The 72089-nt window shown below is 37.4% G+C and overlaps 1 protein-coding gene across 1 annotated transcript; it reads left to right on the top strand.

Moving 5' to 3' along the window:
* Window positions 1–19004: 19004 nt before the first annotated feature.
* CENPW (centromere protein W) lies at window positions 19005–26039 on the top strand. Its single transcript, XM_027634278.1, has 3 exons — window positions 19005–19192; window positions 24021–24134; window positions 25793–26039. The coding sequence occupies exons 1-3, from the start codon at window positions 19103–19105 to the stop codon at window positions 25817–25819; spliced, it is 231 nt and encodes a 76-aa protein (XP_027490079.1). The 5' UTR covers window positions 19005–19102; the 3' UTR covers window positions 25820–26039.
* Window positions 26040–72089: the final 46050 nt, after the last annotated feature.

Here is a 72089-nt window from a genome sequence, read left to right on the forward strand (position 1 = left end):
GCCCATGCTGCCAAAGATAATCTATTACGACGCTCTAACCACAATAGGCTTCTTAACTACAATAGGCTAAAGGATCCATTTTGTATGATCAGACTTTTTTGTAAATGGTAGTTCTTTTTACTGGCACATGAAACTCTATTGCTTGTGTCTCCTTAACTATATGATGTGTAAATCCTTTTGCTGATGCCAGCATCCTAAGAACCAGGTATGTGAAACAGCTTTTGCAAATAATACTTCTTGCCCTTTGACCCTTTAAAAACCAAAACAACCAAACAAAAAATCCTCCTGCAGCTAAGATGTGATCTGTTTAACTCAAGAGGAGGATTCCAGGACTTGGGTGAATTTTAACCATCCTTTTTGACATAAGCTGTGCAAAGCAATGAAATTCTGATCGCCATGTGGTGAAACGACTGGATAGTGTTACAGTTCCCTCATTAAGAGGTACTGGAGTTAAGCAGAGGGAGTTGAACTTTCCTCTGTATTAAAACAACAAGTGTGGGAGACGAGCAGAGCAAGCTGGAGAACAGGAGTTCACCTTATAACAACAAAGACTTAACATGCAGTACATCAAGTCTCCTGAACTTTGTCCCACTTGGTAGTTTATCAGACAACCAAGATGAACAAAATAGCAAAGAGTGATTTAAATCTTTCCTGATTTCAATCTTCTGGCCTAATTTTCAACTTCATTATTTTTCTGTTCTATCATATTATTGCCCTGTGTTCCCCCTCCTCAAGAGATGTTCACAGTTTATACTAATCTTGGAGTTCAAAATATATACAGATCCCATTAGTGAAATAAAATACAGTGAAGATGGGTGAGACGTAAGGCAGAAGTTTTTCTAAGCTAGTTATGATTTTCCCTTTTTCAGCATTGTATCCAATTTACGCTAAAAAAAAATATGGCTCAAAGAGTCTCCACTAATTTCTTGTCAATGTTAACAGTACCTAACTACTGTTAAAATCCATGAGAATATATCCATGGTTTTTTTTAAACAGTAAAGGTTTCTTACACCACCAAGATGCAAATAAACCCTAAAATATGAACTGACACTCTGAATCAAACTTACAGAAAGCCTGACTGAAAATCAGAAGACTGACATTTCAGTTCACAAAGTTAAAATTAGGCTATTATGATTGGGGGTATTGGTTCCAGAAAAAGACACCACAACAAGTCACAAAATCAACATTCAGTCTTGCTGAATTACTTAGAAGCAATCAGACAAAATAGTTTGCCCTGCAAAAAACAAATTATTGAAGTCTTGATATTGAGGCAAAACCAAGACACTGAGAAACGCTTCTGTTGATTACAGCTGAATGAAAGCAAGTCAAGGAAGATAATTATGCAATAAGTGAGCAATGGAACTGGTAAAACTTGGTTTCACAATGAATTTTGCCCTGGGTTCTGTCCTACTCTCCTTGGGAATTGCAGCTCCCTTTCATACATCCTAGTTTTAATTTCCCATATGCTCAGGCTCCATTATAGCCATGCATGCGTTGACTGGCTCCTCTATATGCACAGATTGATTAGGTTGAGCTGTAACAGGCTTTTAGGTAGAAACAGCACTAATTCAAGGTTTTCAAAGTGCTTTTGCCAGGATGATAAAGCACAGAGTGGAATACTGTGGATAATGCAGAGACAATGTACACAATGGTAGAGAAGGGAAGGGAACCTGGTTCACCTGCAGTCAGTATGAGTTTCAAACACTGTCAAAGCATGTACAAGGCACCAGTTCTCCCAGCCAGACTATGGCTTGCTAATGGGGCCTTCAGCAGCCAGCAGCTGTAAGGGTCATCATCCCTTTTGCCACAGGATCTTGAACAACACATACCTTCATACCTTTGAGTCTAAAACGTACCATGGAGATAGAATTCAGTAACAGAGGGCTGAAGAGCAGACTAGAGCACAATCTTAACCACATCTTCTCTTCCAAGAAAATAGAAAAATTTTGCTCAGTGATACTCCCTCAATGCTTGGAATCATTGCGTTTCCTAAACAACTTACTCACTTGTGGGTTAGATAGGCTAATGTCTGGGCTAATAGCCAGAGTTTCAGGAGGAAAAAAACAGTCTTGCACTTTATTTTTTCTTCCTAAATTATCTGGTTTTTGATTTATCTTGGTAAGTGTGTTTCATTGTGGCAAATGTATGGCTCTCCAATTACTTAGCCCTGGTGTGCAGTGCTATTTAAGAACTTAAGTTAGTTGGAGCAGAGACCTCTTGCTTCTCTATGGCCTAATTCAATGGGGTTTAAGACTAGCTTCAACTACTGGATACTGCAGTAGCATAAATATTTAAATAAAATGTTACTCTATTATGCTGTATGTTTGAAGTTTGGCCCATGTAACTCCTTTCAGCAGTCTGCACAGTCTGTGCTGAGGAGGAAAATTAATATGTTTCTCCAACATAACAAGAATATATTCTCCATTGCCTTGGGTAACATTACCTGATAAATTCACTGCAAGCACTTCCAAATGTACTGTGTGACTGGAGTTGTCTGTGGTGTTACCAGGAAAAACAGAGAAATTTTTAGCCTGGATGCTTGACCTAGTAAATACTTACGACCTAATATAAGCCCCAATTCAACAAGGTACTTAAGCACATACCTAAATACCCACATGAATAAAGCCAGCCACACTTTTAAGTGTCTTGTTGAATCTGGGCCATACAGAAGCTGAACACATCAAGCAACTACCCACATCAAGTTCCCATAAAAGAAAATTGATTTCCAGAGTGTATTCCCTCTGGCTGTTAACACTGAAGAAGACTGAGTGATAAAATTTCTGCTGCTTCTCTTTCTTGGATAGAGACTGTGCATGTACTTCCTTTCATTGAAATATTTTCTCTCTGGTATCAAAAGTGATTTGTGAATTTTGGGAACTAGACCATATAATGTGAAACAAAGACCTATTTGGTATTATTTAGTCCCTGAACTTTTCATAATATCAGAAACATTTAAATATGAAGATCCTAATGAATACAATAAATAATGAAATAGATGAAAATTAGTTACAGGAAAGCCTGTTGGATTGGGTTGAAGTTTGTGGCATGTCTGTTCTTTAAGCGGTTTTGCAGTCAGTGGACTAGTCCTGCTTTTTATGTGTGGAGTCTGTAGCTTCAACACTGAGGAAACACTGCTCTGAAATATAATGGTGAGTTAGCTAGTGACTGGTCAGTATTTTGATGTGTGTGTTGTTGTCATTTTGAAAAATATCAGTGCAGTACAGTTGCCTAAGTTATCACTTACAAATGCTTCATGGATGCAATACAGAAGACTCTGTCTGTGGTTTAACAATTCAGAGATAAGTTCTCTCAAAGTACATTGAGCAGTATCTTGGGATTTATACTAGCACTGTTGTTCTGCGGTATGAACATAGCAAAATCACTGCCTTTACTGAAATTATTATTTACACTGTATTATAAAATAGTCTGGCTATGTGAAATTGTTACTTCTGAATGCCCTCCAGCATTGATCTATGATCAAGTGTTATTGCACTGCATATGATCAGAAGGATCATAACTTTACTGCTATTAGACACCAATATAAAAAGATATTTTGGATTTTGACTACTAGCCATGAAAGAGTCTGAATGAATCCTCAGAACATTAAGTTTTCTGGAGATCAGTGCTGAAAGAAAACATCAGGCTTTTAAAATTACATTTTTTCCTGTCTCGCTTTGGTCTGATCTGCATTTATCTGCCCATCTTTAAAAGTGTCTGTCTCCAATTAAACCTACTACTAGATCTCTAATGTCCCTTCCAACCCAAACCATTCTATGGTTCTGTGATTCTATGATCAGATGATAGAGCTATTCTAACTTGCTCTAAAGAGCTCAGGGCAATCTTGCTGTACAGCAGTGTAGACAAATTCATGGTTACCAGGAGTGCAACAGCACTATCACAGCTGTTTTATTTGCATCATGATAGTGCCAGTGTACTGGGGAATCATAATACTCTGTTTAGCCAAATACAGTAAGATGTCAGTCCCTTCTCATAAAGGTTTAATCATCCAGTTAAGGTAATGATTTAATCAGTGTGTTGAAAGCAGTGATGATAGTAAAAGAAAAATAGGCTTGTATGGTTTCTTATGGTATGCAATTTTCTACATATAACCTAGAAATAAGAAGCTAATAGATATTAAAGACTCTTTGGATGAGATGATAGCTTGGTACCTTTAGTGTTTTGATAAAAAAGTGACCTTGTGGATTATATGTAGCTGTAAATGACTGACTGAGAGGGTGAAATGATTTAGACTTTAAAAATTGCAGGAAATACTCTTTTTCCACACTCCCTCAGCAGGAATTTTGTTGCTTAGATCTCCATGGTTATCTCCAGAGCAGCCCAAGCTACATATACACCTTCAAACTCACATCTTTGAACTAAACCACTGTCAAGCCACTCTTTTATCAAAAATTGCAGTATGGCAATTCTTTATGTAGAACATAATTGATCTTTTCAGACACCTATGGAACCAGAAGTATTTCCTCACTGGTAGCCAAGATGGAACTCATTCCTTACTTTCTTGGTCTTAAATCAAAGCTTAAGGGCTTCACCTTGTATCTCTTTGTGGTCTAGGGAAATCATTCTTCTGAGGGACCTTGTTTCTGTGTTGAGCACTGGTAGCTATCATTGACTTTGAGAAACAGCACCGTGGAAAACTGGACTGCTGAGCAAGAACTTTGATCTCAGCTTGTCAAATAGTGCTCATCTTTCTTTTTATGGAATCTGAGCACATTACTTAGTTTCCCATTTTACAGTTATGAAATGTTTTCTTAAGACCATTATTAGAATCTTCTTCTGAGTTGTGAATTAAAAGGTAATGCAAAGGTAAGGTAACATCCATTTCACAATTCCCAATGAACAGGAAGATTTCTGGACATGAAAGGAACTGGCCTCACATTTTTTGGCTGAGGACTCCTGAAACCAGATGGTATAGATTTTGTACCTAAGCTTATTCAGCATTTACTGCTGGCTGCTGTATTAGTCCTGGCAGCTGCTTGGAAACCTCCTATCCCCCTGAAAATTAACACCTGGTTTCAGAAATACTGAAGTACAAGCGATGGAAAAACTATCTAGCTTCATAAAAGGAAAATTCATGCATTATTAAATAAAAAATTGTTAGCCCAGAAGTAACTCTGCTTCTAGAATAAGCAAAAGGCAAATCTGCTGAAAAACATAACTTTGTCTCATGGAAAAAAAGTCTAAAAAATAAGCAACTCTAAAGTGTCTTTAAACACATTCAGATAAATAAATATTACTATGCATGCTTTAAATGTTTAGAAATTAAACATTAACTTAAATAGTGTTTTCAGACTTGGGCATCTATCTCCACAGACCTAAAGTAATACTTTGAAATTTTCAGTCCTGATAACCTATTTGTTATTAAGTATGCCTGCACGTGTTCAGATTTTAGGGCAATGGTTTGGTCTTAATATCTTAGAGTCAGTTACCTTGTCCACATGATCCAAGTGAGGATCATGATTTCTGTTATTAGCTTTACTGTAGTTCTGTGATGCCTAGATACTTGTTTGTAAAGGTCTGATAAGTGCTAAAGCCATCAATGCATATGTACAGTGGGAAAAAAGGACTAGATTTTATGAAAGGATTGAAGCACATTCCATTTTGCTTATTTCAGAAGGAATTAAGAACCATTCTGCCTTTCTAATACTTTTTAAAATGAACTTAGATCAGAATTAATCCCCCTCAATTTTAGAAAACAAGTAGATTTTATGCATGTTAATATCTAAGGTCTCTTTTTGAAATTCCATTTCCCTAAAATCTGTATTTACTCCCATGCCTGCTCAGTGCTTCACACCCCTCAAGGCAGCCCTGACAAGTGGTCAAGTGCAATGAATACCAAAGCTCATGGAGGTTGTGCCTTAGAAATACAAAGATTTACAGGCTCCTGCCTGTGAGCTGTTGTCCCTGTTATCCAGAATTTTTTTCAGCTCAACTTGCAGTTATGTGGAATTATGGGCAAGGTAAGATGTTATTGGTGCCTTAAGAGTGCCTCCTTTTGTCCCCCTTTCCTCTTTTTGCTTCCTTCCCATGATTCACAGAATCAAAGAATCAGAGAATCAGAGAACCATAAAATGGTTTGGGTTTGCAAGGGACATTAAAGATCATCTAGTTCCAACACCCCTGCCATGGGCAGAGAAACCTTCACTTGCCCGGGCTGCTCCAAGCCCCATTCAACGTGGCCTGTTGCACCTCAGACTGTCTCTAGATAGAGATTTTGATAGTGCAGTATGAACTCCTGACATCTCTTTAGGTAGGCTAGCAGAGGATTGTTACACTGTTTGGGTCTCCAGAGTGCTTTTTCTGAGTATGACCCACGTGTCAGGCAGTGACTTAAATTTACAGATCTCTACATAATCTGAGTTTGAACTAATCACTTACTTTTAACTGCTAATGTATGTCATACAGTTAAGACTTCAGAAAACGTAAACAGCAACATTAAATTTACATTGGATTTAGTTTCCAAAACTTTATGTGGTCAAAATCATGTTTGCACCCTACCAATAAAGCTTTTGGATAACCCAGTAGGAAAAACACATGCTTTTCCTTAACAATTGCAATTGCTCTTCCAGCCGTGCAACACATCCACACACTGATACAGGGACTAGTGTTTGGCTCTGCATCTGTTCACAGGAGAAGAAATACACATTCCTGTGTTACACCGTTTTACCAAAATGTAGTTGAGCTGCCTATGAAAGCAACAGAGGTGGTGGTGAGTGGTACAGTTTTATATCATGTATTTGCAAGAATGCCTTTCTGGCATTCTTGTCCTTGTGCTCCACTATGAACTATGTTTTCTATTTTGGGTTTGACATGTGAATAAATGCTAGTGGTCAGTCCATGTTTTCCTTGCCAAACATTTACTGATCTCTGGAGTAAGTGGACAGCTACTCATGCAGCTATTGAGGATTCTTTTTTTAGCATTTTTGTTGTGCTTCTGCTGGTAGTCAATGGGAGAAGACATCCTATAAAAGGCAAGATGTATTTATTTAACACATTACATTGTGAAAATATTAGTTTACAAAGATAATAGATGCTGAGGTTACAACTAATCCTACAAAATTCAGAAAATATCCTGATTCTTTTGTAAATTGTAGATATTTTTAAAGTTGAGTAAGAAGAAAGATCGGTGGCATTTAAAACACAAAGTTTATTAATGAGAAATGCAAGACACGAATATGTACTTAGCTTATACCTCACTAACTTTTGATAATGTTGTTTTATAGAACTGTATCACCTCAAAAAGCCCAAGTCAACAAATTAGATGTCACGGGCATTTTATCTCTTAAGTTATATTGGTAGTTTTCATTGTTTGCCTTTACAAGGAAAAGTCAAGTATATGAAAAAAACTACTGCAAATTATTAAAAACTACCTAATAAAATCTATTGATGTATTTCCTAATGGGATGAAGAATTAACTAGGGAGTGGAAAAGTTAGCCATCGGCGAAGTATCCTAGGTATCCTCAGTATCTTTTGCAGAGGTACAGAGTGAGAACTTTACCAATAATTTTCAGATGCTTACTAAACTTTAAAGATTGGAGGAATATTTGGGGTCACGTGATGTTCTTCATGTACTGAAAAATGTATCAAAATATTAAAATTTCATTTAGATTAGGAAAAGGATGTATATGCTTGGAGCAATGGTTTTCAGCAAGCATCCTAAGAAGAGGTTTTCCTGTTCACGTATCCATGGATTTGTTGACCCCAGCAGATAACAGGCAAATCAGGGCTGATACTGGAAAAACAGTATTTGTGATATTAATGCACATATTTGGTTCCAAGTTATTTATAACCTGGAATATAGATAATGTTGTAAATCTGCACTAATTGTGATAATGTTGATAAAACTGCACTAATTGTCTAGTTCTGCATATAGCAATTCATATCTCTAATAGGTTAAAGCAGACTTTTTGCTATGCATAATACAGAAAAGTCAAATATTGCACACTTCAAACTAGCAGAGAAATGCCAGAACTGGAAATCTGGAATCAAATCTTCCTCAAGACAGAACTTCCAAACCCCATCTTGTACTTTGTTATGAGTAGGTAATCATGAGCACATAATGCAGAAGTTGCCATTTAATTACTAACTTCAGTTTTACATAGATATAGAACAGTGTCCCCAGAGGAACACAGTCTAAATCAGAACTCCACATCCAGACACCGCTGCTAGGAGAATTCAGATATTTTGTATGTGCAGCTGTACATACTCATACAACATGTTCTCCCACAAATTTATGCTCAGACCTGTAGCCATTTAATTGCAGGTTTAATTTTGTTGCTGTGTTATTGCACTAGTGTTTCCCACTGGAGTAAGGAAAAATCAAATTTTGAAACTAAACTATTTCATGGAAGATATAATACATTTCTTATTCTGCGCTTGCACCCTGACGTCAAGCAACTCTTTGAGTGTCAGATAACATAATTCTGAGCTCTGCTTAAAACCTGAGAAGAGTCTAGTTCTGTGAGTGATACTTTTGTTTGTCTAAACAACAGCATAGCAAAACAATGAACAAATGAAAAATAATTGTTTACAATGGCTGAAAGCACAGGGGAGAGCCTGTGGACCAGACTCGGTATACCCAATTGCCAGCTGGTACTTTCTACTTATTTTTCCATATGGTACCTTTGCGGTGAGTACATTTGTCCCAGGAGATGGATTTTCCCATTAAATTTTGGGGCTGAAGACTGCATTCCCTATCTCCCAGAAGCATGCCCCAGCCACCAGGCTGTGGACATGAAGAGATGTCTACTTCCCATTCTGCCTCTTGAAATACCGTTGCTGTAGCAAAGAGAGCACGATTCAGGACTAGAAAGAAAAAGCAAAAGCAGCTGATATTGTAGGTTAGTGGTAGGGACAGCCTCCAAGGACAGAAGAGATTCATATTATGGACCCTGGTCTTGGCTAGTTGCAGCATAAAAGAAAATCCAGAAACAGACCTGACATGGACCAGCCTCCTTGTTAAGTCAGACCATTGAGTTTTTCTAATTTTAACACGCAACTTCTTGTTAAGGACTCTTAACTTTCAGCCCCAGTGACAAGTGTCCTACAATCATTACTGCATTATTTCATGGCTACATGTGCAGTATGCTAAACTGGCAGCCAGGCACAAAGTCTGGCATGTAATAGTAACACCTACTCTGTTTGTAGGATGACACTAGCAGGCAACAGCTCTGGTCTGAGCCAACAAGCACTCTCCCAGACAACTCCTGGATACAGCCCAGAGATAGGTACATGTCAGGGTTTGTCCCCAACAGTACGGATTGACTAGATCATCCTATATCTAGGGAGAAGAGCATTTAGCTGTAAGTACCTGAGATGTAGAATTTCTCTTGTTCTCAGACCCATGACTAGGTCTAACATTATACTTATAGGTACAGAGCTGGCCTAGGAGATCAAAAAGGAGAGTTTTATTCTGAATAAACAACCAGATTCTGCTGGGTCTGCTAAAGGCAATTGACTCACAAAGAGCAGATGAAAAAAAATATAAAAGACAACTATTTCAAAATGTCCTCTGTGCTGGGAATCACACAGAAAAGCAGTAAGGCTGTGAACTGTAATCCAGGTACATCTTTACACAAACAGATGTGTTTCAGGACCATATTTCAGGCTTGTAGCTAAGGGCAAATGAAGAATTCACAATGCAAGAATTGTGGCAGAAGGCAATTGTTAGATTTATTTTGGAAATAAAAATCCATTTACATCTTTGTAAAAAAAAGTAATAAGCAAGTACAATCCTGGTAATTATTGAAATCAGTGAGAGTCCTGAGTTCACATAGCACCCAAATTGGATTAATCTGCTCAAAATGTAATGTTACAAAAAAAATAAAAAATAAAGGATATGTATTTATGAACATGTGTTTTTATTGGGTCTGGCTGGTATTTGGTTTTGGGGTTTTTTTTCAATGTTTGTCTTCCCAAGCAACTGCCATTTGTGCTGAAGCCCTGCTTCTTGGGAAGTGGCCGAACAGTGCTTGCTGATGGGAAGTAAAGAATAAATAACTGTTTTTTATCTCTTTGTTTGTAAGTGTGCAAACTTTCACTTTTGCCTTAGTAAACTGCCTTATCACAACCTACAAGTCATTTTCCATCTTATTCTCTCTTCCCTATCAAGCTGGGAAGGAGGAGTGATAGAGCAGCTTGGTGGGCACCTGGTGTCCAACCAAGGTCAACCCACCATAGTCCTTTTTGGTGCCCAACACGGTGCATGAACCCATGACCCTGGGATTGAGCCAAGGCCAAGCCAATCAGGAATGATAGTAGTGCCTCTGTGATAATATATTTAAGAAGGAAAAAAAGTTATTGCACAGAAGTAATTGTGGCCAGAGAAGGAGTGGAGTGAGAATACATGAGAGGAACAACTCTGCAGATATCAAGGTGAGTGGAGAAGGAGGGGAGGAGGTGCTCCAGGCACTGGAGCTGAGGTTCCCCTGAAGCCTATGGCGAAGACCATGGTGAAGCAGCTGTGCTCCTGCAGCCCACGGAGGACCACAGGAGTGCAGAAATCCACCTGCAGCCCCTGAAGGACACCCATGCTGAAGCAGGTGGATTCCTGAAAGATGGCTGTGAACCTGTGGGAAATCTGTGCTGGAGTAGGGTCCTGGCAGGGACCTGCGGAGAGAGGAGCCCATGCTAGAGCAGGTTTCCTGGTAGAAATTGTGATCTGTGGGGAGCCCCATGCTGGAGCAGGCTGTGCCAGAAGGACTGCACCCCAGGGAAAAGTGACCCATTTTGGAGCACTTTGTGGAGAACTGTTGCCTGTGGGATGAACTTCTGTTGGAAAAGTTCGTGGAGAACTGTCTCCTGGGGAAGAGATCCCATGCTAGAGCAAGGGAACAACTTCTCTCTCTAAGCAGCGGCAGGAAAAACGTGTGATGAACTGACGGTTACTGCCATTCCCTGCCTCTCTGTGCTGCTGGAGGGGAGGAAGTAGAGCTCAGGGAAGTGGGGGCTTGGGGGAAGGTGCTTTTAAGATTTATTTTATTTCTCATTATCCTGCTCTGATTTTGTTAGTAATAAGTTCAATTAATATCCCCAAGTTGAGTCTGTTTTGCCCATGACGATATATGGTGAGTGTTCTCTCCCTGTCCATATCTTAACTTATGAACCCTTTGGTATATTTTCTCTCCCCTGTCCACTTGTGCAGGGGAGTGATAGAGTGGCTTTGGTGGGTACCTGCCATCCAGCCAGGGTCAACCCACTACAGCGTTCTATGGTATAATTTTGTTTAATCTTCAGAGGCCGCTCAGAGGACTCTAAATTTAATCTTAGACAAACTGGCAAACTTTTATCTGACTAAAGAATACCAAATAAAGCCTAAAAAGGGCTTGTTAGGATCAGAGTTACTCCTTGTCTCCAGCTGCTTCGTTCTGCACTGGCATTATAAAGATGTCATAAACGTAGCTAAATTGGAGAATTAAGCCAGCTTTACAGCTGTTTTGCTTACTCGTAGCACTGCAGAACAGCTAAGCACACCAATGAGCATGAGCCTTCCACTGTATGACTTTTACTCTAAAAATTCCCCCATAAAAACTGCATCTAGGCCCAGTTTTCCATATTCTTTACATGCTTGGATTTTTTTTTCTTTCTTGTGTCCTGGCTCTCTTCCAGGACACTTTGTGAAATGGAGTAGGCGTAGTGATATCACTACATCATCAGATAAAAGTGGGAAGAATGCTAGAGAACTCTAAACACATCTTTTGAAGCAGAAAATATCTCTAGACCAGTTTGAAAAACATCCTGGAAAAAATTATCCTGATGTCAAGCATAAGTATATTTTTATTCACTTTAGAAGGTAGGGCAGCATTCAACATCCATGTATTGCCATTCAAAAAAAAATTCTGAAAAAGCACACACCTGCTACCTTTTTTGGCAAAAAGGTGGCTATGAACAGCAATTTTATGTTTCTCTCTGTACTGTTTTATGGCAGCATTGAGTAGTTGGTTTGTACAGGGCAAGTGTCATCAGTCAGGATGGCAACGAGCAGCAGCCTGAAGCTATTGACCTGCTCCAAGGGAACTGTTCCATAGTACAGCTGGAAACTGGTGCATCACTGGTGATACTAAGGAGCCATAGCTCATACCCAGATAAAGGTACTTAAAAAACATCACAGCAACCTTACTTACTAAGAAGAACATCAATGTACACTGAAAAACAAAATTTAACCTTTGCCAATATTCAGGCTAAGTAGTCTGCCCATTTGCAATACCTGGGATAAAGGTGAGAGACCTTAGAGCTGCCTTCTATTTTCAAAGTGTCAGTTCACATTATATTTTCCTCAAAAAAAAATATTGCATTTGTATTATGATTCACTCTGTGTTTCTATGGTGTTAGCTTTGTTGTAATTGTATTTGTGCTGATGCAAGAGATGTGACTTTCAGCTTATTTCAGCTTAAAATAGATATTTTTCTTAGCTTTGTGGTCATTAAGCTACTCTATGTAAGCTCAGGTAGGTAGTCTTTATGTGTCTAGAAAATCAGCACTGCACCTCCATTTACTAAACCAGTTCTAGAAGCTGTGGTGCTCCCACACACATTTACTTCTTAACAACAGACTTACATACCAGTTTGGGGTAGATGAAGAGACCTTGACATGGCTTCCCGTCTCCACAGTCAATATGGTTATTCTTGTGTTAAGGCTCCGATGCAGTTTCTTACAGCAGAGAGCAGCATCTTGCCTCTGTACAAGGCTACAGCTACAGCTGCTATGTTTTAGTTTATTAACCTGATGCATTACACCCTCGCTATTTTCCTTTGTGTCAAACACTGTTTGAAGACACTGTGTTTGGTCTGTAGGAAAAGAAAATGATTGTATCAGCAGTTGTTTATTTACAAAGCTGTGGTCAAAGTTACATTTATTTAAGCAGTATTCATTGGCATTGTTTTACACTCAAAGAAGTATATACACTATCCTTCACTCTGTAAACTAACACTTCCATTTAATTGCATTTGAAACTGCAAATGTTATCGTCCCCAGAAGGCAAAATGATTCTAATCTATTGAAAGAATTTTTAGCTTAATGGATAATTAATGTTTGCAGCTTTTTTCTATACATTGTACATATAGCAAGATACTTAAAGAAAACCCAAACCTGAAACTACATTCCTGAGAAGAAAATTTGCAGTTAACTAGCCAAAAGGAAAAGGATTTAGTAATTGCGGTACTTCACCATATTCTCTGAAAAAGTACTTTTCCTTCCTCTATGCTACAGCAGCAGCAATTTAAAAAAAATATCCTTTTCATTTAGGTACCTTCAGAAAACTACTGATTCTCAATACAATCTGGAATAGTTCTTGAGGGGTTTATATTTTGCTTATTATTGCTTTTTTTAAAAAAAGATGTTTGTAAATTTGCAGAAAGCATAACGTAGAGTCAAATTCAGCAGGATTTCAGTGCACTCAAATGAAATGCAAGCACTCAAATGAAATGCAAATGATGAAAACTAAAGAGTAATGCTGTCATTCTCCAGAGTGCTTTTTCTTTACTAATACAAACCCAATATTTTCAATTACCTTTTTTTCCACAAAAAATATAGTTGAACTCTTGATAGTTTGTACTAGATCATTAATTTCTTAACACGGTTTTGAAGACAAATGATTTTCTGTCTGCTTACTAAAGAAGGTGGGGAATTCACTGGGGAATCAATTGTGGTAGATTGCTTGGCATAAATTATATTACTTTATTCTCAGGTGACTATATTCCTTTTGGCTGTCAATAAATTACTTCTTAAAATCGTCATTGAAAAAATACGTTCTGATTGCAGCCTATTTTGAATTATTTGTATTTTATCTGAAATGTTCTTTTTTAACTTCCTCATTGGTTACAATGGTAAAATAAACAAATAAAAATTACTTAATTTTCCCCTCCTGTCTTTTTGACTGCACAATACATGCCAACTTTGTGCACTAATTGCAACTCTTACTGTAGTATAAATGTATTCCATGCACTCGGAAGCCAGTCTTTAAATCCTTGGTTCACTTCAGTGGCCATTCTTTTTTCTATCATGTTCACAGATGCAGTAATGTTATGGCTTGGCTTATGTCACAAGAAGTGTGATTTAAGTAATCAGCAATCAATTCACCTCATCTGAAACCTAACCTGTCTGTTACTTTGTTGGTTTTCTTTGCATTTAGTTTGGTGAAGTCCATCATCAGGGGCACTGAGACAAAACAGCTGGCAGGCAAGCAGGCACCCCACTGGTTATCACCTACTAACTATTTATTAAAAAAATATAATTAACTGTATTTATCTTTTTTTGGTCTGATCATGTGATCAGTAGTCTAACAGGCTTCAATGTTAACAAATATGCATGTATGCCCCTTTTTTTAGTACATTCACAGAGTATTCAGGCTGTACCAGAAAAGAAGTGGGCATTTTTCATTTACAGTGGCATTATGAGCACTTCCTCCTCTGCTTTAGGAGAGCTAAGGATTACTGACAATCAGAAACACCAGCAAGAGATTAATTTTTTGCTTCAGATGTGCATGTCTCAAACTGTGATCACCCACTTTCCTCTGCAGCGACAGCCAGAAAACTGGTGGAAAGTTGTATAGCTAAGAAGGCCATTCTGTAGCACACCATTTCATGTTTCAGAGCTGAAGGAAATCAATGAAGAAGTATGAATGACATTCATTTTATGAATGCAATCAAAGCAATCACAGCAGGCAGTGTCTGGCCTGTGAAAGTCAACTGACTTTAGACAGGTTCTTCAGAGACTGATATACAGAGAGCTGATACACAGAATGTGCTGAAAAATGAAACCGAAGCTTAAATTGTAAGCCCTAAAATCAGCAAATAGTCCGAATTTCAAATGTAATTTATGATGTTTTGCCTTTCTGGTTTTTTACTGTTAAACACTGGGCCTGAAAACAGATAAAAATAGGACTAAATTAAAAAAAAAAAGGTAATTAAAATAATTAATTTTAGAGACTTCTCTACTTCTTAATGAAGATAAAATGCTAAACAGATTTTTGAGCTTCTAGTATTTACTACTGCAATTAAATTATTGCCATTACATTAATAGTAACAGCCATAGGGCAATAGTTTCTTGTTAAAATTGCCATTTCCACATTCTTTTTCAAGGAAGAGATTTGCTTAAGTTCCACAGAGGAGAGGAAAACATACAGTTTGATCCTTTGTATTATCTCTTTCCCTGTTTCTCTACAAAAGAATTCAACCACACCTGAATTATCCAATAGAAATAATATACAGATGTAACAGGAGAGTCAGTCTGTGTACCCCAAACATTATGATCAAGCCTATCAACTACATTATAGAAGAGTTTACATTTGCTGAATTGTTATGTTCTGTTTTAGAGATATCTTTTCATCACTGAAGAAAACTTCAAAAGATTTTAGGCTTTGACCTATCCAGGATAACTTTCAAAGTCTTTCATCAACCACTGAAACTGGATTAGCATCAGAAAATATTTAACAGTCTCTACTTGATTAAAGAAGAAACTGAGGGACCTCTGGCTTAGCAAGAATCTATAAAATGTGTTTATTAAATTCAAGATATCACACACTTAAAATGGAATTCTTCAGTATTTTTTTGGGGAAAATTGTCTTATGATTTGATGAAGAGCTGATGAAGAGTCTGAAAAGATAATGTCAAAATCCAGAACCAAAATAATTAAGCTAATAGCTACAAGTACAGGCTGAGAGAGCAAATTTAACAAGGCAGGATGTGCTTATAAAAAATTCAGGGCAAAAAGGAAACACTGCTTTTCAATTTCATTTCCAAATATTACCCTTGATTCAACTTATAGTGTACCAGAGGAGTAGATAAAATTAGTCTTTAAATTTATCTCTTTCCTTACAGAAATGGAGAACAAAATGTTTACTGGTTTGTGGTTCAGCAGTGATGGCCCCAGGCTTGGCCTCTTTTTAGCCACTGAAATGTACGGACGTGTTTTCAAGGAACCCACATAATCTGGAAGCAAGAGTGGCAAAATAATGCCACTGAAATTGCCTATCTTAAAAAGAAAACTAAACAAACCTTAAAAGATTGTTTTCTTGAAGAAGTCAGACCTGGATGGTAGCCTTTTAATTGCTGAATTTTTCTAGCTCTAATCATTGGTACCAGCTGATGCCTTTAATTCTAAAACACAGTTCAGTATTGCTGCAAAACTGGGAGGATGTTGTGCTGCAGCTGAAGCCATGAAACATGAACTAATATGTGCTTAAAAACTGCAATTGTTAAAAAGTAGAAAAATACTAAATTCTTGAAACACTATTTGGAAACAAGGTAACTGCTTGTAGAAAATGGTGCAAAACTCCTGCAGCTTTTGAACAGGCAGCCTGTAAGGCACAGAACTGCCTTTCTGATAAAGCTGCATGAGCATGAAAAAACTAGTGATTTCACCTTTCAAAGAATTAATTTAAAGCACATTTCGCATTATTCTTTTACCTGTTTAAATGATATTTCATAGTATCATTATAACAGAACATTATGGATTCTATCAGAGAGACAGAAAAGGAAAACTGTCATGTTCAAAATCAGAAATATAAAGAGAGATTGCAGTTTTCTATGATACACTGTAATATAATCATTAATCCTTGTGCTAATACAGACCAAGTCATTGAAACAGTTGTGATTTTTTTGTTTAGTTATTTAATTAACTTATAAAATGATTTTTGTTTACTACAATGCATGATGTACAGCAGTATAATTTTTTCTTTTTCTACAATATTCCTGTATTAAAATTAAGCTATTACAAATCATATTTTTAGAAATATTTATTGAAAAATAGCCTAAAATACAATTCAAGGACAAATCTGAAATACCAAAGTTCATGTTTGTTCCGTAGATCAGACCCTGTAATTTATTATTTTTACATTTGACCTCTGTTATCAATTGCTTGAAGTAACTACTGCCATAAATTTTTCAAAATATAAGAAAAAAAGAAAATCTGGTATATAAGTAGAATTGAGTCAGAACTTTACTATTTTCTGTGGTTAAAAACAACAACAAAAAACCCCTAGTCCACTAGAAATATAAAACTATCAGAATCCACAGTATTACACTTAATAGTAGATTTTATTATTCAATCTTTGTCTATACAGCAAGCACATGACTAAAGTCTTGAGTCTCCAGTATCTGTCATTCCCTGCAGGTGACTGCACAGTTTCAAATTTGTGTGATGTATTTTAATAGTTTTAAACCTATAGTAGAGGCCCTTTTGCAATTCTTACAGTTTGTAAAATACTTGCCTATAGCAGTTTCCAACATCAGTTTCCCACCAACAGTGTGAGATTCTAAGGCCCAATTCTCAGCTCAAGTAAGGTCCAGTGGAACTACTGATTTACCCCAGCTGTAGATTTGAATCTGCTGACATGCTGAATAATTGTTGATTCCGATGCAAGTTTCTATGTGTATATTATGAGCATTATAGTATTTGACCCCATGTAGTTCCTGAGTCAGAGCCGTTTAGTTAGCTGAAAAACCCCAAATGTTTACTTCTAGCAGTGCTGCTGAACCATTAACTGTGATTATTATTAAACTGTAGAAAAAAGCCGTACGAGTTAGTGTGCTTATTCCCTCACAGAAAAAATGCTAAGACCCCGATTTTAAGATCTAAATTGCTACTGACGATTAATGGAAAGCGACAGTCAAAGCTGAAAGAACAAAGCATAATTTTCAAATATCTGACAGAGTATGAAGAACTGGCAAATCTTAAATTCTCTCCCACTGTCAGATATACTTCTATCTGGACTACATTTTGTGCATATTCTAAAATTAACTAAAATACCAAATCATACAGACTTAAGAACATACTTTAATAAAACTGTTTCATATCTGGGTGCTGATACTTTTGAATATATTAAGACTTCATATATATCCTATCAACATTTAAATCTGCAAGCATCCCATAGGCCAAAGAAAACGAAAACCTAATAAATACGCTGAAAAACCCCATACCTCAGTATGAAATCCTGACCCCTTCTCCAACTAAGTACACACAGTCCAAATACACTGAGAATGCCAAGCTACAGGGGCCCCTCTACGGGGAAACCTGTATTTCAGTCAGCAGCATCCGTCAGCTAAAACAGAAGTGTAGGGACAGATGCTGGAGTAAGGATGACACGTTTAAGTGGTGGCCGACTTTAGAACCAGTGTGTGGTTTTGTGTACAATTAAGTCAATGCCACACGTGTACTAATGCAGTATTTTGTCCAGATTTATGTGTGGAACATAACTATCACTCTAGGCTCATTTCAGTGCAAGATTATGGAGCTTGTAGGCTCCCCGTCCTACAGTCCTGTCACATTTCCCGGCAGGGTCACACAGCGAAGGAAAGAACAAGCGCATTGTTAACAACTCCCTTGGCTTCCGTGGCAAACATCGCACTTGGGCGACGACGCTAAGTTAAAATCCACAGGTCCTGGCCTGAGGCTTGTTTAGGCAGCGCCGTGCCGGTGCCTCTGGCTGGTGCCAGGTTCCCTCCGTTTCAGGAAACCTCTGCATGTGGCGGCGGTCACGTCCGAGGGCTCGGAAAAGCCAGTCGGGAACTGCTGCGGCCCCTCTCTGCCCTTTCGATTAAAAGGGCCCGGGTGGAGGTCTGGGAACTAAAGTCAAATTTCGGTTCGCTCACAAGGGAAGCGCTTTGACACACGTGTTTGCGAGAACGACTGTGGTGGTGTCCAGCAGGGACCCGCCTGTCCCTCGGGCATCTCCTCGTGGAGTGTCCCTCACCCCCCCCTCGTACGCCCCCGCGGCGGTGGGGACGCGCCTCCCGAGCCGGCAGCTGCCGCACCCGTGCCGTGCGCTAGCAGTGCCCGCTGAGACAGGTGAGAAATCACTCCACCACCTCCCCGCTGTCCCCGCAGCCCCCAAGCCGCTCGGGAGAAGCGGCCGGAAACCCCACTCCGCTTCCCAGGGAAGGGCGGGGGCGCCACCGCCTCTCTCGGGCGGGGCGGGGCGGGGCGCCGGGGGCGGGGCGGGCGCCTCGCGCGGCCGTTGGGAAGTGGCGTCACGGCGGGCGCGCGCGCCTGCGCGAGGGCGGCGGATTCGAACGGCGGAGAGAGCGGGGGCGGCGGGAGGGAGAGGAACAGGAGCAGGAAGAAGGAGAAGAAGAGGAGCAGAGGAAGATGAGGCGCACGGTGCCCCGCAGCACTTTGCGGAAAGTAATAAAGAAATACAAGCCGCAGTTACGCCTGGCGGCGAACGCCGACCTGCTGGTGAGGAGAGAGAGAGAGAGAGGACCGGGGAAGGGGCGAGGCTGGAGCTGCCCCGGGGAGCCCGGGAGCGGTTCTGCTCTTGGCCGTTGCGGTGCTGCGGCTCTGCTGGTTGCCTGGGGGCAGCCAACCTTAAGTGGGGACATTTACGCTCTAAATGTTTCGGATGGTGCGCCGTGGAGCACTTGGGAGTTGACGGGATGCCAGGTTCCTACTGATGGTGTTTCTGCAGTGACCTGCGAGCAGAGGGGAGGCAAAGTTTGTGGGGAGATGGACTGTTGGTTTGCCTAGTAACATACGGATAAGTAGAGATTGCTGCTCTCTTCTTTGCTGGTGGCTGCTGTATTGTAGGGCTTTGACAGCGAGTTTGGGGGTTCAGGGACGGGCTGATGCGTAATTATTGTGTCACTTCAAGTACACGCTGCTGTTCAAAGAGTTTGGTGTAGACGGACCGAGAAATATGAATTTGACTTACGTGGCTATAACACGCAGATGTTTGTTGTTAATGTAGATCAATTTGAGTGTGCAAGTGGTCAATTGTGATCAATGAGTTGCTAAGCTGTTCAGGCATCTTGAATGGTCATGTATTTTTTGAAAGCCATCTAAGTAATCTCTGTCCAAATCTAAGGAATGACAAGTCTTGTTGCTAATCTGATAAGGTGTGGGGATCCTGTTCATGGTTTAAAAATGCCTGCCAAAAAGGTGTAGAGCCATATCAAACAACTTTCCAAAAACCAAGGCTAATACAGCTAGGTCGCTTCTGATCTGCATTGAGGGATTTGTGGCACAGGTAGGGTTTGTCTCACCAAGGAATTATTTGACTACAGCAAGGATACCTGACCACAAGAGAGTTTGTGGTAGCTGCTATACTGAAAAAAAAATTGTGCATAAAAAGGATATTCTTTGAAGTGACTTAATAGGCTAAACTTGCTTGACTGTGTTGCCTTCTTGTTTACAAATGCATGTGATTCTCAGAGCATTAAAGTGTTAATGCATACTCTGTACTAGTATGGTCCCTGACTTGAATTGTAAGTCCATGTTTCATACGTGTATGAAAGTTGTGTCTTGCAGCATCTTGAAGGTTGGTATCTGGATATATGAAGCTAAATGTAAACATACAAAATTAAAATAAATAATATGAGATTAGTATGCATTAATATAGTAATTGCATGAGAGTATTTAGACTTGAATGTAAACATTAAATATTTCTCTAATTGAGCTAACAAAAATATGATTTCTTCCTACTGTTTTTGTTATCTCTGGAGTTTTTCATGGACTAAGGATCTGGCCCCTTGCTACTCATGCTCAGACCCAATCAAAGCTTATTCAGTGGAACGAAGTAGTCAATTAATCAAACTTACACAATCGCTAATACATTTTTTGTAGTCGTTGGTAACAATTGGTCTGTGTTTCCAGGGTAATGAAAATTTGGCTTCAAGTTAGTGTAGCTGTCTGAAAAGGGGTAAGTGGGACGTCCCTCCAAATCTTGGCCTTTGGTTCCTGTTTGTTTGTGGTCCTGTCACTAGTGTTCTCTGTGCTGCAAAGACAATCAGTGAATTGAATTGACTGAAACTTATGAACAACAACAACAGATCTAGCTTACAATATGGCTAATCAAATGTTCATTTCCACACAAAGGAAGAATATCAGAATAAATTTTAATATTGTAATGGAAACTTAGATTATCTCTTCTGGTGTTGTCAAATTAAATGGCCTTTAATGTTACAAGGCTTGGCTTTTTTATTTTCTACCTTTAAATAGGAATGTCCAGGTGTGGTTGTTGTCCATAATGTTCTTCAGCTAGGCACATGGCTGACAGCTCTTTAGCTCTTTATTTCTATGGACAAATAATCAACACAGCTGGAATTTTGCCTTAAAAGAAAGTATGGAGGAGTTTATTCTGTACTTAGTAGTTAGACAAATAACAAGTTTTGAGAATATGTTTTCTAGTGTCTCTTATTCTCTGCAAACACCGTAACAGTGATTAGATTGCATACTTCAGACATTTATAGAGTTACTGTCTTAACAAGATGGAACCATGTACATTTTGAGCAGACAGTTTGTGTCTTCTCCAGGGAAGAATGAGAATTGGCTAGTTCAGTTTCTAGTTTATCTTCCTGAATGATCCATGCTTTATGTTTGAATCTACTGCAGTACTTGTCCAGTTCAGTGAGATGGTCTGCCCACCTGGCTTAGGAGATAATCAGATTGATTTTTTTTTTTTTGTGGACCTTCAGTGATTATTTTTAGTCGACTAAACCATATCTTCGTATGTGACTGTAACTAACAAGTTTGAAAGACGTAAGAATTCAGATAATTTTGTTAAATACTTGAATGGGGTTACTTCTTCACTTTTCAGATTTTTTTGATCAAGTCTCCTTTCAAAATGTGAAGCTTTGTCAGAATCTGTTTCCTAAGTGTTAACATCTTTCTCTTTGCACAGTGTAGGTATCAAATTTCATCAGCCTTTCTCAGGAAGCTGTTTGTTTTTGTTTTTCTTTTGAAGGGATATGATAATATCTTTGGGTGAAGAAATATGAAGAGTGTTTCAGGTTTTTTCAAGGCTCTTTTTGAAAATAAGAGGTAAAGATTTTAGTACTGAAGTTCAGATATTCCTCCAATAGTCCGAGAAGAAAATATACAAACTTTGTTCTAACTTGAAATTATGGGAGAAAATACACACATGTCCTTCTTGTTTTATGCTAGAAGGACATGTGTGTATTTTCATTGCAGGAAAAACATAAAGTATTGCACTGAATGACCTCTTTTTTTTCTTTGTTATCACCACAGAATGATTAATAAGTGTACGTTTAAGGCAAAATATTAGTCTAAAGAATTGTTTTGAAGTTAAGGCAGCAAAATAAAATTACAGAGCTTTTCCCTGCTATTCATTAGTTCTGTTGAGCAGGTGTGTGGAAGTTGCTGTGCAAACAGTGTTGTGAGGTTTTTACAAAGTTATTAAAACTTTACAACCTTTCTTTTCTGGGAAGTAAGCATTCTGTTTTGTAAGGTGATTTGCATGAGTAGTTAATTCAAAACAGTTTTTAATTTTTATGCACAGGGACAATAATTTCATGTGTAGTAAAGCAACGTCTTTGAACAAATATGCTATCACTTAGATACTTGTCAGTAACTGTCCTATTCATGGTATTTAGTCATTTTGCCTTTCATTAGCTTTTCTCAATTGCTTTGAATAACCTGGAATATTTATTAACCTGTGTGCTCTGTTGTGGAATATGTTGTGACTATTGTTTAAATCTATTCGAGTTCAGAGGAAGCTTCTCCATATGCAGCAATTTACTTTGAAAATAGGAAAATAAAAGTAGAGCGATTCTGACAAGATGCAGTTTAGAAAAGCAGTTAATTTTAGAATTAACACTTTTGCCTTTAGGTATCTCAACAAAAGGACTTGCAAGTATGGAAGCTTTTGTTCCACTTCCCTCTTCTCCCCCAGGTTATTTCCAGAAATCTAACCGTCACGTTGATAAGTTTAATAGTGAGAGTTCTAATGTTGAACATTATTTTAGTGCCACTCTGTGAGAGATAATGTCTATGTGAGTTACTAGTTAAAAGCGGCTTTGATATTTTGCAAAGTAAATCTGCAAGAACATCTGCTTTTTGTGTATTCGATGCTTCCAAATTATATCAAATATTACGTAAATTTGTCTATTGCATACTGGCTTCATTTAGTTCAGTATACTGAAAAAAAATCCCAAATAACTTGTCCTGTGAATGCTGTTCATATGACAAGAGCCTGTCCTCTAGCAGATTCTTATTGCTGCAAATTCTTTTTTGTTGCAAATCCACTTTATCTGTAACTTTCCATGTTATATCCATGTTATATTTTTCTAGGCTTTACAGGTCAGGTGCAACAGAGTAAATACATTGCCTAATTCATGTAAATAAAATTTTCATATATTTTAATAATATTTTTCTGAGCTCTTTATTGTGAAAGTAATTTTGTACACTTTACATAGCAAAAGTAACACCGTTTGAAAGTTAAATTTGCAGAAGGTGCAATTATCAATTTTTCAGGTGGGACTATTAAAATAGTTTGCATAATATTTGTATAATGTTAGAGGTTTGTATTATAGGTCCCTGATTACACAGAGGTGCTATTGACTGGTCGTTTTAGTCCAAGTTGGAGCAGTTCCTTCCTTGCCCGCTGAAATTTTTTGCAGCTTCTGTATTAGCAGAACAGAATTCCATATTGAATGGAATTCTGCCCTACCAGTTCTTCTAATATAAAAAGTCTAAGTAAGTGATGAGCTGGGAAAAAATGGATGGAACCTTCTGACATGGGAGAATTTCTTGTTCTGGAGAAATTAATGTCAATGTCTCTTTGCACTGGAAAGAGGCAGAAGTCCTTGATCTCATCTGTGGTCCATTTGGCGATAGAGCAGGGATGAATTTGTTGTTCATAAAAGTCTGGCTGTTGTAGTCAGTGAAAGCTGACTATATTTACTAGTAAGCAAAAAGGCTCCTGATTCTCTGATATTTATGTCTACATTTTATTATTAAAAATTGCTAATAAAAATCAGACTTGATTCCTATTAGATCGGTTGTTGTTTGATCATTTCTAAAGCATTTTTACAATTTAAGTATGCTAAACTTAAACTATAAGAGTCTTACAGTAAAGGATGTCTCGGAAATTTACTAAGACTTGAACTGAGTGATATCTTACTTTTCTGAGAACACCTTTCAGAAATTTGGAAACAGTCTAATATGCAAATCCTTTGTCCCAAACAGTGAACCTCTAAAAAACCAAACTATGCTTAATCAAGTTTGAATCATTCTTGGTTTTTTTGGTTTTTTCTTCCCTATTTTAAAGGTGCATTTGAACTTCTTACTGTTTCTCCATCGGCTAGCAGAAGAAGCCAGGACAAATGCTTTTGAGAACAGAAGTAAAATAATTAAACCCGAGCACACCATATCTGCCGCAAAGGTATTAAAGGACTTTTAAAACTTTTCTTTTTTGCATAATGTAAAATGTATTATGACAGCATATACAAATATTTTCTATGGTAAAGTTGATATTTTATTTATAATTCAAAATGTATAGAAACTTAATATTCTTTAATCCATCACTGGCATAATTCACTGTTACCAAGACAGCAAATTATCTTTCCTTGCCCTATGAAGTATAACCTGGGTTTTTTATTATTATTATTACTCCGTGTTTAAACTCATAGTTTCTATGTATGGGTAACTCTACAAAGTGGTCTACCAGCAAGCATTCATGGGTTGAAGGCCTCTCCAAAGTTGAGGATCCTTATTTCACATGATACTACATCAAGGAAGCGTGCTGTCTTAACTTCAGTTATGTAAGTGAAGCTTTATGGAACAAGTGAGAAATAGTTCAGAGAGGTTCACATGTTTTTTTGCACCTTCAGTTCTTACCTGCTTAGTCTGGAATAAATCTGTAGTGGATTCTTGCAGCAGTGTGTGGATGCTACTTGAACAAGCAGATACTTTGTGCGATGTGTTTGGCAAGGGAAGAACGCAGGGAGGATTAAACTGTGGATTGCTATATGGGTAATTTAGCATAACAAAAATTACTGTATGAATATCTGTGAAGGATGGTGAGTTTTCTATACATGCAAAAGGGAAAAAGGAAGGTGTTAAGCAGATTTCTCTATCTAGAAAGAATTAGTGTCAAGGTATGACTGAAATCCCTTTGTACTCTGTAGTGCATTTCACTCGCTAGGATATGTCTTGTGTATCTCTTTCAAGTTTATTTACCTTGGTGTCATGAAGGAACTTGGTCTCTTTAATTTGTTAACTATTTAACCACTTACTCCTGCTGGGCAAATTGGAAGAACAAAACTCGATGTTATCTGATATTTTGGTCCTGTGGCTTCTGTTTGTTTTCAGTATTTTTTTTTCCTCTGGTGAAAGGTTTAGTTTGATACTTTCTATTACTATAGTAACAAAAATATATACAGGATATGTAGGGTAGCCAAGTGAATGTTACAGTTGGAATCTTATGCATTTGTAATTTCTTTTTAACTGCAATCTTAACATTATTTGAACGTTTTTGTGTTCCATTTATTTTTTTAAGATGAAAAGAAAGGAAAAACTGCCTGTATTTTAATAATGTTAACACTTAAACAGTCCCACTTGGGCTTTGAAGTTCATTTTTCAATTTAAACTCCAAACCAAAAAATGTCCTTCCAAAGGTCTGTGTGCTCTTGATATAGAAAGAAATAAGGCATTACAAACACAAATTGAGCATAGTAGCTGTATGATGGCAAACCTTAATTTTTCTTTTTGTCTAGGCCTTACAGGGTAAGAACTTCAAGGAATCTACTGAGGGCTTGAGAGCACTATTGCCATTTCTCAGCATTAATTTTTAAAATAAACTTTTTATTTTACAGAATTTTTGCTTATGAATGTTCTTGCTTAAAAAAAAAATCTCTGATATAAAATCTTTCAGTATGCTTTTGCTTTATTTCTAACGTTTTCCCTATAGTTTTCACCTTGGTGACTCAAGTCTTGGAAAGAAATTGGCTAGGTGAACCTGTGGTCTCAGCAGCCTAGCATTTTGGACCTGAATTGTAGTGATAAAAGTGGTGATAAATATACTTTTTTTTCTTTTTGCAGGTCATTTTAAAGAAAAGCAGAGGCTAGAAAACAGACCACTGGAATTTTAAAGCATGTTTTTCCATCTTGTCTTACTAACTTGAGGCACTGTGAGCCAACTTTAGCACTTGTGGAAGTATGCAGTTTTATTGATGTCTATCTCCTGACTCTGAGTATCTTGCTCTTTCTTTGAAAAAAAATAAAAAATCTTACAATGTATATTTTCATACACTTCACGCATAATTTTAAAGTGTCACTTGTCATTTAAGACTTTTGATGTACTTTATTTCTTTCATAATGATGGAGGAATGCCTGTACTGTACATACTCTTCAGGTACAATGTGGCATCTATTATTAGAAGTGTGAAACTTCTAAAGGAGAACAGTAATAAAAAAAATGCAGATTTCACAAAATCTGTTACAGATTGTGCAGTTCAAAGCAGATTTACTAGTTAAATAAAATCTTGGCTTTCAAAGTAATCACTGTAGAAGCAAGTGTATTAAATATCTTGCCTTCAACTTATTGATTAATGTCTTAATATTTTTAAAATTACTTTGAAAAGTAGGTTAAAACTTCTGTGTTCTGGAGAAAGAATACATATTTGGTATTTTAAATCATACTCTGAACTGTTAAGCTGGCCTATTGTTTGCTGTGGTGTATGAGACAACTTGGTGGTCTGTAATTCAGTTGGTGTGGACAGATGCACAGATTATGGAGAAGAAAAGATCTGGCACAGCTGTTGTTTTTGAAGTTAGATCTTGTAAAAATAACAAAGATAAATTGTCATGAATGCCCAGTTATTTCCTCCCCCCTTTTGAGTGTCATCCTAACTTGTCATAGGTCTGGAAATGTACATTATATAAAAATGTCTTCTTAAATTAAGATCATATTCTGTTCCTGATATAATACTTGTAACCATTTACTGAACACTTTGCTTAAGGGATGTTTTAATAAAATTGTAGTTGAATCTCACAGTTTGAGCTGATAATACAGTTTTGTGGAATATGTGGTAGCTGGTCCTTCATATGCACAATGAACTTTTCTTAAAATAAAGGATCTTTAAAAGTGTTATGTAGTAGTCTAATTTTGTTTAACATCTTACTGAATGTATTCTAGAAACTCAGCAAAAAAGAATTGCATTTTAGAAATATTTTAGTAGTCTAAGAAAACTGTAGCAATGCCAGTACTTTTAATTTCATGTCATGTTCACGTGCTTTTTAAAATCCTGTGCAGCCTTTGAAAAGTTATTCTTTTCCAGTATGCAGAAATGAAGGATTACTCTTCCACTTAACTCAGAGAGCTTAGTTCAGTGAGCTTCTTTTAAGGGTTGACGAGATTATTCTGCCTTTTCTTCTCTTACTCCCTTGGAATCCGCAAAGAAGGCTGAGAACCTACACATGGAGAGGATTTAATAATCTCAAATACATTCTCAGGAATAAGGAAGATCTAAGTATTTATATTTTTCTTTGTAATTACTGTCTGTGATTTAACAATTTTGTTTTAGATCTTCTTGTGTTAGAAATGTTTTCTCCTAATTTTCCCTGAAATATTTTATTATAGTCTTGATTTTCCTAGGAACAAGATCCACTCTGAGGATAGTGTGGAATATTCTTATTCCCGTGTAGTAGATTGGTGATCAACTACCATTGGGTAAGGGAGGCAGTGAAGGGTTAAAACCAACCAGTGTACTTTTAAAATATTTTATACTGTGGTTTTGGCCTGTATTCATGGTTAAGAAGGTGCCCTTTTTTAGTAGGAGAGAAACTTTTGACAGTTCATTGTCACTGTTTTGTAATAACTGAAGAAGGCAGGTATTAAGAAGACCTGGATAGCTTGGCAGGTATTCAGGCTTCTCTCTTAAACTTTAAATAAATACTTACTGGAAATAAATGTGGTCAATGTAGTGTGCTTAAGCATTCAGAAATATAAAATGTTTTTCTAGTATCTTCTTGAATGTTCACCATGAAGTTAATTATATTAGTATTTGGCAGCTCTTCTGTACTCCTTCCTGTATATACGTGGGTCTCTCCTGTATACAGTACTCCTTACTGGATTTTTAAAATCAAAACTCTGTACAGCAGTATTGTCTAAATACCCATGAACACTTCCAATTAATATAAACTTGGAGGCTATAGTAATAATCTATTTCTGTTATTTAATGACAGAGCATCAAAGTACATAGTTCTATAAAATATTCTTTTAAACCAGATCTGCACTAGAAAGCTTAATGAAGCTTTTATTTGAATTCCTGTGTTGATTCTGCTGTTAGGAGGAAAAAGGCAAGGATTACTGGGGTAAGAGTCATGCTGATGCATTTATAAGGTGTCTCTCCTATTCAACTGTTTTCATGAAACCTTGAGAAATTTAGAGTTCTGAAACCATTGAGACAATTGATTAACTATTGAATTTCCTCTGGTTTTAAAGATAAGATTCAAGAGATTTTGGGAAAGAGATGCTCTCTAACAATACAGTTATCACTCCTTATTTCCTTAGAAAGCAGGACCTAAAAAATTAAAATGGCTTTAAGACATCCAGTTTTTCCATATTCTTCTCTTTGCAAGTTTCCCAATGTTCTGTTTTTCATCCTACCCCGCCCTTTTACTATGATCATCAATGAAAGGGTGAAAAGTGAAAATGAAAAAATAGAATTTGGCCAAAGTAGTTCTGATGGCCCTTGTCTTGGTTTTCAGCTTTTCACATAGCTGATGTTAGTCCTTGGGCCAGGGTGGTATCATAACTGATTAATGCACAAAAGAAGGAAAAACGTTTGTTCATCAGTGGGTGATTATGAGGAAAGAGAGTGCTGCTGCTGCTATATTTGTTTGATCTCACTTATGGAGTGACTGATGAAAGGAGATCTGCTGTTTGCCAACTTGAGTAAGTCTTCTGCTGAGGAGTATACACTATTCCAGCTCTTGTGCTTGCATCATTTTGCTTGCAAGATAAGCAAGCAGAGAAGATAGTTGTGAAATCTTTAAAACTACATTCATGCATACTGTTGTATTAATTTGTAGAGCAAGTAAGCTCAATATTTTATGAGTGGTATAAATCACCTGATTATTAGGTTTAAAGCTATTTTAAAAATTGTGAGCATTAAGAATGGTATGTCAGTGAAGGTTAGATCTGTGGAGAGATTTAGCCATTTTAACTCCTAATGGTGTCAACAGAATAAATGAACTTGTTAACTTTAGTGGGTTGGGAACCCAAATAATCACTGTTCTATTTGAATGTAAATACGTCTCTTGTTTTGAGTCAGAAAATCAACACGGTGCTAGAGAGGACATTCATGCCATGGAGTTTCGTTTTGCTTTTTTTGTGGCGAAGTGAGGGACTACTAAAAAAAAATCTTAGGTTTTGTAATACTAATAGTCAATATTTTCTGCTTAGAGTCATACAGTAAAAAAAAAAAAATAAATTCAGAAATATGGATGCTGTAATAGAAAAATTCTTTTTCTAGCCATAAGGTGGGGATAGAGCAAAAACATTTTTTTTCCCCCTGTGGTAACTTTCCAGTATTCGGTTTATTCTTACCAAAAAGTATGCTATAGATTGTGACACTTTCAGATTTTTTTTTTTGAAGACTACCAACCCTACACTGCTGATATATTTAGGGCAATTAATGTTAAAAAAAATAAAATCCCATTCACGTCAAACAAGGGTGTTCTGATCCATGCTGAGACAGGATTGTATCAGGAAAGTCTCTGATATGTGAGACTTTGAAGGATCTTGAAGATATTCCTTAATTCAAAGCTCAATGTTTCAGTATCATAGTTTTCTTAATTATAAGTGGTTATTTGTACAACATAGCCTTGTTTTTAGAAACTAGTATGTTCTATGTGCAGTTTTATGAAGGACTTTTTTGTATAAGACATTGCTTATATGGCAGCCTTAACTATAAAACATATCGCTCATATTGGCTGACTTGCTGACTTGGCAATTCCATTAGTCATTTATCAGCTTAGAACAACTAATGATAGGGCATTGTAACTCCTAAATGCATAGGGCTTTGAGGTGATTTACAAGTATATATTTAGAAAGTGTGACTTAAATTTCAAATAAAAGTGCTGATTACAGTGAATCAAAATTCCTTTTTCCAGAGCTGTGAAATACGTGTGACATTCAAGTTCTTTAGAATGTTCAAAGTGCCGTGCGTAGCTGTTTTTCAGTTCAATATCCTATATATTTGTATTGGTATATTGATTCTTTGATATGTTTTAATGGCACTGTACTTATTGCTGCTGTGGTAGCTTGTTTGGATACGATAAAAGAGCATACTATAACAAATCTCTTACGTATTTGAGTAGTTTCAATTCTAGGGTGAGACGATGCTGACAGTATTTTTGTTGTGCTAAATACTGAATTGCAATTTTTTTAGGAAGTTGAAGAGTTTTTCCACCTGACAGCTCATGGTTTTGCAGACAAAATCAGTTGGAATTCATTCATTTACTGTTTGGTGAACGATGTTGAGAGTTTTTCAGTTTCCTTGGTGTCCATAGTCATCAAATTCACATTGGCTTTGGTACATAGTATTCCCCTGTGGGCTGGGTTATTAATGTTATCCTGACCAAACTGCTGAAAGATCTTTTCAGGTCATTTGATACCTGTAAGATCAAGTTTCTTACTGAGAAGGTCACTTTCTGGGGGAGTGATTTCAGAGCGTAGAGAATTTGGTGGAGGGTAGAAAAACACCTGAACAGCCCTAAAGTAACTTCTGGTTTAAAAAAAAAAAAAAGTAGACACAATCTTACTACCGAGTAATAACAGGCAATAACGTGACTGCAGCAGTAAAATAAAAGCAAGAACACTTCCTACATGAATGGCTTGCTCTTAACTTTTAGCATGAGGTCAGGCTCTACTGAAACAGACTCCTATTTTGTTTTCCTAGTCTGTAAAAAGAAAGATATATATGATAGATATATATGTTGGCAATGGGACAGATCCTGAATCAAAAATTATATAGGGCAAACACTTCCACACATCCCTTATATCGGATTTAAATTGGTGTAATTGTATTTGTGCTGACCTCTAAAATTGACAGCCTAATGTAAATTGTTTTCATTTGTTTTTCAGTAGTTAAGTACACATACACATTAGATTATATCACAAATCAGTGTTAATGAGACTGCTGCAAATTTTATAAATAAACTAGAGAAAGGAACACATTTAAGCAACATGTAAGCCAGTATTCAAAATTCTATTGAATATCTGAAATCTTAGTACAAGCAAGCCTCAAGTCTTAGCTCTTGAAACTGCTATTCACAGGGTAAAAGCTAAAGTTACCATAGTAATGGTGGGTTACATTTAAAAGTTTAAATTCTTTATTTTTTTAGTTGGCTTTCACTCTTCAGAGAAAACTATGTGTGTACAATGCTGCTTCCAAAATTTGTCAAAAAAAAAAGAGGGAGCAGTAAAGAAAAGGGAAAGATAAAGGCATGTCATAGGAGATTATTATCTGACCAACCTTAACTGCATCTCTGTAGTCTCACAATTTGTGTTTCATGTTGGAGTTTAATTGTGGGTTCCCACATTTTCCAGATTTAAAGGGTTGGGTTTTGGGGATGGTGGACAGTAGTTTTCTTACAGTCTAAGTAACAATACTCTCCTAAAACTTTTTTCAATAAAGATATGGGATATCTTACTAATTGTCATCAGAATTCCACATGGTAAATTAATTTCGATGATACTTTTCCTGTTACCTATTCTGGAAGTTTTTCCCACAAATTCATATGGAACAAACCTTGAAAATTGTGATCAAAAGTGGACAATAACTTCATCTTCCTTTGTCTTTTGTTTTCCCTATTGTTTCCCTTTCCTCTTCTGGATAAGACTAGAAAACCATAGTGAAGGCTTATTTCAGGACAGCAACAATTTTTAAAATCCAGTACTGCTAAAAGGATGGATTAACTGTTAATTTTTTTTGAAGGCACATTACTATTCACAGAATCACAGAATGGGTCACGTTGGGAGGGACCACAGTGGATCATTTGCTCCAACCTCCCAGTTCAAGCAGGATCATCCTATAGCACATTGCACAGGATTGTGTCCAGATGGTTCCTGAGTATCTCCGGTGAGGGAGACTCCACAATTTCTCTAGGCAATCTGTTCCAGTGCACGGTCACCAACAGTGACCCTCACCTTAACTTTAGTATTTCTGCATATGTGTAGCATGAACACAAACATTGTGAGACTGTGAAAGTAGGGCCTAGGGTTTAATGATGCTTTTTGTTGGCTGCAATTTTTGACGTTAAGTCCCAACAAAATAGGGAATAGCTTACTGTCTCGAGAAGGTGTTAATTGTACAAAGAAATTTTATTGTTAATGTTATTGTTCTTGCTACTGTACCTTCTGTTGAACTTTTCGTATTTGCTAAACAGCTAGCTGGCAGTGCAGCTATAGCCAAGTGTTGGAAGAATATGCAATATTAAAAACACAGGATAAATGCAAGAACAGCAGTTTTACTTTGGCATATTATTTTCGTGAACCTAGCATCTTTTGCAAGGTTTTCCTGGAAATAAAAAGAAAACACCTTTCCAAATCGTCTTTGCTTGGGTAGAATGGATACTTAGTTACGCTGAACTTCTCCAAAACAAACGTTCATGTATTGAACTGAATCGTACCTTGGATATTTCTGCTAACATGTTTTTTCTTTCTTCTTGCTTGCCCACTTTCACTCAAAAGAGAGGATGGGATAAGCTGGATGCTCCTTTTGTCTAAAGAAAACACTTATAATGGCTCTTTTTCTGTGAATTTCCTGGTGAAGCAGAAGCCATGTTATCTCTAAATTGATGTCTTAGAAATTACTAAGAAGGTATTGTCTACTATGTGTAGTTTAAAACATTTGTTCTGATGTCTGAAGACTTTCTCTGCATGTAGCAGGTTTTATGCCTGTAACTTTTAATTCCCTTTATGAAAAGATTTTTTTTTTCAGTTCAGAAATTCTAGATATATTCTAATATATAAAATCCAGATGGAACTTAGACAAGCTGGGGCTATGTTTTATTCACTGAAGAACCCATCAATGTAAAATATCAGACTACTCTCATTGAGAATGGAGAAGGTTTCTGGTAGATTATTTTACATCTTTGTTCATTTTGTTTTGTTTTTATTTTGGTTTGGGGTTTTTTGTTTGTTTTCTTTGGGTTTTTTGCTAACTACATGGACTGCTAGATATTTTAAAGTTTTTTTTGCTAAATATTTGATATCATATTTCTTTATTCAAGCATGAAAATTTAATTATGACTCACCTCCCAGAGGAGTCTTCCAGTTTCCATAACATTCCTAATATTCTTAATTTTGAAGACTAAGCAGAGTTTCTTCCCAGTATTTTCTGTTCCTCTTTTTCCAACCCCTAAGTTCAGTGTTAAAGAGAGGGAGAGGGTAGTTGTGGTGCTGCAGAGCATTTATACTGGAACATAAGCAATCATACCAACAAGTAACAGGCTTTAAACTGAGAAAACCATAGGTGAAGTGAATGCTCCGAGTTCCTTACCGAACTTGCACAATCCTTTGTGGAGACAATTTGTAAGGTGAACCTTTGTTAGCAATGGTGTTCCTTTTGTTAAAAATTGTGTAAATATTCATCCCTCCTTCAAAAAAGCCCCTTTTTTCCCCTCCTCTTTATTAGAACAAAAAAAAAGCATCCAATGTAAACATTTAATTATTCGTTAGTGTGCTAATTATTGATTGAAAAACATTTTGCTTCATTTTCTTTATATTTTTTTCTCTGAGGAATACACACTCTTTTGAGAAAACTTCTAAAGATAAGAAGCTGAATGTTTAAAACTGTACCTAAACTGGAACTTTATAAACTGCCTTTGTTAAAAAAGTAACATGAAGTTATGGCACAAACAAGCAAAATACTCCTAATAGTAAAAAAATGCTTTTGAAATACCAACTTTTTCACGTTTTCTCTTGCAAATTTCACGTAAAAGGATGATGTCTGTTAAAAAGTTTGTGTATAATGTTTTTAAAGCTTAGTAAATTTAACTCTTGTCTGCATCCTTCTTGAAAAGAAATGTGGACCATGTTTGAGACATAATTTGTGTAACAAAATATCTTTATTTCTGAGGTAATTTAATTTTTACATGCTTGTCTTACAGAGGAAGTATACTTTTAATAAAAATCATGTGTTTAGAGCAGTAATTTTTTGCATTCAGCATAAATTATTTTTATGTTGTTAATGTTTGATGTGAAGTCTACATTTTGTATAAGTAAACTTAGCAGTTACAGTATGGATCTCATCTTCCTGTATCAGTACCTCTATGTTACCAATCACTATGTTGAAAATAAATCTTTAGAAGTTAATATAAAATTTTGAGCAAAGCAATGACTACTTTTAATACAAGATGCACTGACAATCATTTGTTACCTAGGCTTTTTGTATTATGCTTGGAAACTCAAAGAGAAATAAGTTTTCCTCTGTTCTTGTAGTTTCACTTTTAAATGAAGTCTAGCACCACATGAAACACTTTCCTGACCTTTAGCAATGTCAGGACATGAAACAGAGGAGAAGGATATCCTATGGTGTATAGTACATTAAGGGGATTACCTCATCGGCATGAAAAGTCCATAACTAATCTACACCAGAGACATGTAAGCTGTTGGAGGAGGACATCCTTGAGAATACAAAGAAACACATCAAAACATATTCTCTTAGAGTTGTTCAGCACGTAAGTGGAGCAGCCAGCATGGGAATGTTTCTGAATTGAAGTGTCAAATTTGTTCTCTGTTTCCAGTGTTTTTTATTCATATGTATACCCATATCACAAATTTCCAGGCTAAGGCAGGATTGATAAAAGACACAAAAAAAATATTATGTAAAGATAAACGGGGGGAAGTTGTTCCTGGTATTTTCCTTACAGTAAGAAGCGAGATTCTCCCTACCTGGTTAATATTGCAGGAGGTAACTGATAAAGAGTGAAGCAAGTTTTTTTTTCCAGACTACCTCAGCTGGTTTGGAACTGTACCTTACACTAGTTTAACATATTATTTCTTCAGTCTTGCTTAAGCTTTTATGGAGCCAATAGAGAAACTAATTATGAAGATTCAAACTCTAGCACTAGGTAAATAATATGCAATTTTGCCCATCCATCACGCTGCTATGGCTTACAGCATTTTTACTATCTTAATACACAATTTTCTGTGTATAATCTTTTTTTCCCTTAAAACAATTGGTGAGAAATTTGAAAAATTGACCAAAAACTGTAAATACAATTTTCCAGAAATAAAGAGCTTATGTAAAGGAGTCAACCCAGGATTTGATTAGCCGTGCTTAGATCTTGCAAATACTGTGGTTTCTATGTCCTTTGGTTTGGAAACCCTGTTACACTTTTGTGCGTGAATCCTTCTTTGAAAATATTCCTTAGTATTAAGAGAAAAAAAAGTACCCAACACTGGACCTATGGAGGCTTGCCAAAATTTGTTTAAATTATCCTTATTAGGTCACAGTAGTCTATTCTTCAAACGTGCTAGAATTGTTGGCTCATCTACATTGCAATATATTCCTTACATAGATGAGCAAGATAAGTCATCCTAAGCAACTAAAAAAATAATTTTTAAACTGTTTCCATGTTTTTCAGTTTCACTTTTTTTTTTTGGTTTATCCAATGAGAAATTAGATTGTGTTACCCTATAGGACTGTCTCATGTGCTGATTGATCAAATTTTGTAGTATCTCTGAAATTCATCTATTTTTATTATATTTCTTTACAACAACAAATGTATCTTTAAAAGTTTTCTTCAGCTTGCAGTACGCTAAATCATTTTTGAGCAGGTAATTCACAAAATGTTTCTTCTTTATCATGAACTGTTGAAATATAATTCAGTTTCTTCAAGTATTGTCACCATTCAGAATTGTTTGTGGAATGTTCTGTTGAATATTCTAGGGCACCCTGCTTGAACAGGGAGGTTGGACCTCCGGTTTTCCCTTCCAATCTTACGCATTCTGTAAGTCTTGTTTTTTATCTCACTGTCTGTTTTCACTGATTGCCATTTGAAAGGCAGCAGTTTGTAATCTGCTGGTTAGTTTGCATGTTATGTTTCTTCATCGTGGTTGAACATATGTAATAATTCTCAGCTGAAAGCTTGCAGAAGACAGAATTAAACATGCTTTTCAGTAAACACTTTCTGAAGTGTGCTTAAATTGCTTAAATCCTAATTATTCCTAATGATAAACTTTGTTTCATTGGCGTGGAAAAAGCTAAGCTAAAAATATATGTCTCTTTTTAAAATTCTTTTAAAAAATCTGAATTAATGCTTATGGAGAAGATTTCATACTAGTTGATTGGTTCTAGCTGCAGAAATATATAAGTGTAATAAATAATAGAGCCTTACTGAAGTCCAAATACTTTTATTTTTTTTGTTGAAGTGAAATACCATATTTGTACAGAACATAAGTAGTAGATGAGAGATTTGACCAAGTGCATTGGGAAAAACCCTTCCCCTTAGAAAAAGTCCAGGAAGAACAGATGTAATCTCCAATATAAGCAGTTCTAAGAACTGAAGCCCTTTGATCTGAACGGAAGCCAACTACTAAAAATTTGCAGACAATAACTTCTTTACATTACTATGTCCTCAGTTATGATTTAGAGAGGCAATCTACTTTCTCTGTTTATCTGTTATCTGTCCTGCAGTAGGATCCAAATCTTAGTTCAACTGAGGCAAATAACAGAAGTTATTAACATTTAAGAGATCAGTATTACAAAAAAATGTAAAATTGTGTATCTTGTTTCCAGTAATAAGAGCCATTCTTGTCACTGCCTTTAAGCATTAGATTTTCTTAGGAGCTCAGCCAACTGGGCATTGCAGTTGCTGAAGGGACATTATCATTTGGGTGAGACAAAGAACTTTTTAGGTAAACTTTTTGTAGTTTCCATAATTTTTATTTTCTGGGATTATTAACTTCTTTCTTTTTATCTTTTTTTTTTTTTTTCCCTCCTCCTGTAGATACATTCTGGGCCAAATTTCCCTTGTTTGGACTAGAGTAAAATCAAAGTTGTACAAAGTGATCTGTGTTGCTGAAAGTGGGAGCAAGTTTTTTCCCCAATAGTTTTGACCACTGCATCTTGCTCCAAAGCAGTTTCCAGATGCTCTTAATTTGTCTATGATATTCCATGTTAGCTAAGTAACAACTGTACTGTTACTTAGCTGTACTGCTGCTAAATTGAGGGGTTTGAATGCTTGATTTCCACACTAGCAGATATTTTTGGCAAGTATGTACCTTTACCACAAAGTTGTTGCTATTATGGGATTGTTTCAATCATACGCTGAAAGTCATTTTCTTGAATGCACTTTTAATTCTTTCTTTGTTTTGTTTTTATTGTTTACATAAGAACACCACATGCTAATTCACCACATGATGTGTATGAGCAGTCCAAATATCACAAAGTCAGTTCCAAAGTCCAGACTCCCTCTCATAAAATGTATGATGGCAAAATCCTTAGTCCAAAGTCAAGTCAACCAGAACTTTGGAGCATCTTCAGAGTAAAATACTTTTCAGAACAGCTGCAGGAATCTTGATATATAACCCGCAATGGGGTGGACATAACCCTCTAATACTGAAAATATACTACATAATTTACACACGATGACAAGATAAAAGTTTTTATAAGAATTTCTTCAAAAGAAGAAGAAGTAAGAAAACAACTAAAAATAAATAGAAACACTTTTCCTGTTCGAAGCCCACATTGGGCACAGCCATGATGGCAGCCAACACCTTTTTGGCACAGAGCCCTACCAGTTGCCCTGTCCAAAATTTAGAGACATAAAACTCCTCTTCTGCAACCTTTTCAACCATTTGGGGTTTGTTGAAGTTTGCCTTCCTGAAAAAGACTGGGGGAAGGAGAATGTATAATGCTTTTTTTCTCTCGCTTCCTGCTTGTTAATAATTTAATGTTAATAAATTGGAAATTACATAGTCTACAAACATACACTTATTTTGCTGGATTCCATCAAAATGCATTTTTATACCAATTGTTTTGTCTCTGATCACACTTCTCTTGTGTAAAGCAAAAGTAATGCATTTTAAGTGTTCACTGTATCCTATGAGAGTATATCATAAGCCTTGTAAAATCAGCTATTTAATGTCAAGTGGAAAAATCTTTTTTGGAGTTTTCTAGGATTTTGTATACCAAATTTTGCAGCAGCATGAATCCATGATTTGATAAGGATTTAGTGCATAACCTTTTCAACCAGTTTGGTCCCAGTGTGTGCTAGAAAGATATTCCTCAACTCAATAAAATTTAAAGAGGAAAGTATTATTGTAATTTGTGTGGGAGAGAAAGTGAAGTTTTCATAAGTGCACACATACATGCTAACACATGTGGGTACTCTTCTACATGTATGCATGAGAAGAGTCAGCCCACTCAATGTCAGCCCTGGCAAGATACAGCCTCAGATCCTGGTCCTATGTTTTCATTCTCATAGCTAAGAACTGTAGACATCATCTGGAAGAAGAGCAAAACTGCAAATGCAGAGTATCGAGTTCAAATGCAGAATATGGAGTCGCAAAGGCTCTCTTCTGTGCACAACAAGGTGAAAGGTATTTGATCTGTTTCTCTAGTTCACTTAGGTCCTCATATGTCACTCCATGAACAAAAAAAGGTAAATTCTGGTCATGATGGACAACCAGGTCTGTGCCATCTCATTTTCCTTTATAACATCAAAGGTCCTAGCACAGGTTGAGGTATGAGCTGCTATTGCTGTAGTTACACTTACCTGCTGAATGATGTTTTAAGACTGTTGACATCCAGAGTATGGCAGAAGAGTTTTAAAACTTCCCTCAGCTACCCTAGAAATATTAGGCTGGACAGTCTTCCTAGTTCCTCTTTCCTTCCTCATCTTTTCAGGTGAAACAGCAGAGGTTTTGCCTGCTCTCCCTACAAAACGTCTTTACCTGGTTTATTTGGTTTTTCTAAATTATATTGCTAAGGAAATCTGGAATGTGTCCAAGTCAGAATCATTGCAAACTCGGTGGAAAAGTTGACTGACTTTAGCCCAACTCCCATACTTCCAACTTTTCATCTCCTGATACGAGTGAATTTTTTGAGTGCCAGAAGGTTTTGCAGTCATTTATAGTGAGTAAAACATCTTCATTTTGCCAAGATATGTCACTTGGATATGCTTTTGAATTGAATCATAATGAAAACAAGATACAGTCTAGAAGAAAGGATTTCTCATCCTTCCTCTGTGGAATATGACTTAATTTTGCTAGCAATGGGGAAGAACAGTTGCTCTTACGAAGCCAAGAAAGGAAAACCGAGTTAGTTTCAATAAGAGGTGCTGGAAACTGTCTTTTGTTCAGATACATACAGGTGGATTTTAAGTCACTTGTATTAAATATACTTCTATGCTGCCCCCATTCTGTTTCATTGTCTATCCAGAATATCTGGAGAAATTTTATTATTCTGTACAGATGAACTGACTAAAGCATTATGTCTTAATTTCTTATCAGACCCATTTTTACCAGATTGTTAAACTGAACACACTAGGTTTCAAGAGTATGTTATATTTTAGGTTGATTAGATGATCTGGCATTGTATTTTCATTGTATTTCATTTGGAGGATCTTGCTGTTCACTGTTTTATATTAACACCTGGTCATCTGAAGGTTTATGTTAAAGAGAGTTTAGTCATGGTTTTTTTTTTTTACTTTCTAGATACTATGAATGCTAAGAACATTGTGTGCTGTGAGAAGACATGACATTTTTCTGCATGTATTGAGAGACTGGGTTAAAAGGCCAGTCCTTTTAAGTCTTAGTTCATCAGTGAAGTACCTAAGTCAGCTTTTGGTACATTAAGTGGAATTTTCCCAAACATGGCATTTTTAAGATGGGTCTAGACTACATCTATTTAAGAAAAATATGCATGGTGTATAGAAAAGAAATGGTGGAAGGATGGTCTAGACATAGCAAAACGTTGATTACAATGGATCAAGCTGTGTTATGGATTTCTTTTGTCTTATTGTAAATGTGATCCAATTTACATTCTTACTATTTTGATTCATCTCACATTCACACTGTAGCTTGTAGCATGAAGCCAGTTTCAAAACTTCCATGAATCCTGTCCTTGTTAAAATGTTTTCCTGTTCTAATTTGTTTTGGTAAGCTTAAATCTCTCTTTAAAAAGATCATGTAGTCTTATACTTCCACACATAATTTTTTTTGTGTTAGATTGTTCCAAAGCAAAAGGAAGGTTTTTTCATCAACCTGAATTTTTCTCACTTGATTCCCATTTCATCCCAGGTGGACTAGTAGGTTTGTTCATCCAGAGTTTTCAAATTGTAACTAATAGTCCATTTGGAGTGTGGTAAAACAAATGCTACAGAACCATGAGATAACTGTATTTTGTTGTTATATTCTTTTCATTTTATGACTTTTTTTTCTCTATAAGCATAGAGGAATGAGGTAATAACAAAAGTTCTGCAATTGGGTTTTAATCAAATTAAAAAAGCAAAAATATTCAGTAAATCTCGGTGCATGATGGTTCTCTCCCTTTCTCTCTCTTTCTCTTTCTTTTAAGATGTTGCTATCAATGCAGGCTGGGAGATGTCCTGCCAAGAAGGACTTGGGAGTGCTGGTAGAGATGAGAGGCTGTACATGAGCCAACCATGTGTACTCACAGGCCAGAAAGCCAGTCATATCCTGAACTGCATCCAAAGCAGTTCATCAGGTCAAAGGGGGTGATTCTTCTCCTCTACTCCACTCTGGTGAGACCCTACCTGGGATACTGCATCCAGTTCTGGAGTCCCCAGCACAGAAAGGACATCAACCTGTTGGATTGAGTCCAGGGGAGGGCCACCAAGATGATTAGAGAGATGGAGCACCTCCCTGATGAGGAAAGGCTGAGAGAATCAGAATTGTTTATCCTGGAAAACAGAAGGCTTCAAGGTGACCTATTTGCGGCTTTCCAGTACCTGAAGGGAACCTACAAGAAAGATGGGGCAAGACTATTTACAAGAGCATGTAGTGACAGGACAAGGAGGATTGGATTCAAACTGAGAGTATGTTTAAATCAGATATTAGGAAGAAAATCTTTACTGGGAGGGAGGTGAGGCACTGGAACAGCTTATGCAGGGAAGCTATGGATGCCTCATACTTGGAAGTGTTCAGTGCCAGGGCTGAATGGGGCTTTGAGCAATCTGGTCTAGTGGAAGCTGTCCCTGCCTGTGGCAGGGGAGTTGGAGCTAGATGATCTTTAATGTCCCTTTCAACCCAAGCAATTCTATGATTCTATAAGATGCAAAGGATTCTTAGTTGGATGTTCTTAATACTGGGGCTGAGCTCTGGATTTTGCTTTTCTAAAAAAAACTCAGTTGTTGGGCTCTGCTGGAATTCCTGAAAGCTAAAATCAGAGCTAGATATTGAGACAAAGTCAGAAGATATTAGTTTAGCTCATAATCTGCTGTAAAAAGTTTTTATTTTGAGCTTTACTTAAGCTTGTACGTCTGTCTTGACTTCAGTGAGGTGCTATTGTAAAGATTAAGTAGACAGCTCATCACTCCCAGAGGCTGCTAAACTTGTAATATACTGAAGCTGCAAAACCTTATACCCATTTGGAGGTTTTCATGGCTACTGTAACTAAACACATTAGGTATAGCAAGAGTAGCTTGATTGAAAACATCACTGGAAGAAAGCAGAAAATTCTGTAGTGTTCTTTTCTAAAGAAGTTACATTGACATTACTTCTCAGTGGGCACACAGAAGCAGTGGATTATAACATTGTGCCAAATAGCTATCATTTTAGAATTTTTTTAAATTCAGATAATTATTTTTGTCTTTTTAGAATTATTTAAACATCTGAAACAGGAACTGTGGTCATATAAATGCAGACAAAACAATTCTTTTAACCTACCCAGCTCTAAAAAGCTTCCATAATTGAATCAAATGCAGTTTTCCTGAAGAAAGAAGGTCAAGAAAGAAGATATTTTTTGAATGCACTGATCGTGTTCTGTTTTTTGTTTTTGGAGTGAGAAGGGAAAGCTTTGGGTTTTACACTAGCCTTTACCTTTAAAATACAATGCAAACTCCTTCTGCCAAACAGGTGTAAGAAAATAATTGGACCAATTGCACACTGCATTATTTATGATATATATTTTTTTTTGTACTTTGCAGAAGTATTCAGTTATTTTGTAGTGGAAGAACAACGAAGGAAATAGTAAAAGTTTCAAAATGTGTTTCAGGAATTGATGTATGGAAAAACGTAACAAAGGATAAGAATTATTGTTTGGTGTACTATTAATATAAGGGAAAGAAATACAGAGTAGAAGATACTAGCACGGTCCTGAGTCTTTCCTTTAGGAGCAGAAAAGCATAGAAAGAGAAAGCTGCTCTGAGTTAATGTCATAAGTTTTATAGAAGTTCAGGGGAGGGAGGAACAAGTATGGAGAAGGGAGTAGGTGATGAGGAGCAACCTTGCTTCCATATTTGTGCAAAATTTTAAAATATTTTTGATTTTTTATGAGAATAACAGTTTGGATAAGAGGGTTATTGTGAACATATATTTTGTTTCACTGAAATTACAAGTTCTGCTTCATGACAAAAGCAGGCACATCATAATACTGTTTTGATGGGGTTACTTTGGTGTTTGATGTGGAAATCTTATAAGGAGGTCCTTTCCCTTGATATTTTCTTTACATATTACAGGCTTCAGTGGGTCTAATAGATCTGGTATGAGTCAACAATATGATTTGTAGGATCTTGACCAGGTGAGGGATCTCCAAACATTTCAGTTATAATTTGCAGTCTACCTTTCTGGAATTTGTGGGTACAGTTCACAAATACTTATTTTTCAGCTAAATGGAGCTCTTTCAATCAGATCATGCAGACTGCAGGATTTGGCCCTGTTTTTAAAAGGTTAAGTATCTTATCTCCTATTATACTTAGCTGAAAGTAAATCAGAGAAAAAAAAATCAGCTTTAACTATTTTAAACCAGACGATCCTTTTCATCTGGAGTAAGTTTATCCTTAAAGGGACTACACAGTACAGCCCTTATAGTAATACCTCATTGAAAACCATGTATTGAATAACCACATTTTCAAAAGAAGTGGTTCAACTGATTGCAGCAATACAGCTGTCCTTGCAAACTCAGCATGCAAGGGAGGATCATGTAGATTAGCACAGACATAACAATGTGAGACCTTTGGGTCAATTTGACGAAATGGCAAGAGTCATAGTGCTAGGTGCACACCTATTCAAGGAGATCACATGACCATTTCATCTTGATGATATCATTTCATCAGCAAGTGAATATTTAAACTGCTGTTTCCTCCACACATTTTACCCATTGAGTTATAGTTTTCTTTAGACAAGTGAAATGATAGCCTTTTTTTCTAACAGAAAAGAACTGGTCCAAATAGGATTCAATTTTCTGTGCAGTGAAGATTAGCTGATTAATTGTTTTTAAATTGAAGAATAAAATGTGGGAAGTTCTTCTGCCTGGGGACTTACATGAACTTGCAGGGGAGAAAAAACCCACAAAAACCCACTCTATCCCTGCTAAAAAGCTGCACTGTGAAAAATTTGATGTCAAGATTTCTCTGGTGTTCCACTGAAAATTGCAAATCACCTGGTCACTTGAATTACTAGTCTTCGGGATGTAGGCATGGGGAAAAAAAAGAAAAATTATGGTTTCTGGTAGCCACATCTCCTAGTTTGATTATATTTGAGGCCAAAAAACACCTCCTGCCATTCCACAAATGAGGAAGCCTGGTAGTATACGCTGGCGTGATAATGGAATGACCAGGAGAGGCGCACTTGGACCATGCGTTAGCTCTGCTGAAACATGGGTTCCATGTCTGTTTGGGAAGTTCCCTCTTTTTAACTTATTTTGAATTTGACCAGATATCTGATCTGCTCTAGTGAATGCAGTGCAAGGATCAGAAGGACTTGTAGCATTAGTAAAGAAAATGGAGAAAAGCTACTTCAACTAGCACTTCTTCTGAAATTCATGAATCTACAGTGGCAAAAACACAGTATAATTGAATCAAGTTGATCATAGTGAAGTCCTGTGTTAATTTTATGTTGTTTATATTGGTACATGAGTTATCTTTTGGACAGATAGTTTGAGTGTTGCACTGCGCATCACTGTGTAGTAGCTGAAAAGTCTTATTTACTGCTGTCCATACACACCCATGCAAAAGGACAGCTAGAGAAATTCCCATTTTTGAAATGTCTGATCTGGGCAGCACTAAGAGTTGTCAGCTTTTTGCAAGTGATTAAGTCCTTTTTAGTACTGATGTTTATGACTTTCTATCCTATCTGGTTCTCCAGCTGTGGAGAAGCATGGGGTGAATATGTGTACTCCGTGCAAATAAGCTAAACCCACGCCACAGCATTATAGCTCATGATAAAAAAAAGGCTTCTTGTAGTGATAACTCTTCAAACATTTTGTATCAAAAATAATGAATGTAAACACTTACTGAACTAATAGCAACACAAAAGATGATGGTCAGGCCACACAAGATGCTCATAAGGTTCTCTGTACATAGAACCATACGTTCTGTAATGATGGAATTCATTTTGCTACCATCAGTTTCTGAGTAGCACTCCTGAGGCAAACAGTCTTACAGCTGCCATCAAACAGAATATGATTAATGGGAATCCAGTAAGTTTAGAAACCAAGCCCCTGAACGACTTTAGTAAATTTTATGGTATGTTTATAAGGGTTGTAGTCATAGTGAGACCAAGGAAAGAATTACATATTGCTTAGAAAAAATCGTAGAAAGTTCTGTTTCTTTGCAGTCTCTGAAAGCAAGTCTCCACCCTTCTGCTTTGGTTTAAGGTTTGTATAGGAGCAGGACTGAAACTGAGTTATCTTTTTTCTGTTACAAGAGATCACCTTGTAACAACAGAAAAAAGACAGGGAAGATGATTTGTTTAATTAAGAAGTTTATAGTTCCTATCAAATATTAATTTATATTTTCTTCTAAATTATTTCTGTGGTGTTCTTATGGTTTCATTTCTAAAAGTTTGACTCCTAAAGTAAAGTAATTCAGTTTTTCTCTTCTCACCCAAAATACATTTTTGCCTGCTAATTTTCAGTGTTTAAAGATAGGATATACTCTGCTGAAAGTTGACCTTATGTGTTATTACTGTATGTGAACCTTTTGAGCTGGTAGAATTATATGCAAATGTTAGAACCTACTTCTGGGACAGTAAATAGGATTGAGTACTACCCACATCTGAAGAGAACTTTTTTGCAACAAAACCTTTCTTTTGTTAATATTAAAGAAAGAACTGAACATTAGTGACTTATGAAGTCTGAAGAATTCAACACAGTAAAGTTACATGAAATACCAATAACAGAGGGACGAAAGGTATATAGTGAACTTTTGCATAATAGCATTACTGACATTTCTCCAGATATCCAAATTAGCATTCACAGTGCAATGCTATAACCACACATTTATGAAGACCCTGAACTCTCAATTTTGGAAAGAAAATAATTATTTTGCTTGAGAATTTTGGCTAATCTTTCTTTTAAATGCCATAGATTTCAAGAGAAGAATAGGTCGCAACTGCCCCTTGCAGAAATGAGGTGGACTTGGCATGTCAGTTCATGACTTCAGCACAAACCCGATATTTGATTCCTTTTTTTCTTTTAACTTGGATGGATAAACCAAGATAAACTCTATGAAAATATGTTCATACACAAAATCTGGTCTAATATTTCCATAAAAGATGAGGGAGCAAAAAGCAATCATTGATGTACCTCTGTTCTCATTTTTGGTCATGTGCAGAAGCTTGCTCAAATACTACCAGAGCCATCCCTTTGCAATATTAGCAAGTCTGCCTCTTAGTCTCAAAGGAGCAACAGTCCCTTGCTTGTGTTTCCAGGTAGTTTAGGTGCTCTGCTAGAAGCTTATGGCTGTGAGAAACAAAAAAAAAAAAGTGTTTAAAACCTATACCTGTTGTTTTTATGACCTGTATTTACAGTGAGACAAAAGTTTGTCTGTAGCAGCGTTCTTGCTTATTCAGCACTACTGACACTGAGCTGGCAAAGGTCTTGTCCGCAGTACTTAGGGAAACACCACCTACTCCTTAAATGCACTGCATGTTGAAGAAGTTTCAGTCCCAGGTCAGGTGTCCAGGCTTTTTAATCATTATTATGGCACAGTTAGGCACCCCTGAAACTGATCTAGGGAAACAAGTAGGGAGTTTCCCAAGTTGCCAGGAAAGGATGGAGAGGACAGAGGTGAAATTCTTGCTCCAGGGAATTTTTATCCTCTCTTGTCCTGGACATGCAGAAAGGTAATTTTACTGTGTGTAAAAAACTGAGGAAAACTGAGGAAACCTGTCTTTGTGTATTAGTAGTATGGAACCAGAATTCAATCCCTCTGCCCAGAAAAAGTGTTTCTACAAATGGAACAAATCTGTCAGGAGAGAATGAGAAAGCTCTGCTCCTCGGTGGCCGCTACACAAACAGTTAGGGCTCTCAGCTGGGACAAGGCAGCTTGGGATCAAGTTCCTGTTCCGCTTGGAGCATGGCAGGGGTTTCAAGCAACTCACCAGCTGTGACTCATCCGCGCATATACAGACCAGCAGAAATTTAGATCCTCCCCGGATTAAGTGGCAGTTAAGTAGCTGAAGAACATAAAAGATGCCAAAACGCAGGTTAAAGGTGTAAGCAGGAATGCAGACACCATGATACCATGGAAGATGTGATTCTAAACACTTAAGCTTCCTGAGTGTTAAATATCCTCAGCAGAAATGCATTGCAAACTCTACAATATCTACACTTGGATAAATTCATAAACTGTGAACGTTTGCTATCCCAGCAAAAAAAGCATAAAACCAAGAACTTGATTAACCAAGTAAAACTTTACGTCCTTTATTACCTCCAGATTCTACTACTGTTTTATAATCCCAGAGATCTCCTTGTTTTAAAACTATACAGAAGGCCAAACTTTTAAGAGAATCATAATCTGCAATCTCTGCCATATCACACTGTAGGCAGGTGGTGTTATTGGAAGGAACAGCACACTGAAGAATTGTTTCCAGATTATTACAGTACTTTCTTGCTCAGTTTTTCCATATAAATACTGTATCTATACAATCATCATCCTCGCCTGAGGATTTTGAGATTTATAGGAAAAACACCATGATAAGTGTTGGGTAGAGTCCCAGTTATATGAATATATTATAATGTTCTATCAAGTGTAGTCACAAGATTTTCCCCAAAATTATGCTTATAGGCAGCAAATTTATCTCACATATCATTTGCAAGACAAAAAAAACTGGTATCATCATTTATCTTAGAGGTTCTGTCATATTTGAGAAGATAGAATAAAAGCACTTTTGACCTGAGGAAAAGCTGGGCAAAATGTAGTGCTTTCTCAGAGAACATGGCTTAACCTTTTAAGATTCATGGAACAGGAAGTCCATATAAAAATTTGATTCTGTTAGAAACTATTTATACCACATAAACTTGTGATTTAATCTTCCACCCCTTCCTATTAAGTTTATTTGTCAGTGCACTAGAGATCTTTTCAAATACATTGTTCTCATTAGCTAGTGAGGTTATTTGGTTGTTAAACTCCTGCTGAAGACCCTGCTTCCTACACCACTTACTCATGTATCTCACCAACAGAGACATTTCCTGTTCCTCCAGCAACTGATTCATGTAGGAGCTTTCCAGCTGCTTGCTCTAACCTGTCTTTCATGAGCTATCCGACAGCTTTGATGTTTACTTTTTCAAATTGATAAATTTCACACAATAATTTAACTATCTTTGTTTTTACAAAGTTACCTTTCCTACTGAAACTAGACAAAGCTAAGGTATCTGGAGTTAGATTGCACCAGCCTTGGGTGGTACACAAAAGAGTAGCAATGCCATACAAGTTGGTTTTTCTCTGATCTTACATACATCTTGCAAAATCCAGTTCTAGGGTGAGAGAACAGTTTAATCTACCTTTCTGCTCATGTGTTAGCTTTGTTGATGAGAGGAAAAATAGTGACTCTATAGTAGGCCTAATGTTCCTCAATCACCTCTCTGGCTACTCAGTGGCAGTGCTGCCGATGTTTTTAGACAGCAGCTGTTCAAACCTTCCAAACACACACCATGAACAGAAACGTAAAGCACTTGCAAGTTTCTTCAGTACTGAAGTACTGAACAATACCTAAAGGGGGCCTACAGGAGAACTGGAGAGGACTTTTTACAAGGTGATAGGACAAGGGGTAATGGCTTTAAAGTGAAAAAGGGTAGGTTTAGATCAGATATTAGGATGAAATTATTTACTGTGAGGATGGTGGGGAACAGCTTGCCCAGAGAAGCTGGGGGTTCCTCATCTCTGGAAGTGTTCAAGGAACAGTTGGATAGGGCTTTGAGCAACCTGGTCTAGTGGAAGGTGTCCCTGCGTATGGTGAGGGGTTTGGAACTAGATTATCTTTAAGGTCCCTTCCAACTCAAACTGTTCTATCATTCTGTGAAATAAAGTTGTTCTTTGCTGATTTCTTCATGTTGTTCAGTTTTGTGCTTTGACAGAGAAAGATCCTGGGAAGATGAGTACGGAAAGGTGTTGCCTCTCAGCTTTATATTAGAGTTTTTGTGTGTTTTAAACAAACACAGGCACCTTATCAGAAGTAGATGCAAATAAAACACATTTTACTAGGTAAGCATTCTGCAAACCAGGGTCTGTCTATACCAAATTACCACAGTAATATTGGGTGATGTCATGCAGCTTTCAAAACAATTAAAAACTGCTGGTAAAAGTTGTGAAATATCTTTAAATACAGTGTACCCAGCGTTATCTGTGTGTCTCCTGCCAAGAAAAGAGTTTGCTCCCAAGGAACAGGTAATAACAATTAGTAGAACAGAAAACTAAGCCAAGAATTTTAAAAGATGTTAAAAAGAAAGGAAGGATGTGGGATTGTGCAGAGTGAGCCAGGACACTGTAACTAAGAATAACAGTTTTAAATGTAGCATAGGAAAATTAGGCTGATTTATGGGATTTTTTTTGCTAATAATGAAGTCTGTTAAGCTGTAGAAAGTTTTCCAAGAAAAGTGGTAGAATACCCATCCTTTGGGATATATAAAAAGAGCCTGAACAAAGCTCTCTAAGCCATAAAATAAGGAAGACTCTGGCACTGACCTGCAAGATGGAAAAGATGAAGAAATAGCTTTTTCAATAACTAATTTTCACAAGTCTATGAGAACATAAAACTAAACAGTTAAAAAATAAATGAGGCAGAAATATTGCTGTAAACACAAGAGATTTATCTGGAAGCACTAATTGATTGTCAATAAATCAGTTCCCTAGTGAGAAGAGAAAACTTGAAAAAATATTTCTAACACCACAAAATTGTCCCCAACTGAAAACAAATAGAAGACTTATTTTTAGCAGTGTATTCATCAACTGTTACTTGAGCGCATATTTTTTTCCCTTGCCCAGTGAAATGATGCTTTTTGTTTCCTAAGAGTGACCAAAGGAAAAGGTGATCTCTGAAAAATTAACTTTAAGAGTAGGAAAAGAGACTTTTGGTATACCGGTGTTAAGGTCTTTGTCTCTCTTCATAACAGAAGTGGAGAGCCCTCATGAATTTTAGCAGTATTTGGACTGTTTAACAGTCTAAACATCACTTAACAGTCTAGACATCGTACAGGACAACGACTGTGTAAAAGAATGAGATCAGAGAAAGTCTTAAACTTACCAAAAACTTCCTCTAGCGATAATACTCTCATTTCTTTTCCTACAAGAAAAAGTAAATGAAGGAAAAGTTGGCCTTAGAAAGCATCATCAAAATAAATACATCATTAACTTTTTTAGCATGGGGGGTATTGTTGATGAGGGTAAGATATTAATATTAGGAAAATTATGGTTACTGCAAGTGCTTTCAGCATCTAAAGTCCTTTTAATTATTTTTTTAAAATGAGGTTAAAGGTATAATAACATTTTATTGATTTGGCATGGAAGGTCTTCGGATACTTGGATTTTAAGCTGCTACTGAAATTAGATGGTACCACCTTTTGTTCCTTTCCTGGGCTTTGTGTTAAATAGAGTGCAGGCTCTCCAAGGATTTGGCCCTGTTTCTCCTCTGCAAAAATGATAAGACCACCAAGATTTTCCTCAAAGCCCCACGAGACAGTGGTCCCAGCATGCCACTATTCATTAAATATTTTCAATTTTTGCAGTATGTATGGAGATCATTTTGGCCACAGTTAGTGTATTTCATTCAAATAAGAAAACACTCTTGCTGAAGAGAGTGAGTAAATTCTCCCAAGGCTATACACATCTCATTACCCATGATTTCCAATAAAGAAAAAGCAACTAAAAACATAAGTCCAGAATTAAAAAGAGAGTCACGCTCTTTGTCACATCATACAACCCACTATTGAAAGAGACTCCATGAGTTTTCATATCTCCAGCTTAGCGGGGAATAGGATTTTAAAGCATTTGAAACTGTTAGTTTAATAATATTAAAAGGTTTTAAGACCATTTTTATTATGAGGTAAAGGATATTGACTTTTCTCATGATTTTCCAGTTCCAGCATTCTATTATTAATAAAAACATTGTGTGCCACTGGCCTTTCTTTCCTTTTCCACTTCCCTCCACTCTTTAATTTTCAGTTGGCCATGGGTTTTCTATATTTCAGAGCTGAAAAAAATATGGGTTTTTTTCTCATTCTTGCCATGACAAGGAACCAACTCTATCCTAAAGAGAAATACAGCTGTTTAAAATAATTAGAATACAATAGAATAAAATAGTTCCCGTTGGAAGGATTGATGAGGTCTGTCTCTATGGCTAGGCATTGACCTGAGCAGGCTATATTGCAAAGATGATCTCTCTAAACTCTCTGTTCTCCCTCTTATTCTGAATCACACTCTGAAAGAGTCTTTCACCTCTGACCACTGCGAGTAGGACCAAAATGACAATTAAAAAAAAGACTTGAGTTGGAGTTATAACAATGCAGATAAGGATTAGGAAAATGTTTTAACACAGAATTATGAACTATTACGTTGCCTTGGGAGATTATGAATCTTCCATAAATTTAGCACTTTCAATGACAGGTTCTGGTGGTACAACTCCATAAGTAATGGCTGATCTTGTTTTAGGACAAGCTGGATGATCTCTTAATCCCTTTCCTATTTTTGAATCAACCTCTGGGCCTGATTTTCTTAATTGACTAGAAAGAAACTGACCATACTCTCCATGCAGGTCTAGCACTTAAATAAATTCTGTTACTACACTTTGACATTAAATTTCAAGGATATTTGCTGAATGCAAAGTGTGCTTCTCATTCGTATCTAGAGGCTCATTCACAGAGAATATAGCAGCCTCCTATTTCTCCCAGTTACTCCATTCACTTAATTTACCTGAGTCTGTAGTCCTGTTTCCAGAAGATCATTATCAGTTCAGTACATGGAGTGGAATTGCTCTGGAAATGAATCAGGCTTGATAGTGATTGCCTAAAAGGCCCAGTCTTTGCAGAAGTTGGAAAGGGCTGCCAAAATTACAAGCCCATTTATGTTATTAAGGTGTTAGCTACAAAAAAGAACTGGATTCTTTTATTTTTATCTGCTACAAAGGGATTAGGCAGTGGAGATTTATTTTATCCTCATTCCTTTACACTTAGTTACTGCATATGCATGACTCATTTTCTCTGTGTCAGACTAAAGAACATAAGCTCTGATTTGCAGAAAAGTTGAGTCTTCCTATGTGTCATTGGAATTTCTGATCCTTGTGTTTTCAACATATAAAGACTTACGCAATACCTAATATGTTGAAAAAATTGGCCAAGAATGTCCTAATTTTGGCACCAAAAACCGATAGCTTGTTTTCTTTTACATCTACGACTCAGTTGCATGAAAGTATACTCTCTTTGAGTAATTTAGGGAACAGATACAAGTGATAAGAATCACAGATAAGCTCATGACAAAGAAAGGTAACCTTTTAAATTCAACATCTAACATTAAGTTGCCTATCGCAGACAGGGAAGGATACTATCTTGTCTTGCCATCAAAACCACTGTATCCTACAGCAGACTTTATACAGAAGTTCATATATCTTTCTTTAAAAGATCTCATGTTTCTCCTTTAACTTGCTGGAGGACCTGTGTCAATGAGCAGATGTTTTTGAGAAGTGCAGTGAGAAAGAAAGATGCAAGTACACCAGAAACTGGATTTACTGCCATTCCCAGTTACCAACACCTTTGTACTCTACCTGTAAGATGGGAGAATTGTTATGGATGCTGGTTATGCTTATTATGAAAGTAAAGGTTTATACTTAAGGAAATTAGACTGTTTATTTGCAGGTCACATGAAAATTATCCTGAACTGACATCTATCTAGGATTTTCTTCTTCCTACTCAGGTAGAAATTGTTGCCTAGTATTCCTTTGAACTAAATATACAAAGAGCACAAGAATTACTTTAACTTTGACTATTTCAGTGATTTTCGATATGGTCTTTTAAAACTCTTATAATAGGTACTGCTGACCATCCAGGATTAAACTGTAATGTTTTCATCTAGGAAATTAAAAAGTGGTCTCTAGCAGTATGCTGGAGTGCAGGGATGCTAAGCAGTTTGCCTGAGGAAGGACATGCCAGTGAGGGAAGCAGAGCCATAGAGTTCTGATGAGCAGTTCCCTACTACATGTCCTGGACAAGGTGGTTGTTTTGATGCTTGTTACTGAGAGCATAAACGATGAGCTCAGTAATCAAAAGTATTTCTTCTTACAAGGAAAAGACCTTCGGCAACTGTGTGCTAATTTAAGTTAGTTTATAGTCTCATTTCCTTCTTATCTGAATTGCCATTAATACTGACTAGAAATAGAAGAGTTTCTTTTTTTCATGAAAATGTGTTATTTTAACAAGTTGGGGGTGGCGGGGCATTTGTGGGGTAAAAGACTTTCACTGTGTTATTTTATAAACACATGCACATGTGCACGCGTTTTTATAAAAGCTTGATTTAACTCCCTGTTTTCTTCAGCTACGTTCTCTTCTGTAACCATGGCAGCAATTGTGTAAGACATGGTGGTTATCACCAGCAGTGTTGCTATCTTTTAGTCTTCAGAATCAGCCCTTTTTTTGTGAATCTTGGCTCCATTAATACCAAGAAAGCTGTATCTTGTCAGATTTCTTGGCCGATGCTCTACTTACCGTGACCTCTCACTTTGAGATGTGCCAGTGACATCGAGTTCTAGTGCAAAGCGTACTGTAAAGTTGTGGGATCACCACAACATGACACCACAGCAGGGCTCTTTTAAGCTGAGAAGGTTTTCTTAACTGATGGGTTAACAGATGATAGACCAAAAATACACTGGGAAAGATTCAGCTCTGTGTGCTGGCCTCTCTGTGCCTCAGGAATTCAGTCGTATCTGGCCAACTGAAAATTTTCCAGCAGAAGGCAGTGTTTAGTAGACATTATATTGGCATGGTCCTGAATCTTACCAGTCCTAGCCAATACAACAGGAAAGCTAGAGGCTGGAGGGAATGAGACCTGAGTGCTACTGTGCTCCAGATATTTCCAGCTGGTTGCTTGCCACCGTAAGACCATTGTCATGTGGTGTGGGCTGGATGATCCTGAGGGTTGCTCTATAACGCACGCTGCCTCTGTGGCCAGTGCTGGTGGAGAATCAAAGAGTCATAACCAAATCTTCCTGATTACTCCCTTTGTCTTCTGCACTGATCAGCTCTTGGACACAGCAATGGTCTGTCTCTGTGTGCTCAAGAATTGCTTTCCAGACTGTTGTAGCAGCGTTCAGTATAGCAAACCAAAAGTGATTCTTATCACTGGTACGTGCTTCTCTATCAGAAATCTAGCAAATTTTACTGGAAGTCCTTTTTAGCCAATCATTATTCAGGCTCAACTTTACTGTTTCTGTTTCAGACATTTAAAATCTGAATAATGAAAGAAATAGTGCAAAGAGTTATAGGCTATAATATCACAAATCAACAATAAATGGGAAATAGATATTTTAAACTAGAATTTTGCTTAAATAGAGCTGTGCACAAAAATTGATGCAGAGTGAAAAAACAGAATAAATTCTGTTTTCCTGCAGAAATTTTATATTATGTTTCATGCAGCTGAGAAACATCTGTACAGCTGTTTGTTTCATGAGAGGGAAATTGTGCTGTGTATGAAGCAAAGTGAGCCTAGAAGCTTTCATTTGGTCATTCAGATAATGTTTGCTGTATTACAAATACAAAGGTAGATCAAGATAGTGCCATATACCTAAGTAAAGTCTTAGGTGAAGTTTGGATGTCAAAATCCAAATTTCTGTCTTGCAAAATGAAAATTTAGTTGAAATTAATTGTCTACATTCCTAAAACTACCCCAGTCCTAACAGCCTGCTTAACTCACATCTGTGCCTTTTTTGTGGAAGAAGGAAAATCACAACATCTATGTTAATAAATACTGTACTGGAAGTGTTCCTGGACATAATAACTCAGTCATCTAACTGTTAAATTGTTAGGGTTCCTAGTATGATTTTGACCTGGACCAGCTAGCACTATCCCAAACAATTGCTGAGTACAGTAAGGATTTCCAGAGGCCAAAGGTCATTCAGGGATTACAGTCAATTTGGCTGCTGCTAGCATGTTTTGGAAGTTGAGAATTTAGGAGTATAGATGTAGGCTGTTCCATGCCAGTTGGACTCAGTGACAGAAAGCAGTCCCAAGCTCATTTGATTTAGTAGTATATATGTAGCCAATGTGTTTTCTATCTGTCTCCCAGAGAGACTTAGTTTAGTAGGTGTTGAGAAAACTAAACACTTCCCAAAATTTGGGATTTTCAGAAAATGAAGTTATTGTTGACACTTTATGCCCATCCATAATGTTCCATTTTCCCCTCTCCCACTACCTTATACTGGTGTAAAATACTCTGTTGCCTCCTGACTGAGTTCCTAAGGGAACCAATCTGCATTCCCAAAATGTTACAACCCAGGACAACCCTCAAACCAGCCTTTAGGGGAAGAAGCCTTTAGCTGAAGCTGGGGCAGTCATCGATTTTTTTTTTGGAGTTGCATCCCAGAGGAGAGAATTTGTTCCATCTAAGAGAGAACATAAAGGCACATAGGCAGAAGTCTGACATATAGCCCAGCAAAAAAAAAAACAAAACAAAACAGTGTGTGATGGAAAGACTGGGGTTCTAGGCCTTACTTCCAACACCATCCCTCTATTTTTGTAGTCATTGGGATGTAAGACAGAAGCACTGATCTCATTCCCCTAATAAAATCTTTGAACACATAGGAGTTTCTCTTACGTTCACTAACTTTGTACCTCTGACTATGGATTAGATGTGAAGCTGTGTCCATCTTTATTTAACTGAAAAAAAATCTTCACAGAAAAAAGTAGTAAGAGGAAAGTAGGATGACGTCAAGTGTCCAAAACCTCTTAGCCATAGCAGGGTCTACAATGTTTCTAGAGTAGAACCGTTCAACTTAGTGTCATTTGTAAGGAAGATACTGGCTTTTGTAGATCCAATGTCACTTGTATATAGCTTACAACAGCAGTATTTTTCTAATAAATATGACTAGGAGTTCAACGCTTGACCCCTTCTTTTCCAACTCTAATCAGTTGCCTTTTTTTTCTTTATTCATGTTGGGCTAAGGTAGATGCTGAGTGTCTACATCCAAACTTATAATCAGGCACTGATGCTTGATAAAGAAAGGGTAGGTGTTACAGACATTTCAAATTTAGTTTTAGAATATTTTTAAAATATTTTTCTTCCTTTTAGAAGAAGACTTTAAAAGAAGATTTTTGATCTTTTTAATTTTAAAACTGAAATTAGGTCTTTACATGACTTGACTGTGTTTTCATATGCAATCAAGAATTTTCTATTTGCATGTGTCTTTATTGAATAAATTTGTCATGAAACTGCCTATCCTCTTTTTTTTTTCCTTCAGAGTGATACAAAGCAGTTCAAGTGCATGGGTTAACACAGACAAACTGTTCACCTTGGAATACTTTATATATAATTTTAATGTTATCTTGTTTAATGGGATGGCAGTTTGTCCCATGCAGCTGAAGCCTGGAAAGAAGGCAGCCTGCCTTATGTATTATTCTTTCCAATAGATTTTAGCTCATCCAGTGTGACTGCAAACAAAAACCATAACCTAATTAGTTCAGAAAAAAATGAGACTAATTTGAAACTGTTTCTTTAAATAAAATTTGCTATGATAGCTGTACATCATGTCATACTCTTCACAATACAATAGCCTTATGTGTACTATCCATGTCTTTGAGTTTGACCCAGATGAGGGTGGTTGCTTAGCTGCAGCCTCGGGGCCCCAGAGATGGGCCAAAACAGACAATAAACATGCATCTCTGTCTCCTTGGTCCTTTGAATGACTTTGTATCACTGGACCTTTGGTTTGAGAAGAAAAACAAATTCTGAAAAAGGGTCTCCTGGATTTCTTCACCCAGCTCCGACTGCAAATAGTAATAAATTAATGTATTTACTGTATCACTGAGGCCCACTTTCGTAAGTGTTTACTCTATGTTTCCGAGAAAAAAAGTTGTACAAGTCATCACTATGACAACCACTGGCTCTGAAAAAGCATTTAGCTTTATAACCTTTTGATTCTCATTTTAATCATCCTCCCAGATTTTGTTCTGATCTTAATTTAAGTTTGTGTGGTTTTGAGGATTTCTCTACTGAAAGAAATGGTTCAGTTTGAAATGCACTACTTTGTACATCTGTGGTGAATGTCATATTGCAGGTGGTGACAGGTGTATTGCAATCTCTGGGTACACAGTTCCTCTGATCAGATGGGATGCAGAGGATGTGATTGTAGCTGGGATTAAAAAAGAAAAGGACTTGAATGTCTCTAGCAGACATCTATTGCATATTTTTTATTCTGATGGTAGACTGCAGAGCTTTTGAAAATCCTCTCTTCAGGAGACTGTATTTCTTTTAATCTCAGTTCTGTGCTAATTTGCGATGTTTCACAGATGTGACCTCACAAGCACTAGCCCCCTATCCATGAAACAAAACCAAGCTGGAAATTCTAATGGTTAGCAAATATATTATTGTTTTTAAAGGCATGCAAGGATTCCAACATTTAGTTCTTAAACCAGAACTCATTTTTAAGACTGAGTGGTTTTATCCTTGCTGGTGACCAGTAGCTCTGGTCACAGCAGTGTTCTTACTATAGGTTAATGGTGGGATTACTGCAGGCTCCCTCTGTGATCCCCTCTCTTCCTGGAGATGCCTTGAGTCTACATCTTCTCATCAGCAGATGATGTGGACCTCTGTTATTGCTTTATGGACCAGTTTTACTGGTAAGTTTAAGTCACTGTTGAGAGACTATTTCTGACTGAGAGGTAGATTATTCCTCTGAAGGAGTGTACTACCCATGTACCCATGGTTTTCTTGGATGTCTTCACTGTTATGTCCTGTTTTCATCTTACAACTAAAATCTTAGCAATCAGGAAACAAGGAGACAGCATAAGAGTTTGTTCTCTCTCTCTTGCTATCTGTACACTGGGTAACTCGAGGAAACCAAACCCCTGTCCCTCCAAAGCAGTTTCTCTGAAATCACTGGTAGTGCCTGAATAAAGGTCCATAGGTCTAAAAAGAGTTTCTTTTCAACATCCTTTAAAAGACTCATCAAAATCTTTTCCCAGCAGATTCCTTCTCCAATAAGTGAGCTTCATACCTCCTAGTGAGCTTTCAAGAGCCAACTCCTTTAGCGTAAGAAAAACTTCTCAGAAGTCATTACTAACTAAAGGTCTGCAATCAGGCATTTATCACATGTCCCTGACTGACGACTTCTTGAATCCAGCAGTCATGAACTCAAGCCTTTCCACAACCAAAGACTTCCTCAAAGGGAATCCAGGCTGGTAGCAATTAAAAAACAAGGTGAGATTCAGGCAGTCACATACAACCTAAGTAGGTGAGGCCATTTCTCATTGCTCTGGAGGAACATATCCACATACAGTTTTTGGTATGTATTTACTTAAAAATTGACAACAGCCTCTGCTGAGATTTGTTTTCCACTCTGAGAACACATCAATATCATAGCTACTGAAACTAAAATGCTTAGGTAAAAAACAAATGGGATTTTTATTAAGTGACAGTATAGCTTCGGTAGAAAAAAATCACATTTATCTCCTCAGGTCACAGCGATATATGGGTCAATGTTGCAATAAAAAATGACTTATTGAAGGCCTGTCTGATGCAGATTGATGATTTTCAGATTTTGGGACTATGATGCCCCCAAAAAAGGAAGAGTATAAAAGTCAAAATCATCATCATGGCTGGGCTTCGCGAAGGAAGATTTAGGAAGGCTCTATCCACATTTGTTAGAAGCACACCGGTGGCTAATGAGGACAACATGAGATAGACATGTCTGATTGCAAAAGGCACAGCAGAAAGACTCCTTAGGTGGTATATTCTGCAAGACACGATTCTTTCTGCGTTGTCTTTTCTCCTCGAGAGTTCTCCAAGGAAGCAGCAGCATTATAGATGGTGTGTCTCCAGGCCTCCCAGTTGGAGGCCAGAGTAGACCAGTTATGGTGATCAATATGGCCAAGGCTGAGATGTTGTTTCAGGGAGTCCTTGTATCTTTTCTTCAGGGCTCCTCTCTTGTGGCAGCCAGTGGCAAGTTCACCATAAAGCAAGATCTTAGGGAGGTGGTGGTCCTTCATCCTTGAGATGTGCCCTGCCCAACGCAGCTGTGTTCTCAGTAACATGGCCTCAATACTTGTGACTGCTGCTTGTTCTAGAACAGATGTATTGGTCACATAATCTGACCAGTGGATGTTTAGGATTGTACGGAGACAGAGTTGATGGAAGCATTCTGGGAGTTGCAGGTGGTGGCGGTAGATGACCCATGATTCAGATCCATATAAGAGAGTAGACAACACTATGGCTCTGTAAACACTGATCTTGGTACTTTTCTTCAAGTGTTTATTTCGCCAAACTCTTTTATGGAGTTTTCCAAAAGCACTATATGCCTTTGCTAACCTGTTGTCTATCTCTCCATCAATCTTACCATCTGAGGAGATGATGCTACCTGGGTAATTAAACTACTGGGCTGATTTAAGCTCTGATTGGCCAATGGTGATATGGGGATGATGGAAGACTTCCTGAGGTGCAGGTTGATAGAGAACTTCTGTCTTCTTTAAGCTGACTTCCAGCCCAAAGAGCTCAGCAGCGTCTGCAAAGCAGGATGTTAAATGCTGCAGAGCTGCTTCTGTGTGGGCAACAAGGGCGGCGTCATCAGCATAAAGCAGCTCCCGGACAAGATGATTTAAGGTCTTAGTGTGGGCCTTCAGCCACCTTAGGTTGAATAGGCTTCCATCAGTACAGTATTGGATGTAGATACCATCCTGATCATCAAGGTCTACCGTGGCCCTTTGGAGCATCCTGCTGAAAAAGACTGTGAATAGGGTTGGTTCAAGAACACAGCCTTGTTTCACACCATTGGTAATTAGAAAGGGCTCAGAAAGTGCGTCACCATATCTGACTTGGCCGTGCTGATCCTCATGAAGTGAGATGATCATTTTAAGGAACTTGGGGGGACATCCTAAACATTCCTAAATCTACTCTCCATTGCTGGCAAAATCCTGGCAAGAATACTTTTGAACAGATTAATACCCGCTATAGCAGAAGGAATTCTACATGAAAGCCAATGTGGTTTCAGAGCCAACAGGACTACCACAGACATGTTCTCAGAAAACTGCAGGAGAAGTGTAGGGAACAGAATAAAGGTCTCTATGTAACCTTTGTTGATCTCACCGAGGCTTTTGATACTGTGAGCAGAAAAGGTCTATAAAAGACAAAATATACCGAGGACAAAATTGTCACTACTTTCACAAGTATCTTGTCCAAAAACGTGATCAAAATTACAGCATACTTAGGCCAAAACACAGTGTATGCAAATATGTGTGGTGAGTACATATATATATATATATATATATATATATATGTAATAATTTAAAGTTGTGAATAAAATTCTTGGAGACCAGCACCCTCACTCACACCTGCGTTGTTTTACTGTGAGGTTGTTCTCCCCACATCCATCATGCTGTCTGGCTGCTTCTGCAACCCTCTAACCTGAAGGAGCAGGGCCCTCTGCCACAGCTGCATGGGGACCTCAGGACCCAGCTTACTAGTCACAGCCATGCCAGGTCCCTCAGCACTCGTACCTTGGAGACTTTTTTAATGAAGTTACCCAGGCAGTAACAGCTTGATTTAAAATATATGGATAGTGAAACTAAAATCATCATGGGAGAAAGTGGCCGGCTGGACTTCAGTGTCAGAAGCTAAATCAGTTATATTCTCAGTTTACACGGAAAAAGAGGAAAGCATGAAAGTATAGCTCATCACCTCTCTGTACCCCCTGGCCAACCTGACAGGGAGGCAGCTAACTCTGCTGTGAGCACTTTACACTTTAGCCATGCCCAGAGGAGTCCGCTCAACCCAACAGAGATTTCACACCTCTCCTCCATTTTAAAACAGTCCTCTACACACATATATGCATAAATACTGCACTGTTTTCTCTGGGAAGGGATCTTCTGATGCAAAGACCATCAAATAATAATCAGCAGCTACTTATTGAAGGCTTAGCGATCAAACCTGGACACCAGCTTGCTTGTACAATGCATTCTGGCTTGTGCTCCCTCAGTTAGATTAAGTTTTGGAGTTTTTTGAATTATGCAAACAAGTTGCCATTTGCTAGAAAGAAATAACGATGATCAGATGTTCACAATTCCCCCATCACAACCTAATTAAAATCCTTAACTGTATATAAATGAATGGGCTCAGTGCCCTGGTCTTTCCGCTTTTCCAGCTTTTCCCTGCTTTAAGTTGGAGATGCCACCAATGCCTAAGTAGTGTGTTGATTCAGTTTGTCTCTTTGTAAAAGATGTTAAAATGAAATGACCTACAAAAGCAGATTTGACTGTCTTTTGCACTGAGGCACTTACCTGAGTCGCTATAAAGCTATTTGATGTTCATGCATTGCCACTACTGATTTAGGCTGAATGTACGTTTTTATTTACATGTATATGTATGTATACAACAAGTAATAAACAATTAATACAATATGCCAAGTCTCCAAATTGTCTGTTTGGCTGATACTGTTTATTTCATTAATTAGTGGACATTTATCTGCATTTATTGCATTTTTTTAGATAAAAACATTACATTTTTATGTGTTAGAATTTCCGTTTTAGAATGAAAGAAAATGAAAATTGGTATTAAAATACCCTTTTTAAATTATGTCTCCCAAAGGAAAATTAATTAAGGATTCTGGAAAATGTTTCAGTCCCTTTCTTGTACAATAATCTAATCCTGAAGGATGCTCTTTGATTCCCTTCTGTAATACTTTGTTTTTTTCCTTCTTGTTATTTTATTTTACTTATTCCCACAGCCAGCTTCAAATGACCTCAAGAACACAGGGCAGCTAAAAGATTGCTTAAACTTCTTAATACTTTTAATCCTTACTTGTTATAATTTCATTACTGAGACAGATTTTCTCTCTGGGCCTCATATTAAATCACTTTCAAGTTGAAACAAACCAGAAATCCTTTCAACTTAACAGAGCTTGTATTCAATATGAGCTAGTCAGATGTAGCACAGAGACTGTAGGATGTTGCATCACATTCTTCCTATTTTAATACAAGTAAGCTTCCATTGATGTTACATATGATTTTACCTTCATAGACTATCTATTTTTCAAGAGCAAATATGAGTAAGTGTTGTTTCTGAAGTGCATGTATATGCATGTGTGTAAATGTGTGTGTATCTGTACACAAGCAGACATAGATTTCTATGCAATATATATAACTTTGCTGATACTATAATCTCTGGAATTGTAAGACCTTGTTTATTGTAATAAGAATGAGTCCCTAATAAGATTTTCTTTCATGAAACTCATTCCTTACCTCATCAACTATAAAAAAAAATTACTTTTTTCCAGGACAGCTGTTCAGTTAACTTCATAGTATCATTTGAAAGTGATAAATTTCTAATTTTCTTGGGAAAGATATGGTAGAACAAGAAGGATTGGAATTCAGCAGAAAATAGGAATTGTATGGTGAAATTGTGACTTCTTCACAAGGGAAATTTGATGTATTTGCCAAGCTTCATTCTGAAGATTTTGTATGGAAATGTTTCTGAGAACGTGAGTTTCACCTACTCAGCCTTCCTGGTTGATCAAGACAACATGCTTTACCTAGCTTTGTGATACCCAGAGGCAGTGGGTTCACAAGGTTCAGGTCAAGTGCTGATCTTAATCAAAATTGCATTCTGTTAAGGAAAGGCTGAGGAAAAAGGTATTCGGGAAGGGGAGAATTCAATCAAAACTTGAGGGGATTCATTTGCTGGTGCAATCCCTGAGGAAGGGGAATGTCAGGAGCTGTAGCAATAGCCTGTAGGGAAATTATTTTTAAGGAGATTAATAAGGTACTCAGATAACAATCACCCGAAGATAAATTTTAACTGAGGGCTCCTGTGCCCCAGCACAGCTTGCCTTGTCCGCCTCTGACCTCCTCTGCCATCACCCCCTCCTGTGTAGGTTCTGTGAGCAGAGGAGCACCAGCAGTGTAGGCTCTTGGTACTGATGACTGCAGAGGTTCTTATTGTCTCACCTATTGAAAATCCAGTTTTTAAAAAACCATTAAACTGTAGCAAGAACCTTAAATTTCCAATGAACTGCCTGGGGCTGATATCTATCTCCCCTGGATGCTGAGGGTGCTAATGCCAAAGGCTGGTGCTGCAGGGATTTTCAGGAGGCCAATGCTGAAACGTTACTGTAGTGTACTTTTCTGGTCATCTCTGACCTCAAGCTGCAGCTGGCGTGGCTTGCTCTGCCTCTGAAGACTGACTGTACTGGGACACTGTGTCACAGTGGAGATCTCTCTGAGCTAAACTGCTTCCAGAATTGAGGCCGTATTTGCTAGTGAAATCTACAGCTGCAAGAGAAATGCAAATCCCTGCAGCCCAATACTCTCATCTTGGCAGAAGAAAAGCCCTTTCACCTTTAAAATACATTACAAGAAATGGGCTCAGATTAAATCCCTCGATCCAAACCCACTGAACTTTCAGAATGATTGAATCCAGACTCAGACTTTGCTGGTTGGGCCCCTCACTGATATCTGTACATCACTTATAAACACACACAGGTGCTCTGTGAAAAATGAGGAAACCTTAGGTCTGTTAGCAAATATACTGATACACCTTTTAAGGGATTTCCGTCCACTCAGCAATTGCATCAAGGCACCAATAAGAAAAATCCCTTCTTAAATGCTATCTGTGAGTTTCTTATGTCTCTATAACTTAAAGGAGGCCAAAGAGATCCCTTTGAAAATCTGAAGCATAAAAATTGTTTCCAGGCTGGAAAATTCTATGCCAAGTTCCTTTTGTAGTGTAAAATCTAGGAAAAAAAAGGAATTTTAATGAAGGCAATAACCAACTATTAAGTTTAATGGTATTGGTAGGTGTTGCTGTCATTTACCTATTGGGCTTGAATTAGAAAAACTCAAACGAATTAATGACTGCAAGCTCTAGGTAGTAGATTCAGAAATTTAATTTATGTTTATGGATCAAGTCCTGCAGTTTTCTCATAGGCAAAGCTACTGTGAAGATCAGTGGATTTTTTCTGGGTTGAAGGCAGTTAATAGAGCTTAATAGCACTTGTTAAGCACACAAAAAAATTTCTAGCATTCTGAATATCTAAAAAATACTGAAATTTCTTGTTCTGTTTTGTGGTTTGTTTGTTTGTTGGTTTGGGTTTGTTTTTTTTTTAGTTTAGTTTGGGTTTTTTTCAAATTAATCTAGCTAACTCTTAAATATGAATGTACTTCCCCTGGTTTAGTGAAGCCAGTATATTCTCACTCAGAATATTAAAATTTAATTAGAGACTCTTTTTTGTTCATCTTCTACACATGCCAAAGAGCATGTTTCCATGCACGAACCTGCTTCAGTCCCATCACCCTCAAGTAGCAGGCCCACAGCTGGAGTATTGCAGTGGTGTCGAGAAGTGCCTGAGTCAGACCAGCATGACTGGGAGCTGTGATCAGCAGCAGGAAGGCTGTGCTTGTGCAATTCCTACAGCTCACGAGGCATGTCACCTGGGAGCACTCTCTGTGCTCAGAGCCATGCCAAACCATGGATGGGCCGCTGGCACCCGGCTGGTGCCTCGCCAGGGCCCTGTGCCCAGCTGAGAACAGGAGTTGCTTTGTTGGGAAGTACCTTCCTACATACTGGCCTTGTAACTGAATTGAGTGTCTGAAGACAGCTGGGATGAAACCAGGCTGGGGAATGTCCATCCTGCTTGCATGGTGCTTTTTTTCTGACCATGCCTGCTGGGTCAGACTTTGTACAATATATGTCTTATATCTGGTGTTATAATTTTTTTCTGCTCCCATGGCTCAGAATTAACTCTTACACTGCAAACATATGTTGTACACGTTGAAGGATATTGTGAGCCTGGGATGTCTAAAGCCTTTCTTTTACAATTTTGTGTGAACGGGCAACCATTCTACATTTATGCCTTCTGGCAGTCAAGTAATATAAGCACAGTTATACAGGTAATTGGAATCAGTTTTTCATTTGAGAGAGAAGTCTGATCTCCTTCCAATTAATACTTAATTTCATAGATATTAAACAGTAATTTTTTTATGGCTCCAGATCTGTGTCTTTCTTCTCCCAAATGTATATCTTAACTGAGCTATAAAGCTGTTTAGCTTCACTTCTTACTCCCTCACCACCTGTATATGAAAGTATTTTCTCCAGTCTTTGAGTTGGGTTTGTTGTTCTTTTCTCCACCTTCCCACTGTTTTACCATCTTTCTAAAATGCGCACCAGAGCACTGTGCTTCACTCTACAATGAATAGGGTCTCTTCTGTATGAGGGATAAATTAATTTCCATAATCCCATGGTTTCCCCCCATAGGGCATTTGTTCCCTCTACATGTAGAAGGATTGCATTTGCCCTTTTATTGTAGACCGTGCACAAAGTTCAGTCTCAGCTCTCCACCTGCTGATTCGTCAGTACTTTTCAGGCACTTGTTTCTGGGATATTGTCTTTGCAATTTGTGGGTCTGACTTAAGGCTGCTGTTTTTAGAAATTGACTTTTTCTGTTATCGTAATCAAAATGTACAACTGCTTTTATTTTTATCTCATAAATTTGTTGACTACCATCTGAAATGATATCATTTCCTTGGAACCTCACTAAGAATAACATAATGTAATTATGATACGTTTTGGAACCTTTCAGCTCTCTCATTCTTAACACATTTCACACATGCTATTGTGTTGATTTTGAGACTTTCTTTTCTACAGAAGCTGAAGAGTAAGCATTTCATTATGTCACTATTGAGAAAATTAGCAAATCCCTTTAAGTCAGCGTGATCAATTGATTGGTGAACACATTTGTGTTTTTGTTAAATTATTATTCACTAGTTCTTTGGTAGATTCCTGGTCATTAGAAGTGAAAAAATCCTATTAGCTTGTTCGGCCAAGTCCACTGACTCATTAAGAGCATGTATTAATCTGATATCACAGACTAATGCCTATAAATAATTTATCATAGAGAATTGCTCTGAAAACAAATCCATATGGTGTAAAGAGTAGGACACTGCTGCTAACCTTTAGCCTTTTACATGCTTTGTGATAAGATTTATCAACTTTTTTAAGATGTACCAGTGATTCAGATATAACCATTGCTTTCACTGACTTCTACTAAAAATTTGTCTCCCAAGTAGGAGACAAAAAGGGAGTGTATGGGCTAGATAAAGTAGCAGTTTTATTTCAAGCATATGTTTTTATTAGGCAGCGCTAATAAAATCTTCAATGGATTTCGTGTATTCTTGTAGAAATCTGTAAATGCCACCCAAAATTATGAATCAGAGGTGATTAGAGTTAATGGGCTACTCCAAAGGAAACCTGAAACTAGGAGGTCTTTTTACATGTGATTTAAATTATTTTGAAACATTAGTATCAGAGAGAGAGGGAGCATGCAAAGGAGAAAGGAAGGCTTAGATTTCTGGATGTTCTATGTGAAGGGGGTACAGGAGGCTGACTGAAGCCAGTAACCTTACAGCAATTCCTGGTATCACCTGTATTAAATCAGAAAAGGCCAGGGAATTACCAAAGAGTTTCTGATTTGCTTACAGATATTTTTGTTTACTCATATTATTATTTATTCTTTTCCCTTTTTTTAAAACCAGCCTAGGCCCCCATCCTAACCCTGCATGCTACGCCAGAATCACTTTCCAGCTTTTAACATTTTTCTGTGGGGAATGATCAATTCTTTGATTGATTGGGAAATCCAGGTCTTACAGTTCTGGTGAAAATGAAAAAATATGGAAATCCAAATTCCACTGATGGAGAAAAAACCGTATTTTCTGAGCAGCTACAGTCTAAAAGCAAAACACCAGGGAGCTGACAAAGATGAAAATATTCCATTAATTGAAACTAAAACAAATATTTACAAAAATAAATACAAACTGGTCATTGCAGGTTATCATGACTCTAAGTTGTCCTAGAATTTCAATAATATCTTCTTAACCAGAGAAATAAAATGTAGTTATAAAATCAAGAGGACAAGTTTTTAAAAACCTGGCATGAAAATCTATCTAGATATAGTGTGGCTGACAGAAAACATACTGAGTTGGAGTTTGCTTTCAACATTTATGTGGCTGCCAGAGTACTATACTCAGAGATATTTAGGCCAGAAGGGACATTAGATCATCTAGCCTGACCTTCTGTGTATCACAAGTCACTGCATGTTACCTAACTGCTCCTGTATTGCATACATCTAATCTAGCTTCAGCTGCCATCACTGGTTCTTGTTAAACCTTTCTTTTCTAGCTTACAAAGAAAGTCTTTGAATGACAATTTTTTTTTCCAATTTCTTAGTCCTGATTTTCAAGCTATAGAACTTTCATAATTAATTTTTTTATTTTAAAAGTTTATTTCCTTATAATGGTCACAAAGTGAATTTATAATGGTATTAAAACTTCAGTACAAACACACTGGGACACTGAAAAAAAATATAGAAGGTGATACTTTGTCGGAGCAAGGACTGATCTAACCCAATGTGCTGTTTCCAATTGTGGCCTGAAGCAAATGTTCCCAAAAAAGTAAGCACAGTGTATTTGATATTTTTCCTGAGTATTGCCCCAGATTCCTACTAGTTCCAGGTCGGGAGATTTCCCGAGTCTGCTGTGTTTTTTCTCTTTATTCTCAACAGATCTTTCTTCCAAATCCAATCCCAAGACAGTTTTGAACAAGGGGCTTCATATATTTTTACCTTGTGCATCAAGATCCCCTTCTTTTGTGGACTTTGAAACTGGCTCCTGTTAGTTGCACTAGATGATTCTTAGTAGAAGAGATGGAAAGCTGCAGATCCCACTTCATTCATGATTCTGGTGGACCATGGCCATAATACCCCTCTATTTATCTCTTTGGCTGCAGAGTTGACTCTGCTCAGCCATTCCCCTCCTGGGAGCCATACTATACCTTTGGTCACTTCTGTCACCCACTCTGAACCTTTGCCATTTCTGCTATATGCTCTCTGAAAACGACAACTGCAGGCAGATAGTATTAAAGAAACACAAGTTTATACAGCTGCATAGCTATGTTTTCTCTGTACTCCTTCCCTAATAATTCCTACTTTTATATTTACTTTTTTGATTGCTAAGAAGAAATTGTTTTCATAGAACATAATCCCAAGATCTTTCTCTTGAATGGTAAAAGTCAACTCAAAGCCCATTATTTTGTATCTGAGGCTAAGGTTGCTTTCCCCATATCACTTTACATATATATCCATGAATTTATTCTATTGTTTTATTGTTTGCTCAGTCTCACAAGATCCTTCTGCATTATCTCAACCTGACCATACAAATATTTCTATATATGTTTTACTTCCCACAGTGTGGAGTCACACTGACATGAAGGGAACAACCCTCGAATGCAAAGGAAGCACTTTCAGAGCCGCACACATTTGACCAGATTGAACTATGGCTGGAAAAAAACAATGTGGTTTAAAGAAGCTGCCAGCTCATGATGCAACCTCCAAAAGTAATTTAACCCAACCTGCCAGTGACAACATAAGCATAGGTAAATTTATTGTGCCTTGAGGTCTACAGTGCACAGTGTGTTGTACTGTATGAAGAAAGAGCCAGGCTGCTCACAGTGCTACATGATAGAAGGACAAGAGACCATGCATATAAATTAAAATAAGAGAGATGCAGACAGGATATAGGGAGAAACTTTCTCCCCTGGGGCCAGGGGAACAGAGGTGCAGGCTGTCCAAAGAGTCTGTGCCAGCTCTGATCTGAGGGGTTCCAGCTCTGAGGGGGCACAGCCCTGAGCAGCCCTGTCTGACCTTGGTGCTGAGCTCATCTGGCCTTCCAAGCTCCTTTCCAGCTTGAGCTCTCCTGCGACCCTAGGATGTCAAATGTGCACTAGTACATGTTACAGTTAGCTTGAAATCTTCTTTCAGAGGTAAAACTAAATATACAGGCATTTTTTCCTTTTTTTTTTTTTTTAATAGGCAGATATTGAAAGAAGTGATTATCACCCATTTTCCAAATGGTCTGGACTAAAGTGGTCACTGGTTCAGACTTGATTTAGAATTATGAAGACTGAAGCAGAGGACATAGCTTGAGAATAGCACTGTGAAATGTAACTAAATAACTTCTTTTTTGAAGTTGCCCTGTATCTGGCCCATTTCGATCCTGGGTGGACAAAGCAGCTTTTTCCTGTTGGTACCTGTCTGTATAGAAATACGCTACATCCAGCTTAATATTTGAGAAAAGGGTAATTTCAGATTAACCTTTAGGATCTTATGGGAGTTCTTTAATTTTCCCTTCTCAAAAGTGGTTCAAACTGGATAAAAATATTTACTAGACTTCAAAGTGATATGTATTTGCTGAAAGGAAAAGCAGATATTTTTTCTCCGAGCTTAAAAGCATAGTTTCTCTATTGCTAGTGAAACATGATTGTGACCAGAGAAGGGTGGACATGCACACAGAACACACAACAAAACTTCCTTTTCACCCCAAATAGCTTTGAAACAAATATCAAATGGAAAAGGCAGAAGCAGAAAGGCAGTCTGTTTGTACAGTGTCTCATTTAGCTGCTTTCTCAGGCTAGTTGGGATGGTCCTAACCTACTTTACACTGATTAGAAAAGTCTGAATAATTAGCTGCACTAGATACAGCTTTCCTCAGTTATGAATTTCAAAATTCATAACTTGCCTTCAATTATTTGTGGCCCTGGACTAGTCACCCAGTCATCCCTGGATCTGAGGAAAGGAGAGGGAGAGGTAATGGGTGTCTTCCATAACCAAGCAAGGGTGTTCAAATACAGATCCCTGAGTAGAGCGCTTCACAGTCTTCAATGTGAAGGTATTACTGAGGTATAAAAGTGCTGCTAAACTGTGGGCAAAAGCTGTCGGAGGGCGGGTTCCCACCTTGCTGGCAGTTGGTCAGCCCAAAGTTTGGAAAAGTTCATGGAAAAGGAGTGACCATCATGAACCCTTTGACCTTGCATATGTGAAAGATGATCATAAACAGAGAGAAAATGAGGGGGTCCCTTGTGTGGGACCAGGACCATGTTTCAGTGCTATGGAGCTCTGTAGTCTCATGGGAAAGGCTATGTGGATATCTTTAGTAAAGCATTTTACTATAAGGCTGCAGAAGGTGCTGAGGCAGAAGTTCCCTTTACCCAGCACTGAGATGTCATCAGGAAAGCCACCAAGAGAAGGTGGACAGAGCAGGATCTCCCATCCTGCTGGATGTGGACCTGAGCCCCCTATTCATTAACACTGCATTACAGACTGTGATGGAAATAGGAAGGGAAGGGCACAGCTGACATGCTTGGGATGAACCCAGCACTCAGCCCAGGGACTTGGGTACTGAATTAAAAGACTTCAGTGAAAGTAGTGGTGAAATGAGTCTTTTATTTACTAGCTGTGTAAATCCTTGCTCTGCCTTTCCAAAATGATGCCACCTCCAGTTTTTGTAGGACGTTTTATATTCTGATTCAAAGCTTGTAAATAGAGGAACACTTACTTGGGAATGTCGATGCACAGGCAGGTGCCCAATTTTCATAGACACATAGAATGGTTTGGGTTGGAAGGGACCTTAAAGATTCCAACCTCCCTGCCAGAGACAGGGCACTTGCCACTAGACCAGGTTGCTCAAAGCCCCATCCAAGCTGGCCTTGAACATTTCTGGGGATGGGCATTTACAACTTTTACCCAGATTCCTCTGAGAAGTATACTGATCTTAGGATGGTCATTATTTTTAAGTGAAATATTTGAAAATTTGAACCTGACTTTTTTTTTTTGCTGGCAGGAGGAATACAGCTGTAGGAATAATACCAAATCTATCCATGTCCTAAATCCTAAAAAATATTTGTTGTGGTATGAACAACGAAAGTTTTCTGATGAGATTTTAATTCAGACCCTAGTCTAGGAAGAAGTCTGGCCCCATTTCTAGTTGCTTCTTATGTGCAAACCTAAACAGTCTGGTTTCTATTGTATCCCAAAATGTAATGGTTTGTTTTCAATTTGGCTGTATCTTCACATCTGCAGAAATATTACATTTTAAGTTGCATAAATCAGATATATACAAGTCTTTTGGGTCACAAAAAGAAGCCTTAGGAAGTATCATTGCAGATTCTGATTGCAAAAAAGGTTAATTATTATGCATTTGAATAGAAAAAAGTAAGAAGTTACCCAGTTTAGTTTTGGGTCGCTACTGAATTTTTAAAGAAATTTGCTTTTGAAGTTACTTGTTTGAGAAAGTTGTCAAGAAAATAGATCTTATGCTGGAGCAACAATAAAAATGAGTAAAATAAATTTTGAATTTGCTTTCTGTGAACTTTACACCAGAAAAGTAGTTACTTGTAACCACTCAGAAAAAGAAAGCGTATCAACTGGTAATTTTAACTTTCAATCTCAATTAAGGTAAAACAGGATGACAAAATCATGCTCTGGAATGATGAATACATTATATAAAATAAGAATCTCTATTATGAATAGAAAAAACCCAGGCCTATCAGATGACAAGTCCAAGGAAATCCAAGCTGCTTGGAAGTGAAGTTTGTGTGAAGAAAGAATTCGGCCATTTCTCCGCGCACACAACTGATGTGCATGTGATGTAGTCTAACCAGTCTGGAATACATTTAGTTGGATGTGCATGTGCACCTCAGGAGTGTGCATATAATGAACCCAATGTCTCCTGTATCACCCGCAATGCATGAGTTTGCATGCCACATATGGCTGTAGTTCCATGTGAAATTCTCACCTCTGGGAACCCCAAGAGCAGAAAATAAGAAACTTTTTACACCAGTGTTTTACTGTGGTGAGGACATACAAGCAATACATTATTTGTTTTTTCAGGGACTGCATTTTATAGTTAACCCTTCAGTGGAACTTCCTGTCATAACTGTTGATTCTTGCCAACCCACTTTTTCTTCAGGTGGACTCACATCAGTCCTTTAGGATTTCCTTCTGTGTGGTTGAACCAAGAAAGACTCTTACATTAAACTGTTTAGTTACAGAAATCTGCATACCTGTCATCAGTTAATTTTTTCATCATTTATTCTTCTAATGAACATGAGATATGCTGAAACTGCTTTTCAGTTTTTGTTTAGTTTAACTTGTGCTTCACAAAACTGGGAGCACTGTAGCTACTTTTTCTAGTTAAATGTTAGTACTGAACAATCAAACATGCTTTGCAATAGAGAAACAAATGATTTCCATATGCATACAAAATCCCTAAACAAATCCATCAAGTATGTTGTCTCAACTATTTCTCTTCCAGCACTGAGAGAATACTGGCACACAGTTAGTATACAGCATCTGGTTAGCTGAGAATACATCAATATCTCTGAAGTTTTAAAACTTTTTATTTGAAAAGTGAGTCTTTCCCACAAAGTATGAAACCATCCATCTACAGCTTTTGACTATGATAGCTAATGCTCAGACTTTTAGTAGACTTAACAGGCGGTTTACACGCAGAAGGTAGCAAACACTTTCAGTGCTGGCAAAAATGGATATTTTCATAATTTGTTTTTTGATAATTAAAATGTCATTTAAATTTTTGTATTTAATGTCATATATGTACAGTTTATGATCCCAGGGCTAGAGAAAATGACATGTCATTTGTTAAGTAGGTTATTTTTTGTAATTTATAAGTGTTCCCATTCTAGCTCTAAATAGGAGCTCTTGCCATTGCTGAAGCCAACAGTGAGATTCCCATAGACTTCAGCAGCAGTTGGCCTCTATTTCACCATAGGAATTTGAGACTAGATTCTAAACAAGATCTAGCTCTAGGTCCAAAATTTAGGTCCTTAAAATCTTTGCTCAGATGCTCTCTAGACACCTACATTTATGGTTTGTTAAAATCCTTCATCTG

Source organism: Corapipo altera, unplaced genomic scaffold (assembly GCF_003945725.1).
Source record: "Corapipo altera isolate COAL_440 unplaced genomic scaffold, ASM394572v1 2b, whole genome shotgun sequence".
Classification (NCBI taxonomy): Eukaryota; Metazoa; Chordata; class Aves; order Passeriformes; family Pipridae; genus Corapipo; species Corapipo altera.

What these genes read in the sequence shown, in the direction of transcription:
- CENPW (XM_027634278.1), top strand. Translation starts at nt 19,103, where the DNA reads ATGAGGCGCACGGTGCCCCGCAGCACTTTGCGGAAAGTAATAAAGAAA. An exon ending in CGGCGAACGCCGACCTGCTG is followed by an intron (nt 19,193 to 24,020) that starts GTGAGGAGAGAG and finishes CCTATTTTAAAG; the next exon opens with GTGCATTTGAACTTCTTACT. An exon ending in ACACCATATCTGCCGCAAAG is followed by an intron (nt 24,135 to 25,792) that starts GTATTAAAGGAC and finishes TTCTTTTTGCAG; the next exon opens with GTCATTTTAAAGAAAAGCAG.